Raw genomic sequence first — 72,089 nt, 5'->3', positions numbered from 1 at the left:
CCGCCCGGCCTCTTTGTCACATCTCCCTTTAGTTTCTGTGATCTGTGAACTTGACTTAGCTAGGGGCCCTGAATCTACGGGGCCCTGGGTTGAAGCTCAAAAAGCCATATGGTAGATCCGGCCCTGAGTACGGTTGCGAAATGTTGCCAATAATTTTGAATGTGTATCCATAAGTGCTTCTTGACCTCACACTCAAAATCTAATATAAACCCTATGTAACTTTCCATAGAGTCCATATTTTAACTGTTGTTTGTGATTAGATGGTCATATTGCAAAATCATGAGAGCTCGTTCTTATTGAATACCGCTCATAGCCCGTAAAAAGATAAAAGATGCTACCAGAGGTTAGCTTTTATGGCTTTGTTTTCTTAGTCGCTTTAAATATATTTTACTTTGTTAATCGGATTGTTTACTTATGGTGCCAAATCGACATCTTTAGTTATTCCATTCATTCAGAATAACATCGTTGAAAAAATCCAATCCATCCCAATCCCAACTAATCCCAACTAATATTATAAATGCGAAAGTAACTCTGTCTGTCTGTTACGCTTTCCCGCTTAAACCTCGCAACCGATTTTGATGAAATTTGGCATAGAGATAGTTTGAGTCCCGGGAAAGAACATAGGATAGTTTTTATCCCGGTTTTTGAAACAGGGACGCGCGCGATAAAGTTTTTCTGTGACAGACAAAATTCCACGCGGGCGAAGCCGCGGGCGGAAAGCTAGTAATAAATAAATAATAAGTAGAGATATTATAGACGGTTTTGACCTGCTTGATTAATATTATCAACGCCTCTTACGACATCCACGGATCGAGTGGGAGTAGGACCTAGGCCTGGAACCCCACGGCTAAAATCTTACAGAAAAAATCTGTTACTACCCGTTCGCGCTAAGTTTGCCGGTCCGTGGAATGCGCGTCCCTTCCCCCAACTGCGATTAAACGCAATTAGTTAGTGATTAAACGCAATTAAGTGTCTCATTTTACGCAAATACACAATTTTTATCAATATTAATAAACTAGCTTTCCGCCCGCGGCTTCGCCCGCGTGGAATTTTGTCTGTCACAGAAAAACTTTATCGCGCGCGTCCCTGTTTCAAAAACCGGGATAAAAACTATCCTATGTTCTTTCCCGGGACTCAAACTATCTCTATGCCAAATTTCATCAAAATCGGTTGCGAGGTTTAAGCGGGAAAGCGTAACAGACAGACAGACAGACAGACAGACAGACAGACAGAGTTACTTTCGCATTTATAATATTAAGTTGGGATTAGTTGGGATAAAAAATATTTTCAATATAGTTTCCTAAAGTTATAGACGCTTTCCTTCGAGTGACGTCATATCGCCAGCGGCAAACTTATCGCGAACGGATACTGTAGGCGCGCGAGTTCATGTCCATCGGGGCCTTACTTACTTACTTATTTACTTATACTTACTTATAAGTTGCAAAAAATATGGAATAAGTACCTAGATAAGGTTGACCTACTTAATTGGTAATAATTATCGATATCGACATTAGCATAATTAGTTAGGTACGAGTAACAGCACTACCGCATTCCTCAGGATGGACATGAACTCGCGCGCCTACTGTAGTAATTTTGTTTTTTTTTTATATTTGAAAGGATCGAACCCAGAAGTCCCGATCGTAACGCATTGTTCTTCCGTCGAAACCGACTCGTGCAACATCGCGCCACCGAATCAGCCAAGGNGTCGGCTCATATACCCATTTACCTAACACCCTGTATACATATTTGAAAGGATCGAACCCAGAAGTCCCGATCGTAACGCATTGTTCTTCCGTCGAAACCGACTCGTGCAACATCGCGCCACCGAATCTGCCAAGATGCTGGTAAAATTATGGTAGGCATTCAAGTCTCCCCGAAGGACATAAATCTTGTGGATCTGCGCCACGGCCGCGCTAACTGCTCGGCGGCCATAACCTGTCTTCCTTCCCTGATTTACTCCAACGGACGTGACGTCACAACAATAAGTCTCCTTTTTGTTTGGGGAACGTGGTCCCGTTTTGAATAATAACATCGTTTTATGTTGGTGTTTTCTATGTATAATAAGTATATATTTACAAAAAAAAAGTATTTAAGTATGTTTATATCCGTTGTCTAGTACCCATAGTACAAGCTTTGCTTAGTTTTGGACTAGAAGCGCAGTGTAAAATGTCCAAGGATATTTATTAATTATTATTTATATTATGTTATAAAAATGTACGTCTACACTAGTCTCTTTGCGTATCCGCTTAATTTAAAGCTAATAAATACAAGGTTATGCTTCTAAAAATACTGTAATAAACTGCATGGAAAAACTTTAAAATTAAAAAATACAATAGCATCGACTAATTAACAAATAAACCACGGATCCTGAACCTAGGTTGCACCATTTTACTTTAAGGCTGAGTTGCACCACTTAACTTTCACCGTAACTATAACGATAACCGGTGCTTTTTGTATGGAGTTTGACAGATTTTTGACATATTTTGTTAAAGTTAAATTATAACTTTCACAAAAGTCAAAGGTCTGTCAAAATCCACACAAAAACACCGGTTATAGATCTGCGTACGGGACATTGGCGAAAGAGTGGCGAAAAAGCACAAGCTCATCGCCATCAAACGAAGAAGAAGAAAAAGAAGAAGAAGTAGATATAGTTACGGTTAAAGTTAAGGTGGTGCAACTCACCCTTAGTGATTCGCAAAGTACGAGTACAACAACATTTGCTTGCAATGCCAGCAACAAACACTACAGCGCAATCAATCAATGGAAGTGTTCAGTTTTTCCTATATTTGCAAGCATTTGAACACAATTGAGACAAATACAGTGGTCCTGGAAAAAATGGCGATTCATTATCCTCATTTCAGCCATAGGACGTCCACTGCAGAACACAAGCCTCCCTCGATATTGGCAGCGGCCTACATCCAGTACCTTCCTGTAATCTTTATGATTAGGTCGTCGGTCCACCATGTGGGCGACTATTTCACACTGCACTTTCCCATACATGTCCTAAGAAAACCTTCAGGCAGTACTTTTAAAGAACGAAATCTTTGAATGCAGTTCCCTTTCTTTTCAAAAATATGGAATGTATTTTTTCAGTAAAATTTTCTATCTGCAGTATTAAGAGTACTTTCCCTCCAGGTGGCATTACAAAATTCCACCCTGTATAGATTTCACTCACAATGTTCTGATTAACTGCAAAATAGCTTTGAAATTAATAAACTTTGGCCAGGGAGGGCCAAATGAATTGGTGATCAAGTGACTTCATACATTTCTATTGTAATACAAAATCTGAGGGGAATTCCCCTTTAGGTTTAATTGCNTTTGATGCGGTTTTGGCGTATTGCTATGAGACAAACTTTTGGTCGTGGGCTCTCGTACTATTACTAACTTACTTCTCACGGCTTTTTAAAACCTTAGACCACATACACAGAGACCTATTGTGTTCGTGCATTGATCGAGTGTCTGTGACTATTGGAAAATAGAAATACGCATCTCACAAAGCTTTTGTTGCCAAAACGAACAAGAATAAAAACAATGGAACTGCGAAATATCTAGTTCCCATGCATTTGATACGCACAGCCAATCATTTGTTGTTTACAAATAATTGTTGAAGTACTGGATTTTTGTTGAGGTTTTGGAAAAAGGAGATTTTGGTGTATTTGTAACTGGATCTGTTAAAAATCACCCAGTACAAGCAAAACGAGATTGAATTTAAAATAATCGCTAACCAAGCCTTATGCGATTACTTAATTCTCACCTTTGTGTCATGAATTTATTTCACTTGAAAATACCACTTTATAAAAGGTGTGAAGTTCTCGGCTGACAAGTTTGAGGTGCAGGGTCCAAATAAGAAGGCCAGGGTGTAGCAAAAAGTGTACTTTTACTTCGCAGTACCAGCGTAATATACAAAAATAATGCGTGCGTGCTCCGTCCGTCAACCAATTCCAATCAGGACGTTGGAGACAGACGCGGAGTCGCGGGGCAAATATTCGTAATGCNTCGGTAGTAATCGCATCACTACTCTAAGAAACTCGTATTTGACCTCAATCGCATCGAGGTTCTTTATTAAGATTTTGGTATTTCGGTAGTAATCGCATCACTACTCTAAGAGATTCGTATTTGACCTCAATCGCATCGAGGTTCTTTATTACGATTTTGGTATTTCGGTAGTAATCGCATCACTACTCTTAGGAAATACATAGATTACCTTAATAGCATTAAGGTAAGATTCCATGAACACGGTATGAACTTCATCACAGCACAACTCACATCACAGCACAACTCAGTGTTAAATTAGGATCCAATATATTACGTACCTATGTACGAGCACAGATTGAACATAGTCGAAAACATTTTGCCATTCCTTTTACAGTTGGGTAAAAACAAAATAATTGTTTTAAATATTCCCCAAACTCATCTGCCTCTCGGTCGGTACACTCTTGCCAGAGTGGTCGTTGTCATCATTGTGATTCACGATGAGTGATGTTTTTTGCAATACGGCGCGATTCCTCGCAGACTGCAGCTTGGCAGGCACTTTCGTTGGCGGAGCACTTACTTGCGGCCTTGATCCGGTCTCCTGATTCCCCAACAGGTAGCCATTATTATCCTCCAAATGTCGCGTCGCTCTAGACGACGTAATAACTGTGTATTTTATCGAAATGTTTACTTTTATGGTCTTTTCACATTTAAACACACACGAAGCACACACTTATTCCAATTTAATTTAATTTAATTTTTGCGGCACGAACGAGAAAATTCGATGTTACGATGCCCGCACTATCGAAGCGAATGACGACTCGACGGTTGGAGGGGTGTGACGTAAGCGTGCCCCACTACCGCCGGATATCGAGTCACAACAAGTACTTTTTTGTATTGTATGCTCTAAAATGTTCGATGCCTAGTACAATGAGAAGTGGACTACCTGGTAAATATGAAAATCTCGAGGATGCAGCGACGAAGTATAATTAATTCTTATCTTTGTGTCATGAATTTATTTCACTTGAAAATACCACTTTTTTTTTTAAATCCATTCTTACTTTAATTTTCTGCCCCTTGTGGATTTATAAGCGTGTTCATCAACTAAACTACAAAATACACAATACGGGCACCTACCGGCTAGGTAGCTACTTAGTAAGATTTGTATGAGGTATTCACTTACGCCCGTATTCACAAACAGCAAATCGAACGCACAGCGTTGAATAGAGCTCTGTGATTGGTTCATGTGTCACCCTGTGCGTCCACGCGCACTGTGAAACCTCATAGTAATTTTTGTGAACACGGGCGTTATAATATTAAAATGTATATGTATAATGTAGGTATTATAGTCTATGAGAAAAAGTCACTAAGAACAACAACATCCAAACAAAGTAAAGAAAAAATCTCAAATAAATATGCAGAATACGTTCCAATCAAGCGTAACATATTACAGAGGGAACTAGGGCGGGCGGAACCACCTGCCTCCAAAGTTTCACCTCGCGAAGTCCGAATTTGAATTAGAATGGGCGCTGATTGGCGACACCGAGGTTGCGGCCGGCAAACTTGCCGGCACGTGCACGCAGATCTTTGAAGTCTACTTGCAATGCAGTGCCAGTGGCCTTAATGCAGTTCAACTGCTGGTGTTTAAAAGCGAATAGCGGTGCGGGCACGTGGAGCGCGATACGATTTTGTAAGTACCTATCTTGTAATACCTAATATGCAGTAATTAATTTACTTGACGTAGTCCTTCCTTCCTCTTGTATCCAGTAGATGAGTATTTAAAACTCTTAGATGGTTGAATTGAAATACTCTTTTTCAACAAGACCTTGAGACACAGGTCCTGGTCCAGACCTTGGTCTACAGATATGCGGGACGACGTGTTCTATTCGTTCTATTTCATGGACAGGGATCAATCGGAGCGATGGTCTAATGTGCCCCGAATCACAGAATCATCTTTTTTTTTTTCAGGAAATTAATCATAAAGCAAGTAAACCCTAAGCATACTGAAAACATTAATTGTGTAGTGATTCTTGAATCCCGTCAGGAAATTTAACTCAGGATCTTGACAAAAAAGTCTAAATCTCTGTATACAGGGTGTTTCTTGTAAGGTGTCAAGCCGAAGGCAGGTGATAGGTGAGGACTAGACCTATCGATTTCACCCCCATGTATGTTCTACGATTTTTCGTAGTTTAGAAGTTATCGTTAATTTTGAGATTTTTTCAAATTTTATGACCTAGTGGCTTAATTTTTTTTTATCTTTTTTTTGGGTTGACTTTTCTCAGATTTCTTTTTTTTGACAGATTCCCTATTAGTTGCAGATATTTGAAAAAAATAATCACCTTCCTATCTTTGATGCAAGATACAAAATTTTTGCTAGAAACATAAAAAATATGCTTTTAGCAGAACATTCTAAAATTTTCAACTGAAATGTATGAGAAAAGAAAAGAATTTCCATAGGTCCAAAATAATTTTAAAAACTGCGCAGTTTCCTAAACTTTCATGATAACACAAAAAAACATGTACTTAATAGGCCATTATTTTCTGTAATCGCTCCACTAAAGTGGTAAGTCGGAGATTCCGTTACATGTTTTTGACTTTCTTAGGACTAAGTAATATTTGCAATCCCCTAAGTGGCTATGGTATTGAACTAAAGTACCATGTATCTTCTAGCTAAAGCTATAAGCGCGCGGGCGCAAAATGGAACGCGCTTTGTATTTGACCATTGCCGCCATTATTTTTGCTTTGCTAGTCTCTGTCAGTGTCAACTTACATATTATTTAAATAAGCATAACTATGACCAAATTTTCTTCTTCTTTTTTGATGATGTTGGCAATACACGTCGAGGTCGACTTGATTTGTGCCATTTTCCAGTATATAAGTGATACGAGTTACAAAATGAGATCAAGTAATGATATAATGAAGGATGATAGATGATACCCTTTCCCACCCTTTGAGTCTCAGTAAAGTTGTGGTGCTTTACTGAGACCTCCTATGGACAACTTGAGAGAACCAGAAGAATCACGATGCACTGTTTTGCTTCACTTGCCCACACCCATGGACGTTCACGAACACTCAATGGTTAATAATCCACCATTATTACACATTAATAGTCGCCCACACACGAATTTGAGGAAATAAAACAAAACCGCTAACATGACGCTTCAGATTCCCGCCAAGAAGTCCTGACCAAAGGTTTTGCTTTGCTAATGAGCGAAGTATCCTATTGTTGATCTCTTTATATTTGATTTTTAATTAAACTATTCAATTGATCTCACAATATTATGTTCAGAACATGTAACTTCATCTTGTCAAACTAGAATATAAAAGAAATAAAATGATTTTTATTATAATTTGCAGCATTTTTATTTACTTACAAACAGTCGACCCGAAAAACCCGAAAAACCCGAAAAAACCGGTTTAGTTCGGTTTTTAAAAATAAAAACCGAAAAAACCGGTTTTTCCAAACCGCTCGGTTTTTGCATGCCCTACTTGAGACACAGGTCCTGGTCCAGACCTTGGTCTACAGATATGCGGGATGACGTGTTCTATTCGTTCTATTTCATGGACAGGGATCAATCGGAGCGATGGTCTAATGTGCCCCCGAAGCACAGAATCATTTTTATTTTCAGGAAATCATAAAGCAAGTAAACCCTAAGCATACCAGAAACAATGATTGTGTAGTGATTCTTGGATGCCATCAGAAAATTGAAATCAGGATCTTGACCAAAAAGTCCAAACTGTATATTCTATTCTATTTCAAAAAGTCCAATAAAAATAACGTTTTTCATTTGTTTTATTTACCAAAGGTTTGTCTAAATCGTTACACAAAAACCCACCTGTCACCTTCCCAACAAGCGGCCTTAATAAATCTGTAATGTTAGGCAAAAGTTTCAATATTGAATTCCATTCAGCTGAAGGCAATTTCTTTTTAGCGACAGGACAAAGGAAGGCAGCGTTGACAGCCTTTGTTGTGCAGCTTGGAATGCGCGCGATATGCCTTGGATAGTAACATGCTGACAGCTTTTTAGTGCTCTATTCTTAGCCCTTTTTAAATCGAGATGACGGCGTACCTAACCAGCCAGCCTCTCTTCAAATGCCTCGTATTTAGACATTTTTAGAAAAAGGGTATAAAAAAAAATATTCGCAAAAATAGGCACGAACTCTCGTGTTTGTAGAGTGTAGAGCAGGTCATTTACAGTTCCTTCAATATGGCTAAGTGAAGAGTTGGAAATGTTGGAATAATAGTAATAAATCATTTATTTGCCAGAATACGATTACAAATGGTTATAGAGAGAGAAGTTTCCAACAATCTATCGTACATACGATGTGCAAATATTACAAAAAAATCCGGTTTTGTTCAATGTTCATAGGTTTCAAAGATTGGCCAGCGCAGCTATCTTATTTTGATTAATATTCGTAGGATTTTATCAATATTTTCCAAGTGACTATATCAGTGAAAAGTAAGTAAGTATTGCTCCTTATAAACAACGTTGTCGTATTTGTCTTAAATAGTTAGATTTTATTCAACTGCGTCAGAAGGAGGGTTATGTTTTAAATTAAACCAATAGACCGACTATATGTATAGCGAAGGTTGCAGGGAGAGCCTGAATGCGTGCAGCGCAGGCAGCGCAGGACCGGTCATCGAGGAAATCTTTGGAGAAGGCCTTTGATCATCAGTGAACGTCCTTTGTTGACAAGTAAACTTTTAAGAAAGATAATATTCTAAGGTTTTAACTACTACTAAGTACACCTCATTCCACCAATCTTTAAAATCTACGTCCAATCAACCGAATTGTAGATTAGATAGCAACGGCAACGTATATTTCGCGGTACATCGGCACAGTAAATCACAGTAGTATAACGTAATCCGTGGCGGGACGTGTTTGCATATCAATTACAGATATTAACTGGCTGCGGTGCGATTGCTCCGTAACCTAATGCTGGATCGAGTCTCTATTAATGGGTACCTACTACCTATATGAGTCAGTCTATTTAAGGGCAGGTTACGCCGACTTTTAGTGGGCCGATAATTGAGAACGATTTCCATTTGTATGAAGAATCGGTCGATACTAAATCGGGGTTATGTGCGCACTTCCATACAAGCCCACACTGATTAACTGCCCTAAAAATTTTCGCCCGACAAAAATCGGTGGTCTGCGCCTAAGCTAAAGGGCAGGTTACGGCGACATTTTTTAAACCTATACAGGGTAAAATTAGAATTATCGAGATCCTTTAAAATAACACCCGTATTCACAAACGATATTTGCTTTGAATAGAGCTCTATGATTGGTTCGTGTGTATCACTTCGCCGCTAAGTAGATTATTGTCTATGAATAGGTTTTTGGGACCCTGTGCGTCCACTTTGAGACCTCATGGATAATGTTTGTGAATTCTGGTGTAAGACTCGGGTGAATATGGTACAGTGCAATGGTGGTACAACAAGTCTCTATTAATGGTTGAGGTGATGTCTACTCAAGAGCAGGTCCTGATTCAGAGCAGGAGACTATGATGAAAATTCCCATTTGTCACTTAATAACACAATAGTGGCTTGTTTTTCTATTGGGTCTAACATACAGGATGGAATTTTGTAATGTCACCTGGAGGGAAAGTGTAAAAACTATCATGATAAGATTGAATAGTTAAATTTAATCAGATAAGGTAGATTAGTGTTATAAATAGAGACATTAAAGTATAAGCTAGGTACAGATGATTTTGTCTGTTACTTATTTTCTTTACTAATATTTTAAATGCGAATGTTTGTATGGATGTTATCATGTTTGTTAGTCTTTCCCGCAAAAACTACTGAACGGATTTTGATGAAACTTTACAGTATTATTGTTTATAACCCAAAATTTCATATAGGCTATAATTTATTACGCTCTGTGTGTGACAAACTAAATTTCACGCGGGTGAAGCTGCGGGCAAAAGCTAGTTTTGAATATGAGTGCAAACTAAAAAAATAATTCATTCACATTAGCATTGCTCTAATGACGATCAAGACCCTAAATCAAAGTAAGAGGCCGAAACTAGCATGACACAGAGGGGAGTTTTCGTTACATGTCGCTTTCCCTGCCTTTTTTCTAAGTTATGGTACTATTCCCAGAGGACTCGTATATACCGTTTTGCGTAAAAAGCTGCTGACAGTATACCCACAGTATACCTGACACGAATTTATACTGGCGAATCTGCGAACTGGCGACCCGCCCTGACTTCACACTAACGATGTTGCATAACTACTGTTATCTAACTTAAAAAAATATTTAAAAAATGCTTATCGTAAGTGGATTGTAATGGTGAAGGAATTTTTCAATTCGTCCAGTAGTTTTTGATTTTATTTGTTACAAACAAATCTTGCCACTTTGTAATATTAGTATAGATTATTGTTATGCTTCTTAGCACCCCGAAATACCGCACGTCCNAGCACCCTGTAGGTTTTGATTCCCTTGCAAGTGTCGAAAATTTGCGGCATAAACGGCTGTATCTTTTGATTGCGTTGGCTTAGAAGTTTGATTTTTTCACAGCTTCAAGGGACAGTAGACCTGAGTAATTGATATAAATTTCAGCTTCATACCTCCACGCGTTCCTGAGAAAAAGGGTCTTGACAGACGGACGGACAGACGGACAACAAAGTGATCCTATAAGGGTTCCGTTTTTTCCTTTTGAGGTACGGAACCCTAAAAATAATTCATTCACATTAGCACTGCTCTAATGACGATCAAGACCCTAAATCAAAGTTAGAGGCCGAAACTAGCATGACACAGAGGGGAGTTTTCGTTTCATGTCGCTTTCCCAGCCTTTTTTCTAAGTTATGGTACTATTCCCAGAGGACTCGTACATACCGCTTTGTGTAAAAAGCTGCTGACAGTAGGTATACCTGACACGAATTTATACTGGCGAATCTGCGAACTGGCAACCCGCCCTGACTTCACACTAACGTGTTGCATAACTACTGTTATCTAACTTAAAAAATATTTAAAAAATACCTATCGTAAGTGGATTGTAATGGTGAAGGAATTTTTCAATTCGTCCAGTAGTTTTTGATTTTTATTTGTTACAAACAAATCTTGCCTCTTTATAATATTATTATAGATTTTGTTATGCTATGGAAAGGGCTATGTCGGTGTTTCTTTACAAGATCAAATCAGAAATGAGGAGATCCATAAACGAACTAAAGTCACTGACATAGCCCGACGGATTAGCAAGCTGAAGTGGCAATGGACAGGGCACATAGTACGCAGAACTGACGGCCGATGGGGCAGCAAGGTTCTGGAGTGAAGGCCATGTACTAGAAAACGCAGCGTGGGACGTCCACCCACAAGGTGGACCGACGACCTGATAAGGGTAGCAGGAAGATGCTGGATGCAGGCCGCTACCAACCGTGGGATGTGGAAGTGATTGGGGGAGGCCTATGTTCAGCAGTGGACGTTCTATGGCTGAAATGATGATGATGATGATAGATTTTTGTAGATATTAAACTTCCAATAAGGGCATGGCATGGCTATAGCATTACATAATAACAAAGGCACTAAAGAAATAGCCATGATCATAGCTTTTCATCAGGCGAGATGCAGGCAGCTCCCGCGTTTTAGATTACAAAAAAAAATTGCTGAGATTGTAGCAGCACATCTTATTTTAAAAAACTGGGATACCCAGGCAAAAAAATAATTTGACACTGCACTTGAACGCCGCAAGCAAAAGAATCAAGATAGCCTATCAATTACCGTAATCAGAAAAATCACGGGCCAATTATGATAAAATACTGCCCTATCTACGGCGTTTCTGATCACAACAAAATCACTGATTAATACATAGCACGCGCACGGATACTGAAATGTGCCGATTATTTTTAATACTTATTTCACTTGCTGTTTCGTCGTGTGACAAAGATTTCTTCGATCCGAAATCATGCGTGGAATACCCCTCAACGAATCTCGGATATGGTGTGAATGGAGAGTTTACAAAAGTTGACCTGTGTGTGCAATCAGAATTGTTCTATCTCTCAAACGGTGTTGTTAAAGCCAACGTGTACTTGTCGTCGAAGTCTGAAGAGGATTCTCTGTCGTTGATGGTGTTTAAGAAGAGTGTTGATGGCGACGATGCAGCGGTCGCCATCAAAGATGTTTCGATGTATAATAACTGGGAGCTCGAGGATGGGTGGAATGTTATCCAAGTGGATGTGAAGGGAGAATACAGATATGGATACGTAAGTATTTGTATTTTGAAAAGTATCTAAATTATTGAAAATAGTTTGTACAATCATCATTACCTACTGTAAAAAACTTTAAGATCTTTATAATCTTTATCACTTTAAATCAATGAAGCCGATTTCACCATTTGTTTCATATTCAAGCTTTTTTTGCATATTTTTATCAGTGTTAGAATTATTTAGAATCACATTTTAACTTAACACATCAATGTAAAATGTGAAATGAATCTCAAATCAATAAAAAAACTACATAATCAATTGCATATTAAACTTCACCCACTTATTTATTTCAGGTTGTACTGCATGCTCATATCGCAAAAGGATCAACGTTCATTGTAGATAATATTTCATTTGATATTGCCGAAATTATCTCACATACTATAACAATATACTCGTACGACGAAGTTCCAATTCAAGATACTTTTGAAGATGAAGCTTCTACGACTGAGTCAGATCTTACAACAACCAATGTAGAAACAACCACCGATTTACTCATAACTGATGTAACTACTACTACAGAAGAAGACACACCGACTACCATCGATATATTAACCACAGAAGCAGATCTACCTATCTCCACCGCAGAAATTGAGTTACCTACTACCATCGAAACTGATATACCTACAATAACTGAAACTATGCCTATTACTACTGAAACTGACATACCTACTACCACCGAAACTGACATACCTACTACCACTGAAATTGTTATAGCGACAACTACAGAGACAGATGTACCTAGTACCACAGAAAGTGATATCCCAACTACTACGGAAATTGATATCCAAACTACTACAGAAATTGACATAACTACTACCACTGAAGACAATGTACCTACTACCACCGAAACTGACATACCTACTACCACCGAAGTTAATGTACCTACTACCACCGAAACTGACATACCTACTACCACCGAAGTTAATGTACCTACTACCACCGAAACTGACATACCTACTACCACTGAAGACAATGTACCTACTACCACCGAAACTGACATACCTACTACCACAGAAATTGATTTACCTATTACCACCGAAACAGATGTACCTGCTACCATCGAAACAGATCCACTATTTACTACTGAAACTGATATACCCACTACCACAGAAACTGACTTACCTACTACCACTGAAACTGATATACCAATTACAACTGAAACTGATACACCTTCTACAACTGAAACCAATATACCTACTACCACTGAAACTGACATCCCTACTACCACTGAAACTAACGTCCCTACTACCACTGAAACTGATGTCCCTACTACTACTGAAACTGATGTTCCTACTACCACTGATACTGATATACCCATTACAACTGAAACTGATATACCTTCTACAACTGAAACCGATATACCTACTACCACTGAAACTGATGTCCCTACTACCACTGAAACTGATGTCCCTACTACCACTGAAACTGATATACCAATTACAACTGAAACTGATATACCTTCTACAACTGAAACCGATATACCTACTACCACTGAAACTGACGTCCCTACTACCACTGAAACTGATGTCCCTACTAGCACTGAAACTGATGTCCCTACTACCACTGAAACTGGTGCACCTACTACCACTGAAACTGATATATCAATTACAACTGAAACTGACATACCTTCTACAACTGAAACCGATATACCTACTACCACTGAAACTGACGTCCCTACTACCACTGAAACTGATGTCTCTTCTACCACTGAAGCGGATGTCCCTACTACCACTGAAACGGATGTACCTACTACCACTGAAACTGATATACCAATTACAACTGAAACTGATATACCTTCTACAACTGAAACTGATATACCTTCTACAACTGAAACCGATATACCTACTACCACTGAAACTGATGTCCCTACTACCACTGAAACTGATGTCCCTACTACCATAGAAACTGATATACCAATTACAACTGAAACTGATATACCTTCTACAACTGAAACCGATATACCTATTACCACTGAAACTGATGTCCCTACTACTACAGAAACTGATGTCCCTACTACCACAGAAACTGATGTCCCTACTACCACCGAAACTGACCCAACTACAACCACAGAAATAACTACAAATACAGAAACTGACGCAACCACAACCACAGAAATAACTACAAATACCGAAACTGACGCAACCACAACCACAGAACTGACTACAAATACAGAAACAGACACGACAACAGAAATAATAGTAACAGAAACAAATACACCAACTACTACTGAATCAAGTACTACAACTGTTTCTACATCAGAAACTGACACAACACCAACAGATCTACCAACATCAACGCCGGAGACAACTATATCAACTACTGAAACAGAAATTGACACGACAACGCTGGAAACCACTTTAACAACTACTGACGATATAGTTGAAACTACAATATCAGAATCTGACGGAGAAACCACAACAGTACCACCTGAAAATGAAGAAGCAGTGGGATTTTGGACACCCCTTTCAATATCTCTCGTCACTGTGGGCTCAGTCGCGGCAGTGGGCTTGGTTGGATTCGCCATTTTCAAGCTTAGTTCAACGACTGTCGTTCAAGAAATACCAACTGTATTCACTGAGGACGATGACCAGCTGCCCCAACTCGTTACCATGCCAAGGTTAAGAAGCATAGAAGATGGAATCATTTAGGCGGAACTTACCGTTATAAATATTCAAATCATATTTCATAGTGTGTAAGGTATTTATTCTAGAATACTTAGTTCCAAAATGTAAATGTTTCACATGTAGTATAGTTCTTGAAACTCACAAAGGCGAGTGAGCTTTACTTGTGTGTGTACGTGTACATGCACATAACGATAGTGTAATGTCTATCAAAACGTTTGAAAAACGAACAGTAACGAGCCACTACACATGTAAAGCTCACTCGCCTTCATGAAATGCAACAACTTTAAATAAAATTAAGAGATACATTGTTTATATTGTTACTTGATGTTTGTATGACGTAGATACTCGTGTACTTCATGTCCATTTAGTAAGAAAACAGAAATAGGTAAGAAATTAAAGTGGTCTATTGTAATAATACTCGTAAGTAGCCAATTTATTATGTCTCCGTCTTTAAGTAAAATATAATTATTAAACTTTTGAAAGCAATAATGATTTTAGTGAAGTATGACAGTTGAAAAATAACGTAAATCTACAAATTAAAAATCTATGCCCTAATCAAGGATTTTGTTGCCCTTTTGAATATTATTTTATTAGTTTAAAAACCCTAAGATACAAACCCACAAGAACAAACAAAGGAGATCCCTGGCGAGTAATAGTAACCACGTAATGTTGAAAAGAAACACTTTGCTGATATTAACTGGCTAGGAGTTAACTAACTATAATATTTACCTGAATACTAAGTTATTTTCAAGTGTTTCTATCCGTACTAATAATATTAATTTCTGTAAATTCCTTAAATATTAATTATAATGGCCTCCTAATTATAATGGCCACAAGACATTCACCCTGATCCAGAGCAAGTATTGTCCTTCTATCTTCAGAATTCACTGTTGACTTTGTTAATGATTCATTCAAGAATTCTGACTGAAATATACCTACTTCATTATTTTCCTTGCGCTTTATGCTACTCGTATTTCCTTGCGATGTTTATTCATTTTTAATAGTATTCCGTTTGCGTATAATTTTCTGAACAGTTTTGTTCAACGCTTGGTTACTAGGCCAAAAGTAACGTCAGCGTCAATTTCAGTCATTATGTTTTCATACTGTAGATAATATTTTTATTTTGTTGGTCATTTGACTTAAGTATTATTATGTATTATATGCCTATCACCACCAATGATCTGCGATGCGACCAATCTAAAGTAGCAAATCAAACGAACCGCAATTCAATTCAAGAAATGTAATCTTATCCTCATTTTATGTTTTGATAAGTTAAAGATTAATTGAATTAAGTTTTGATCTTAATTAGATGCAATTGTTGGTGCGTCCGGCTCAACCGTGTCGTCAGGATGCCGCGAGCGGCTCTTCTGTGTTTTGTGTGGCTGTTCATAAGCCCGAGTGTACTGTGCAGCGGTTGCGTCTCATACAACTTCGAGAATGACTTTGATACGCTTTTCGACATGGATAAAGGGGTTTGTGGAGATAACCCAAACGTAGTGCCTTGGATATTTTCAAATTACTCCTCGATAGACATCGACATCCCACATCCTCTATCCACGAACTTCATCGCTCCAGCAGTTTTGTTGAGTTGCGTCACATCATTCAACTTTCTTATGAGCGTTGGTGGTGTTATTGAAATCAACTTGTACATGGACGATAAACAACTAGTCAACCAGGTTATCATCATAACTCAGGAAATGAATGGAAATGGAACCTATGGCACCATTGGTACAGTGGTGTATACGCCAATCGCCGCAAATTTCATTTCTGGATGGAAATCATTGAGGATTGACGTTGGAAATCCCACAAAGAACGAATTTAATGGTCACGTAAGTGTTATGAGCATTTTTAATCATTTTAAAGTTACTACCCCTTTCTTTATGCACGCACAGGTATGTTAAATTGAAATTTATATGAAATACTCAGGTCTACAATACCTTTAAGCTGTAACAAAATCAAAGTTATACATAGACCTACAGGTTTGTACGGAACCCTCGGTGCGCGAGTCCGACTCGCACTTGGCCGGTTTTTTTATAACATTAGTTAAGTGATAGTACAAGTAACCTACATAGCCCGCAGAATTACCAAACTGAGGAGGCTGAGGCAGAAAAGTTTTTGGGTGGCAACCACGAGTCGGAAGACGTAGTATGGGCAGGCCTCCAACTAGGTGGACCGACGATCTGGTAAAGGTAGTGGGATGCACCTGGATGCGGACAACGCAGAATCGGTCGTTGTGGAAATACTTGGGGAAGGAATTTATCCAGCTTCTTCTTCTTCTTCTCAGTCGGTACACTTTTGTCAGAGTGGTCGTGGTCATCATTGTGAATCACGATTCATTCCTCGTAATACGGCGCCATTCCTCCAATTTATCCAGCAGTGGACGTCATTTAGCTGAAACTAACGAAAGTATTATCGCACCGAAAATAATAGACCTTGCTAGATTACTCAGATAATCTTAGAGATAATCTGTATTCTGTATAGAAACAAGTTTGAATAATTCATACTTACGTTGTTTTGAATATTTTGTAACCGCCCAGCTGCATTTCAATAATTTTGTAATTTAAAATACTTTTAGACTGTAATTACGTTGCATTTTAATTTTGGTTGATTGTAGGTTTCTGACATTATCATAAATAAGTATGTCTATCACTTCCAAAGATCTGCGATTCGATCAATCAAAAGTAGCAATCAAACAAACCGCGATCCTGATTCAAAATATTTATCTTATCCTCATTTTATATTTCGATAAGTTAGAGATTAATTAAATTCGAACAGAGATTTAATTTTGATCTTCATTATAAGTTAGTGTCGGAGCGTCCGGCTCAACCGTGTCATCAGGATGCCGCGAGCGGCTCTTCTGTGTTTTGTGTGGCTGTTCATAAGTCCGAGTGTACTGTGCAGCGATTGCGTCTCATTCAACTTCGAGAATGACTTTGAAACCCAATTTGATCCGGGAAAAGGAATTTGTGGTGATAATGCCTTCCTGGTACCTTGGACACTTGCAAATTACTCCTCAATAGCCGTAGAAAGCCCTCATCCTCTATCCGAGTCCTTTATCACTCCAGCAATTTCAATGAGTTGCGTCGCATCGTCCACCTTTCCTATGAGTGTTGATGGTGTAATTGAAATCAACTTGTACATGGACAATGAACCCATGGTCAAACAGCTGATTATCGTAATTCAGGAATTAAATGACAATGGGAACTATGGCACCATTAATACGGTGGTGTATTCGTCGATGGATGCAAGCTTCATCCCTGGATGGGCGTCACTGAGGATTGACGTTGATCATGCCACAGAGGACCAATTTGATGGTCATGTAAGTATTTATTATCTTATATTACTTTATGTTATGTGGCATAAATACAACCTAGATCTTTTTGGTGTTTTCTATGTTTAATTTGTACAATGTATTTGTTTAACCCTCCCTTAGAAGAGGGTGGAATTCCTGAAGGAATTCCGGAAGAAAGGAAGGGTGAACCCTGAGCACTCCCTAGCCGATATCACTCACTCCTACCTACACTGACTGGGGGACTACTAATACTAGTGAATAAAACACTGTCTTGAGGTCAACTGAATTCTTTTCACAAATTCATTCGAAGTTCGCCGAACTATTGTCAAAATATACATATTTATTTATTGGTCAAACAGAATACCTTTATAAATTAATGATGCCATTTGTATTCTATAAGTTAAGACAACTTTTTAATGGGGCGGCACGAAGTTCGCCAGGTCAGCTAGTAATTGACCAGTAGCTAATATTTCACAAGATAGGTCCTTATAATATTGATGCTTACTGACTGTCCGTAGTGCATTTATCTTGTCTTAAAGGTTACTTAAACCTTTGTTTTGTCTTCTGTTATCCACTTTGCACTGTAGATAGGTCGAACCTTAATTTCGAATGTTCCTCCTCCTATGTTCTTCTGATTAATTTCGTCGCGGGTCCACTGACAGTTTTACTTTCCCCCGAGACAAACTTAACCTTCACTAGTTGGGTTTTTATTGGCGTTCAAGCTGTAGATCCTGGCTACACAGTAGTTGCAGCGATGGGAACGAGAGGTATATCTTATCTAAAATTCTATGCACGAATCATAGTTTTTGTTGCCATATTCTGTTAAATATCTACAAGCACAAACAAAGAAGACTCCTAACGAGTAGATTCAAGCAATTCTCGATGTTGAAAAAGAATCATTTGCTAATAAAACCTAGCTAGGCACTTATCTTATCCCCTGAATGTACTTTATCCGTACCAAAAGAAGTATTTTTGCAAAATTTGCAACTATTTTTCGGCCATTCTCAGATGAGCTAGTTTTTGCGTGTCCGGGCTGTTAAATCGTTAAAAATGACAAATTAGAGACATGCAAGTATTTTTATATGTTACTTAACAACCCTATCCAGTTGTGCATTAAATCATAGGCCTCTATTTTAAGTATTTGTGACTTAATTAATTTCATGAACCTCTGTTCTCTAATTACCGTTACGCGTCCGCACACCGACTTGATGTTAAAAGTTGGCTGTAATTTTTATGTCTTATAGATTTGGTTCACTCCATTCAACATTTTAAAGAGTACAAAAGACTGTCTTATGCAACATATCTATTCAATAGAACCATTATGTAAATAATTAGAATTAAAAAACTGCTTGTCCGAGCGAAAGTCCTAATTCCCGTGACGTTTTCTGTTTTTGGGCACACAAGCCTAAATAATAATATTTGACACATCATTTACGCGCGCGGCGCGAGCCCTTAGTTAGTTCTAAGACCTGTTAGCAAGTAGACGTCTATTGCGTTGGCGTACCGTCGATGAATTGCGTAAGAGTATAATTACCATATCTTTGGTTTTCAATTTTTCTATTTACCATGTCCTTATTTTTATATTCGATTTTTGAAGGTAGATCCACGTTGTTAATTTAAATAGAATCAGTACTTTGGCCTTCATACGTTGTAGTAAGACAGTATTTGCATACGCTGCAGATTTTGGAAATTTTGAAGAAAAACTATCGTTTTATAATTTCCATGTACTAATTACCATATATTTATAATCACCGTTGTATGAAATTATTACCTACAAATTGCACTCACGATTGAATAAGTATGATGATAAAATATGAAATATACCTAGACTTTCCCATAACAACTTTACGGACTTTTCTTCCAATCGGACATCAAAATTTTGAAAAGCTTTCGTTAGAGTAACCTCGAAATAGATTCGATTTCATGACGAATGTTCAGCTTCAGTTGCTGCATGGTTGTTGGATTTTAGAGTATATTTTAACCCCTAAGGTAACCCCACAAAAAGAAGTTAGCTGGAGTGAAATCGGGGCTTCTTGATGGCCAGGAGATGTCACCCCTGCGTGAAACATGTCTCGTACCAGACACTTATTTTTACTATTAATATCATTGATATTTACATGTTAAATCATTACTTAATTCTAATATAATACCATTAAAATCTATCCATATTACCTTTGCCCTAAGAAGATGACATTGTCCAACATTAACACTTACCTGGCGTGATAACATTAAGAACAAAAGGGAACAAATCAACAGACAATGGGACTTTTCAAGACAAGAGTGTATAGGCACTTTGAACCATCCTAGACTGCATCCTAACTGATTTGTTATGCATAGAAAAAACTTCGTGATATGCAATGGATTCTGGGCAGAAGAAGCTTGGAGAACAAACTATATACAAATGCACCCTAAGACCCATAAGAGACATAAATGGCATCGACTTAGCCTCGCAAATGTAGAAATACTTCAACGTTTTCAAAATAAAGTATTAAAAATCTTGAGCTGTGCACCTTGGTTTACAAAGTCCACTGAAGTGATACCAAATGTCAAAGAGGGTGTAGAAAATTCCTGTAAAGCTTACAAACAAAGACTAGACCGTCATGAAATCTATTTGCTGCGTTCCTTCTAAATTAGAAAGCGAATAGCATCAATCTGAAAACTTGTTGTAAAAGAATCGAGGTGACAAATCATGGGATATGCAGAGCTGGAACTGTAATTATTACAAATTCAATTTAATCTGATAATGGCTGATGGCTGATCGCAGATAGATTAAAAAGAGGAAAAATCACTTATATCATTAATTACTTTTTCGATATATGCATATCCGAAAAGTCTAATTCGTGAGACCTCCTGATCCAATAATTATCCGTAATGATTTAAATCCATTTGTACCACATTAAATCAAATAAATTATGATTAAGATTCTGATTCAGCTAAATGATCTCATTTGAAATGTGACACGTAGCCCCTTCTTGCTGAAACTAAGTGTTCCTGTTATAGCCTCGATTCTTGCAGTATACTGAAAATATCTTGATACAATAGGTAAATAATAGAAATTAGTGTTTTTCTTTTTGCAAAGGGTTTATTAAGTGTACCTACCTACAGCTTTTTTATGACGCTATATATTTGTATACAAATTTATCAATGCAAGATGTTGTTTTTTTGCTATTTAACACATCTTTTCTAATTACCGTTAGATTAAGTATTAGCCTTATCTAATTACCGTGACCATAAAATTTTTGGATCTCATTTACGCGAAAACCGCTTTGAATAATTTGACGCCTTTACGATTGTTAAATTCGTACTTTTCATGTGTTTTATATTTAAATGCATTTAAGTCAATTAAGCCAAATTTCAAAAATGATATGGTAATTAGGCTGAGAACGCCTGATCGTGAGAATGACCGTTTTGTTGCCCTTAGATATAACTAATTAAGGTTCAGTCAAACCAACGCAGTCACACGCGATCAGCCGGCGCGTGCAGCGATGGCGATCAGACTTAAAATGCATTGATCGCCATCGTTGCACGCCGGTTGATCGCGTAGTGATCGCGTTGGTTTGGCCGAAGCTTAAAAGCATTGATCGCCATCGCTGCACGCCGGCCGATCGCGTGTGATCGCGTTGGTTTAGCCAAACCTTTACACTACATTACTGAAGGAAGTATGGTCCCTTCTATCTTTATTAGGTGAGTCAATCTGGTAATCTTAGAGGTCTGTATTCAGGTTTGAACGTAAGGGCTGATTAAAATCATCATCACATTTCAGCCATAGGACGTCCACTGCTGAACATAGGCCTCCCCCAATGACTTCCACATCGCACGGTTGGCCTGCATCCAGTGCCTTCCTGCTACCTTTATCAGGTCGTCGTTCCACCTTGTGGGTGGACGTCCCATGCTGCGTTTTCCGGTACGCGGCCTCCATTCCAGAACCTTGCTGCCCCATCGGCCGTCAGTTCTGCGTACTATGTGCCCTGTCCACTGCCACTTCAGCTTGCTAATCCGTCGGGCTAAGTATGTCAGTGACTTTAGTTCGTTTACGGATCTCCTCATTTCTGATTTGATCTCGTAAAGAAACACCGAGCATAGCCCTTTCCATAGCACGCTGTGCAACTTTGAGCTTCTTTATGAGGCCTATGGTGAGAGGTCACGTTTCGGAGCGGTCATCACTGGTAACACACTCTGATTACAGACTCGCCTTGAGGCATTGAGGTATTTTGGACGAAAAGATGCTATGTAGCTTCCCGAACGCTGCCCAGCCGAGTTGAATTCGACGATTGACCTCTTTCTGAACGACGTTCAATGACACTGCAGACCTCCGTTGACGCTAAGGCACATTGGCAGCTCAATAGACAGATATGGAAGTCCCTGCGACATGATGTTTCCAGCTTGCTAATCAAAATGCGTAGTGTCAATAATAATAATAATAAATACACTTTATTGCACACCAAAGATAAGACAAGACAGAAAGAAAAGGAACACACAAGGTACAACTAGGCGGTCTTATCGCTATGAAGCGATCTCTTCAATATTTGTTTTGATATTTTTTTAATTCCACAAATTGATTTCTATAATTTTGTAGTTTCTAATACTTTTTTGAGTGGCGATCTTTTGACCTAACATATTTATGTAAATAAGTAGGTAAGCCTATCACCACCACCAATGTGCGATTCAGCCAAAATAAAATAACAATCAAGCGAACCGCTATTCTAATTCAAAGAATTTTATCTTATCCTCATTTTATAATATTTCGATAATGGAGATTAATAAAATTACAGAGATTTAGTTTTGTTCGTAATTATAAGTTATTGTCGGAGCGTCCGGCTCAACCGTGTCGTCAGGATGCCGCGAGCGGCTCTTCTGTGTTTTGTGTGGCTGTTCATGGGCCCGAGTGTACTGTGCAGCGATTGTGTCTCATACAACTTCGAGAATGACTTTGATACGTTATTTGACATGGGAAAAGGGGCTTGTAGAGATAATCCAAACGTGGTGCCTTGGATATTTTCAAATTACTCCTCGATAGACATCGACAGCCCACATCCTCTATCCGAGAACTTCATTGCTGCAGCAGCTTTGATGAGTTGCGTCGCATCTTTCAACTTTCTTATGAGTGTTGGTGGTGATATTGAAATCAACTTGTACATGGACGATAAACAACTATTCAACCAGATTATCATCATAATTCAGGAAATGAATGAAAATGGGAATTATGGCACCATTGGTACAGTGGTGTATACGCCAATGTCCGCAAATTTCATTTCTGGATGGAAATCACTGAGGATTGGCGTTTTAAATCCCACTCATAACGAATTTAATGGTCACGTAAGTGTTGCCTTGTCTGCATTTGTTACTTCTGGTATAAATATTATTTTTTATAAATGTTTTAACAATTGTGCAATTCTTAAATCGGTCCCGTGTTTCCAAATTACTGGATCTGTCTGAAATGTAGACAAACTAACTAATAACATTAACAAAATATTGTTTACCTCCTCTTTAGGAGATCTAATCGCTAATCTTGTGAAGCCTCAAAAAGTGGCGACCAAGAAAAATCACCATTCTTTTAAGAGATTTTGCGAACAAATGACTTAAGTGTTAAGTGTCCATTCAGTAATGCGTACTTAATGTTGGTTATTTAGGATTAGGAATATCTCTCGGTTGAGAGAATTGTTAACTTTAATTTTTTGCACTGGAGCAAAGTCGATCATTCGAACTCCTCGTAGCCACAATCGTAGCTATGTTTTTCTGATTAATTCCGTTGCTGGTTCATTGACAGTTTAATTTTCCCGCGGGAAACTTGGCCTTTACTGGTTCGGTTTTTATTGTTACTAGCTGTTTCCGCGACTTCGTACGCGTTAAAATAGTTTGAATTATGTTTTTCTTTTTTGCAACATTTTTCTTTACTGCTCCGCCTCTATTGGCTATAGAGTGATGTTATTGTAGCCTTCCTCGATAAATATTCATTGTGGAAATCCTTGGGGAAGACCTTTGTCCAGTAGTGGACATGCTTTGTTTGGAACGACGAAACCATAGGGGTAAAAGTCAAGGAGTTCCTAAAGAGAGTACTAGAGAGAACCTAAGATTCTAGAGAACTGACCTTCAGTAAGTGTGCCCTTTAGGTACACTTACAAACATAGCCCATGCGTTGTTTGTTTGTGTAAAATATAACTTTAATAGATTGTAAGGAATGAAATTGTATTATTCTATCATTATTAGATAATATTTCATAATATTAACATCCGCAAATGTATACATTTGTAGCAATAAAGATTAGTCCGCTACTAAGTACGTACCTACAAACAAAATCAATAGATAAGCACCAATAATTCCTTCTCAATATTTTTTATTGCAACATTTACGTTTAAAGTCCTGTAGCTGATGTATATCTAAATTCCTTGTGTATGTAGAATGTAGATATTTTACTTTCAAGATTTCTCATATATTGAGAATTGTATACTTTTACTCTAAATTGAATTTACAACAACGGCAGAAATGAGAGTTTGTCCATTTGATTAATTTGATCCGTAGTTAACCCAAAAAATACCGAAACTTAATTTGAAAGAATAGTTGATTTTCCTAAATGTCCAGTTGCATAATTATGGTAAATGCTGCAAGTGATAGCTGACTCATTAGAAATTTTCCCCGTGAATGGCGCCAACACATTTCAAGGCCATGTGAGTTCCGTTATCACAAATACCTACGAGTACAATTATAATCGACATACAATATAAATCAATGCCCGAAATGATAAAATTATGAAACGTAAAAACAAACATGGTGTTAGTGCATGAAATCGGTGAAGTAGGCTACCTACAGGTTAAAAAGTCCTAACTGTTGACTAAGGCCCAGAACAGACGGTGAAACGCAACTGCAACGAAACTGCAACTGCTAGTTACTTTTGAGTTGCAAAGTTTGAAAGTTTCAAACTGGCCGCATCATGTGTGGTCTCTCAACGGACGCTATAGCAGAAACTTAGATGCAACTCAAAAGTAACTAGCAGTTGCAGTTTCGTTGTAGTTGCGTTTCACCATGATTAAGTTTTTACTATCTAAAATGGATACTACTACGACAGGTGTGCGTATTGGTAACTACGGAACACTACGCTTATGCTTTTGCCACACTGGATGCATTTTTCGTCTTTTGAGAAGTCGAATTTTCGTATTTATTTATAATTATCATCATCATCATCATTTCAGCCATATGACGTCCACTGCTTAACATAGGCTTCCCCCAATGCTTTCCATGTTTATCGATTGGTAGCGTCCTGCGTCCAGCCCTTCCCTGCTACCTTGCATTGCACAATGCATATTGGATAGTCCTATAGTTATTTTATAGTCTATACTAATCTAAATACAATATATAACTTAAAGCTGACTGACTGACATAGTGATATTATATCAACGCACAGCCCAAACCACTGGACGGATTGAGCTGATATTTGACATGCAGGTAGATGATATGGCGTAGGCATCCGCTAAGAAAGGATTTTACGAAACTCCACCCCTAAGGAAGTAGAACGGAATCCACGCGTATGAAGTCACGGGCGGCCGCTAGTTTAAAATATAGCGCGTCAAATTGTAAACTAACAGTGGTTTAGGTTAGTTTATATCAGTAGTTCCTAACCTTTTCAATGTCACTACCCCTGTGAACAAGTATGAGAATTGAGTTTACCCCTATAGCTAATTTAAAATAATTGAAACCACAAAAAATCGAACGAAAATATGTTTATTATGTAAGAAATTGCACGTTTTTTGCTAAATAAGTTTGTCGCGGCCTATGTTGTTGTTGTTTCAGCCGAAAGACGTCCACAGCTGTACTCGTACAAAGGCCTCCCCCAAGGATTTCCACAAAGACCGGTCCTGCGCCGCTCGCATCCTGCCCACGCTACATCTTCCGGCCCGTGGTCGCCACTCAAGAACCTTCCTGCCCCAGCGGCCATCAGCTCTTCGAGCTATGTGCCCCGCCCACTGCCACTTGATTTTAGCGATTCTGCGGGCGGCCTATACCGTACTATTATTTTGTTTATTGCTATTTTAATACTTTTTCGTGCCATCCCATGTTACCCATCTAAGATTTCCGTTTTACCCCTGCGGGGGTAATTACCCCCAGGTTAGGAACCAGGTAACTACGTCAAAATTTTCCGGTGACATAAAAGTTAAAACTACTTTTGGCGGTATAAAGTTCGCTGGTTCAATAAGTGCAGTACTTACCTTAATTTCTTTTTCAGATAGTACTGATGGGTATGGCATCTGCGGGGTCAGTGGTATTGGTCGACTCCTTCCGGTACATTCCATCATCAACAAACGAAGAAGACTGCGAGATATACACAGAGAGAACAACGCTAGCACCCACTACCATAACAGAATCCGAAACTGACAGTGACAGCGAAGAGGATGCTGAAAATGGCCCATCGACCCCTGGAGTAACTGACAGTGACAGCGAAGAGGATGCTGACATTGGCCCATCGACCCCCGCNTTTGTTGGCATTTTCAGGGTATTACATGTATTTTTTTAGTATCGCCTGTTATTTAGCATTATTACTGTTTTTCTTTTATCAGGATATACCGCTTAGTTTAAAAGTTATTACGTTTTCTTTACAATAAGTGATTGAAAGAAAAAAAATTCTTTAAAAATTAAAAAAAAAATCTCAAAATATTTTTGACCTCTTTTTTATCGATAAAAATAGGTCTAGTTTCATATATTTTCATATGTACACTTTAACGTGACTCACACTGTATAACTCAAAGGTGACTGACTGACTCACTGACTGACTGACATAGTGATCTATCAACGCACAGCCCAAACCACTGGACGGATTGAGCTGATATTTGGCATGCAGGTAGATGATATGACGTAGGCATCCGCTAAGAAAGGATTTTACGAAACTCCACCCCTAAGGGAGTAGAACGGAACCCACGCGTATGAAGTCACGGGCGGCCGCTAGTTTAAAATATAGCGCGTCAAATTGTAAACTGACAGTGGTTTAGGTTACTTTAGATTTTAATTTAACGACGTCAGATTTTCCGGTGACATAAAAGTTAAAACTACTTTTGGCGGTATACAGTTCGCTGGTTCAATAAGTGCAGTACTTACCTTAATTTCTTTTTCAGATAGTACTGATGGGTATGGCATCTGTGGGATCAGTGGTGTTGGTCGACTCCTTCCGGTACATTCCACCATCAACAAACGAAGATGACTGCGAGATATACACAGAGAGAACAACGCTTGCACCCACTACCATAACAGAATCCGAAACTGACAGCGACAGCGAAGAGGATGCTGAAAATGGCCCGTCAACCCCCGGAGTAACTGACAGTGACAGCGAGGAGGATGCTGAAAATGGCCCATCGACCCCTGGAGTAACTGACAGTGACAGCGAAGAGGATGCATTTTTAATTTTCTTATAGGGTTTTCTTTTATTGTTTAAGTATTTTCTAGGTATCTTTTTCGCGTTAAAGCCTGTTTAACCCACTTGTTACTAGCGTTCTTTTAAAAGAACGCTAGTTTTTACATAAATATTTTTACTAATGTGGGTAGTGTAAACTATTTTTATGTGCAACATTTGAAAGATGAGGTGTGTCGCAGTACTGTCCAAGTCTTATAAGTACACTGACGTAAATAACTATAAAGTTTTGGAGCGATTGTTTTGACATAAATTTATCATGACTGATTTAAGGTAAGTGATAGAAAAAGTGAATTCCGTAACAAGTGGGTTAAATTAATTAAATTATGTACCTAACGCAAAACTTTAAAATTAATAACTGCAATTTCTTTTTATTTGAGGATTTACTTTAGTTAATTTACTTTGGTAAGTATGTTTTAACCGTTGTCTGGTACCCATAGGACGAGCTTTGCTTAGTTTGGGATTCGATAGCTCAGTGTGAAATGTCCAAGAATATATTTTTACTAGCGGCCGCCCGCGACTTCTTACGCGTCGATCCCGTTTTACCCCCTTAGGGGTGGAGTTTCGTAAAATCCTTTCTTAGCGGATGCCTACGTCATAAAATCTACCTGCATGCCAAATTTCAGCCCGATCCGTCCAGTGGTTTGGGCTGTGCGTTGATAGATCACTATGTCAGTCAGTCAGTCACCTTTGAGATATATGTATATATTTAGATTATAATTATTTATCAACCTACCTAAGTCCACTGGATAAGTCAAGCAAGCTACACATTTTAGCATCTTAGATAGTAGGTAGGTACGTAAAATAGCAAAAAAGTTTATATTACAATACATAAGTTGTCACTGTGTTTACCTAGATATCTAGCTAAGATTATCCTTATAAAACAGCTTACTTTACAACCGCCAAACTAAAGAACTGAAATAATTTAAACAACTATACATTGTTTAAAATTTCCACCAAATAAATTTTCCACAATGATACAGGTAACCAGACATTTTCCACAAACAAAACTACGTACATTAATCAAGATTTATGCTCTCAACAAACTTTTATGTCTTTTAAACTGGACTATTTTTAAACAATCCCTAGCAGACTAGAAATAGAATAGTCGTAAATTACAAAAATGGACTTCTTTTAGTGATGTCGAACCGACAGTTCTTAATGTATAATAATATCGATAGATCATGTTCTATAACACTCATCTGTAGATAAAACAGAAAATAAATGTACATCTCACGGAACTTAGTGTACGCGACACTTATTAGACGTAGTTTTGTGCATTGTGTATTATTTTGAGAAGACTTGAAAATTATCGATAGTTACATGGCATTTTGCTCGCCCGTCAAATGTATAGTATAGTTCAAGTCAACACACAACACTTGTGTTTGTGACAATTATTAGAAAACTGAAAGTAAAAGAAAAACTTGGTACCATAATAGTTAAAATCCTACTAACATTACAAATGCGAATGTTTGTATGGATGTCTGGATGTTTGTTACTCTTTCACGCAAAAACTACTAAACGGATTTTGATGAAACTTTACAGTATAATTGTTTATAACCCAGCATAACATATAGGCTATAATTTATGACGATCTGTGATAAACTAAATTTCATGCGGGTGAAGCCGCGGGCAAAAGCTAGTATGCTATACAGCTGGTAATTAAGTGCATAATGCATCAAATGATTATGCCCAATTTCACTTTACAAATTGCAAAAAATCATCTACGCAATTATCGATATCGCCATCCCACATCACTATTCCCGCTTTTTCGCAGTAACCACACCATTCAGTATTTTGCGGAGTTACTTACCCTATAAATCTCACTTTGGGTATGCTTGCTCGGACTCCGTTCTTTTACATTATTCATTGTGGGCTGTTAACGTACGAATTCACTGATTTTATGGTCCGAAGCGCTGGACGAAGTATGATCTTACGTTAGTTAACCACCAAGTGACTTCTACTTGCATTTTTACACTTAATTTTTGAGAATTTCGAGGTACAAGGGAAAGAAAACTCGTGAAATATAGGGTACGCACTGCCATCACAGTTAAGTGCACTCATTGGTGGGTGTCTCCCAAAATTCACCCCCTAGGAAAGAAACGGGGAGGAGCAAAACACGAACGACGCCGCAAAAAAAACAAATACGTAAAGGACGTCCACTGCTGAACAAACCCCCCTCCCCTAATGTTTTCCATATCGCCCGTTTGGTAGCGGCCTGCATCCAGCGCCTTCCTGCTACCTTCGTGAGGTCGTCGGTCCACCTTGTGGGTGGACGTCCCACGCTGCGGTTTCAGGTACGTGGCCTCCACTCCAGAACCTTGCTGCAAAAAAATCAAATATTCAAATATACTTCAAACAATGAAGGTGATTATTCGTATACCTAGTATTATAAAAGCACCTCGTATTAAAGACTGTCATTTCTATGTACACGTGGCTAAAATCTTTTTCAGAAACAAAGCATGTAGTTTTATCAGATTTTTCTTTGTAATGTCACGACATTCCTTTTGTATATTTTCGCTTTTTAAGACCCAGCACCACTGTAAGCGAGGCTAAAGATACTAAAAATCATTGTAATAGTTTATGGTGGCTTTTGATTTTAAATTACAGTCACAGTCAGCATTTCAGCCATAGGAAATCCACTGCTGAACATAGGCCTCTCCCAATGATTCCCTATGAGGTCTTCAGTCTACCATAAGGGTGGATACTGCTCACTTCTTCTTAGTCGGGCAATCTTGTCAGAGTGGTAGTGGTTGTGCTGACGAGGTACATGGTGGGGTGATGTCATCTCCGAGGGTAGCTCTCCTGGCGTTGTGCTTACATTTCTGATGGTTAGAGATCCTTGTTGCACGTCCTTTACCTTAAAATGAAGCATGGCCATTTTTCAGATTTTCCGCAGGTTTTTGGTATCAAAGAAAAATGTTGCACAAACGCGAAAAAATATTCAAACCATTCTCACGCATAGGTTCGCGGCAAAACTAGCTTCCAAATAAAAGACAATAATAATATCTTCACTTTAAGTGTAGTTCCGGGTTTACATTTCCTCTAGTTTCCACATTTCGAAGATGTTGTTCCTTTGTGGTTGTCAGTTTCGAGACACAGAAAAGGATAAGGTTTCCAGTGAATTCATATTTGGACGTTAAAAGAGGTTATTATTGTGTATACTAGCCTTTTCCCGCTGTTTCACTTAGGCTTTGGAAGGTTTTTTATCCACAACGAGGAAGGTATAGGCCTGCATCTCACAAAGTAGCCGCTAGGGGCGCTGCACAATATGTCATACATTTAATATCATTTTTTACGCAGTCGCTAGCGAGCACACGTAACGTAAACTCATGGTAAGCACACTGATGGAAAGTGACGATCAGGCCGAAGGTGAAACCTGGAATCCTCAACCAAAGACTGGCAATCTTACATCCTAACTTCCGGATCATAACAATACTGTTAACGTTATTATGGCGACAGACTTAGGTAAGATGGTGGTAGCTAAAATGTTTCCCCCATTGGGAATCGAGCCCAGAATCTCTCGGTCTGAAGCAGGTGGTCTTACCAATAGACCACAGGGGGGAAAAAGATCAAAGCCGTATCATGGTTGTGCCGTGGATGTTAACGTGGCCAGCTAAGTCCTCAATTTACCTTAGTCATTAAGAGAGGGTCATGCTCTTGCTTGGTTTTCATAAATAAAATATAAAGCTAGTGTTAGTATATTACTATGTCTTTGGTAACATATTAGACGCAACTTTATTAAAGAAAATATTTTAACTGGAAACTTATTCTGGAATTTTCCTTGATGGTATTGCCAGACGTCTAGACGGGATGTTAGTTAATTGAAAGTTTCTTTTTTCCAGATTAGACCATTTTTCTTCTTCGAATACCAAATTAAATTAACGACTGCTTGAGATAGACTTTATGTCAATGGATTTGGTCAATTTTTAGGCAACTGTAGAAAAAAAAATGGATTTAATAGAGACTGAACTCTCATAATGAAGTATACATTTTGTTTCTAACAAAAGACGTTTCAGTGTGCTTACAGAAAAGCCTTGCTTAAAGAAAAATGTACGAAAATTGTAGTTCTTGAAAGCTATTCAAATTGTCAAACATTTAATGTCATTTTTTTATGCTCCAACTACACCAACGCGTGCAGATCGCCATCGCCGGCGCGATCACGGCGCGATCATAGGCTAGTGACAGGTCGCGCGGACTGTCATGGGTCGCGTGACCTGTCATTGGCCTTTGATCGCGCCAGCGATGGAGATCTGCACACGTTGGTCTGGTTGAAGCTTTACGTAGTCGCTAGTGAGCACACCTGATGTAAACTCATGGTAAGCACACTGGTCCTATATGTACAGTTCCCAAATATAACTTGCGCTTCCAAAACTATTGATTTTCAATAAGAACACTACAACCTTTCTATCCAAAGTATACGTAGGTAATCCTATAGTCAAATTTATTGCATCAGTTCATGCATACCAGTAGTTGTGGCATGACTGACTGATGGTAATTCAGGAAAGATTTACAGCTTCATGAGTTTCATGAGTCATAAATCAGCTGTATTTACTGGAGCTCGTTTATCATCAACTAAATCCTAGATAACTTTGGATTTACCCTTCAGTTTCGACTTAGTTCAGTCAAATTTTATTATTCAAAACAAAATGAAAGGAGGTCATTAATAACTTATTTTATTCTTAAATTGCTTTTGCCCACAGCTTCGCTCGTTTCCACAACAATCCAGGTTTCCAACACACATAATGACGTGTTTGAATAAAATTACATTTTTTTGCGGGACACTGAAAACGGGATGTTCGTGTGAGTTTAATTAAAACACGTATCTAAACGGGATCCTGTAAAAACCGGAATGTCTCTAAGGGAACAAGTTCTTTAGGCTGTTTACCCCATCAAACCCCAAGCGGTCGCATAAGACCGCGTAACTATTGATGATTAGGTACCTATTGTGCCTTGATTCAAAGGGCTTGAAGATGTTATGTAACTTAAGGTCTCAAATTCAAATATTTCATACTTATTCAGTACATAATAGGCCCTTTGTAGGGCACTTATACTCGTCCCAAATATAGCTTGCCCTACCAGCACTTCGGGACAACATATGGGCTGGTGCTGAAAAGTGGTGGAGGAAAGTCAGTCACCTTTGTTTTGTCACCGTCGCACAAGCTGGCATTTCACTTTGTGTGAGAGGGATGGCAACATTCGAAACTTTAGTTAACGTTTCAGAGTAACCCCGCTGATACAAGGACCAAAGGAACGCATAACCAGCTATGTACAGTCGCAGAATGAAAAGGTTCGTCACCTTAGTGTCGGTTTTCGCTTGCACTAGGTACTGTAAGAGTCAAACCTGCCAACATAACAGTGCAAGAAACAGTGCTGCTAACATTTAAATAAATATGACGTTTGCTAACGAATAAGGTTTTGCTTGTTTATTTTTCTATCCTATCAGTGCAATGCGATGATGACATTGACCAATTGACAATAGTTTTTTTTTATTTAATAGAAATAATAATGGCAGGTTGAACCAACAAGAAGGTTTTAGTTTATCAATCATAATAATCTTCTTGACAAGATAAATCGTCAAACAACTTTGATCAATAATTTTGAACTTTACTGACGAACAGTTAAAGGTTATTTTCTCTAACTCGAGATTATTCTGTAACATAGTTTCAAAAGGTAATATGTGTTCGCGATTCGTTGAAGGAATCAATTTGAAAACTGACGAACCTTTTCATTCCGTGACTGTACATGAAAAACTTCGCTTCTAATCGTGGTACAAAAAAGTAATATCGAAAGTTTGAACAAATTCCAAACGGTCATAGTTCCAAAAAAAGGTTCATACACGTCCCTAAGTTTTCCACGATTTCCTAGTTACTTTCGCTTCTTCTGGCAGAATCACTTCGGGCTAGTGTTGTTTGTCGATAGACGATAGTAACGGCAAAACTAACAATATCGATAGTTTTTCCACGTGTCAATAGTATCAAGACTAGAAATAAATAAAGTTTTTGGTTCTTTTTGACAGCTTTTGTTGCAATACTATACTTATCGAAACGTTACTTAAAAATATCGATAATATTGCAACTAACCCTAAGCTTAGCCTTTAAGACCGCGTTATAGCACCTGTAACGCCCCCGTGACTACGGGTGTCAATGAGCGCCGGTATTCACTTGACCAACAGGTGATCCGTCTGCTCGTTTGCCTTCAGTCGCATACAAAAAAAAAGATTTAAGTCTCGATTTAAGACTTCAAGTCTCATGCAATCGCTTGGGGTCCGCAGGTTACCAATAATATTGATCATAAAGCGCTCACGATACATTACGACTAATGTGGGTAAACCATTACGACTAGTGTCTTATTGTGTTCTAACCAGGGGAAACATAGTGAGACTATAACAATGTAACATGTCGACACCGCCTTCCCCTTCATATTTGTTTTAAGTAACTGTCCTATCCATAGGTTGTCTGGAAGAAATCGCTTTATAGCGATAAGACCGCCTAGTTGTACCTTGTGTGTTTCTTTTTCTTTCTGTTCTGTTCTTTGGTGTGCATTAAAGAGTATTTATTATTATTCTCTTTATTAACCTTGGCTCTTAATTTTAAATATTTTTTTACAATGTAAATTATATAAAAAAAAAAAAAAAAAAATACATTATAAAAACATACTTAAAAATAGTTATTCCGCTGGTAGCGGAGCAGGGCCCAAGCTACCGGTGGTCAGGGTCACAGGCTGAGGAACCTCCGGACAATGCGTGCCGTTATTATTATTATTATTATCTGTAAACACCTTTGTTTCACAATAAAAATAATTTTGAATTTAAATTTGATACTGTTCACAGTTTCACACTCATGTCGTTACTATCGACATCCTCAATACTTCTCGACGTTAGTTACTATCGATAATTGCGCAACACTATTTCTGGTATTATTAAGTTCGGTGATAAAGATACGGGAATATTGGGATAAGAAACTTGGGATTTATGTAACGTTAAAGGATAGTAATAAAGGGAACTATGGAAGAAAGATGGGATGAACGGAGTCATTTCGGATGACGGAAGCAATTTGAGATAAAAGTGTTTTATCGATAAGGGCACGTGAAACACACGTTTTGTGTTAGGGTCAATGTACACATACTTGATTGTATTTTGAATGATTTTAGTACTTAATCTTAATATTATAGCTCAAAGGTGACTGACTGACATAGTGATCTATCACCGCACAGCCCAAACCACTAGACAGATCTGGCTGAAATTTGCATGCAGGTAGATGTTATGACGTAAGCATCCGCTAAGAAAGGATTTTAAGAAACTCCACCCCAAAGGGGGTAAAACGGGATCCACGCGTACGAAGTCGCGGGCGGCCGCTAGTTTGAATATTATTATAATCTCATAGAGCAAAAGCAATGTATAGTGGCAGTAGGTGGGGCACATAGCTCGTAGAGACGACGGCCGTTGGGGCAGAAAAGTTCTCGAGTGGCGACCACGGGCCGGAAAACGTAGCATGGGCAGGCTTCCCACTAGGTGGACTGACGATCTGGTGAAGGGCGCGGGAAGAACCTGGATGCGGGCAGCGCAGGACCGGTTGTGGAAAATCTTGCGGGAGGCCTTTGTCCAGCAGTGGAGGTCCTGTGGCTGAAATGATGATGATGAAGGGAATCAAATATAAAACGTTTTTATTTATGTGATCATTTTTCCGGGTTTTTCCCAATCTTTCAATTATTATTTAATTCTGCTATTCGGGGCGAAGACAAACAAAAAACTGAGATCATTAAAATCGGTCCATCAGTCAAGCAGTTCGTGATTTATAAACGGTATCTAAAAACAAGAAAAACAGACAAGACAAATTACAAAACGAATCAATTATTTAACTTGTCTCCATTATTGCATAGCTCATTGGATTTCAAATAACAATTTAATCAAAATATTTCCCCTTTCGGAGTTCTAAATATTAATATTCACGGAATGTCTCAACAGAGACTTACAATATTTCTGCGAATATTTTCAAATCAAGAAGCTTTTAGTGTTGTGAAAGCATCGATACAGGATATCGACATTTTTGCCATGTGTTATAGCACAGATATTGTAATAGTATCGATAACCCTTTAACTATAATAATAGTTTAACGAGGACAGGTTTGCATTTTTGTATGTTTGTATTGAATAGGCTCTGAAACTATTGAACCGCTTTGAAAACTTCTTTCACAGTTTTATTAAGCACATTTATCAACCCGGAAAGGGATCGTAACCGTATCAACTCGAGGCGGTCAGTATTATTTGTATGGAACTCCATAATACTGCAACGCACACTTATCCACACCGTAACGTAAACGCCTCGCTTCGCAATTGACAGCGCGCGAAAGGCAATGACAGCTCGCGAAAGGCAAGACGGTGTTGATCCCTTTCCGAGTTGATAAGTGTGCTATGAGCTTTATAGAATCCATGTTTTTTTCTAATGAACATACGTATTTCTTATAGTTTCTAAATCAAAATACCTATCCGTGTGAAGCCGGGGTGGGCCACTATTAAATTACTGTTAATGGCAATACTATCAATTTTTTTTATATCCAATAGATTGAGAGCATCGATAAAGTATTACAAAAACTGTCCAAAATGACCAAAAATAATAATTGACATAATCGATTGTATCGGACGGACGTAACTAAGACTTATCGATGGTACTTATAAATTCTATAGTACCTACTGTCGTCATCAATAGCATTGATCTTGCTTTATCGATAGTATCGATACTTACATCGATACTATGTTATACAACACTAGGCCGATGGCTCACTCCCCGGGGAACCCAGTTGGTGTCATTTGAATGTAACAGGAGTTGGGAAAAGGATTTTTATGCGTGAAAGGCAATGTTTGGGTAATTGGACGCGTTCAAGTTTGAACACGATGTTTTGGAAACTTTGGAAAGGACTACTTTAGTCTTAAGGGTAGGTATGTCCACGTTGACTGGAGACTTATTATTTTATTTTTCTTATACATACAGGGTGTCCCAAAATTTGCACGTCACATTGACACCAGAGGTAAATGAGCTTAAGACGCATCTAACAAGTATATTAAGTCAATTTTTAAAAATAACTAATATGACTCATATTTAAAAACTTTTCTATGGACGTATTATGCGTCTTAGACTCAGCTACCTCCAGTGTCAGTGTGACGTGATAATTTTGGGACACCCTGTATGTATAAATTAGAGACATTTTTAATCGAATAGCTCAAGGCCGCTATCGACCGGGCGATATGGATATCATTGGGGAGTTCTATGTTCAGCAGTGAACGTCCTGTGGCTGAAATGATGATGATGATATCAATTTGCCCAATGGTGTCAGCATCGGACTGGGTCATGCTAGGTGCATAGTATCAAAGAAAAGCAGATAAAATGATATCAAAGACGAGTTACGAAGAATCTAATAAAAGCGAAAGGTCACTGACTCACTCACTCATCACGAAATCTCAGAAACTACAAGTGCTAGGAGTCTCAAACTTTGCATGGGGGTTCCTTTTAGAACTTAGGTACCTACTCATATGTAGGAGCTCACAAAGACAGGATTTAAAAAAAATCAAATCCTAAAGTAATAAGAATAATAAACTTCTAATCATATTAATTTCATACAACAATACTCATCTCTCATCCAAAACCAACAATTAGACGGCTCATTATAATTTACGAAGATTTATTCCTCCCAAATTACAGCAACGGCATAATAATTAATGCGATTAATTAATACCTACTTAACATTAACGCGATATTAATTACCATTTATTGTTTCAGGTTATCTTCGTTTCATCCCATCTTTACGTGAATTGTAAGTATAATACCGATTTATTTTGTTAACCCATAGAGTTTTTATTTTTAGGATCCCTTTCGTTAGCATAATTTTGTATTTTGCCTATTACCAATATACTTTAGCATAACGAGTTTAGCATAATATTAATTTGCCATAATTAACCACTATTACCCGAATAATACGAGTCAAATTAATGTCAAAATAGCTCAAATTACGGCGGGGATTTTTACCCCCTTAATAATAAAAGTTACACCATAGTTGAACCGTTAAAACAGAGTTCAACTAAGGTGTAACTTTTATTGTTTTACAAAATATAGGTAGTAATATAGAGGTCGTAATAAATAATCCTAGTAAGTAATGTATTATGGCTTAGATGTGCAAATAGCTAGAAACCATTATTTTGTAGTTTATACTAATAAACCGTTAAAACCGTTACCTATTATAAAATCCTTCACAGTTTTGATTTTATTAAGGTTTTCATAATGTTTGACGGTTTCAAGCATACATTATTAAATGGTAGTAAAATTAGTTAATGTTTACCATAGTTAATTTACCATCACACTTTAGGTTAGCATTAAAGATTTTATGCTCACCATGGCGTCCATGGTCCCATAAAAAGCACGTGGCGACCCATAACATCGGATATTTCATGATTCTCCGGTGCTACTTAATTAAAACATCTTTGGTTAGGATAAACTTTATTTTCGGTTTTGTTTTGGATTTACGGTTATAATTTAACCATAATCTAATCTTATAGGTTGTAAGATCTGAGTTCATGAGCCTGGTGTCAGGTAGGTTCAGGTGAACAGAATAAGTAATGGAATAAATTATTAAAATAAATAAACTGAACAACAAAAAAAGATAATTAAAAATTACCAATAAGACTTTGTTAAGGACTAAGTCAAAACACTAAAAGTCGTGTTAGTTACTCCATTTATAACTCAAGAACGGCTGAACCGATTTAGCTGAAAATTGTCAGGGAGGTAGTTTAGAGCCAGGAGAAGGACATAGGATACTTTTTATTGCCATTAAGGCGGAACAAAGTTCGCCGGGTCAGCTAGTTAAATATAGAGTCCAAAATACCATTTAAACTTTCAAAAATAAAATGTAGATCAGATAAAACATGACCAATTTTCTGATAAAAAATATGGAATTTTTAATTAACTGGAAGACAGAACACATTTTTATTCGATAAAATGTTCGACCTTCTTTAGCATAATGAAATGATGTTTTATAACTTACTTACTTAATTAATAGAGACAGACAAAGCATTATTTTAGTAGCTAAAAGAAGAGAAAACATCGAGGTATTTCCATAAAATTAACTTATAATCCACCTCCCTTAAAATTATTCTCTCACAATACATCTAGCCATTCTTTACCCTGTCCCAAATTCAGCAATATAGAAATTATGTAACCTATTTTCCTTGGCAAATACTCTTAGTCCTGTCAAGAGGTCACCCGTCAATCTCGCCGGGGCAGGCCGAGACATGTCCTGGCGACAGGATTAGAGAGTTAGTACGCCGGGCATGCCCGCGATATCCACCCTTGATTAATACCTAGAGACCGCCCTTTGAGCACTTGTCAAAGTTCGGGTGGACGCGGTATTTTTATTCACAATCTGTGTGGTACAGACAGGGTCTGTATTATGTGGGTTTTGAGACAGTTAATGCGCTAAGTGACTGCTCGCGAGCATAATATTGCTCGCATTCGTTCGCTGACGTTCGCCGATCAAATTAGATTGGTAATGTTTTCGTTGGTCTATCGTTAAGATTGTCAAGATACAGATATGTTTATATTCATATTTATTTTAGATACTTTTTTATTTATTTATTTATTTAGATAGGTATTTGACCGCGATATCCACCCTTGATTAATACCTAGAGACCTTCGAACCTTTAAGGGTGGACGTGGTATTTTTATTTTTATTTTCCTCCAGACTGTAATAGAACCCTTATACTCTAGTATAGTCTAAGTAGCTGATGCGCTTAGTGACTGCTCGCGAGCATAATGTTGCTCGCATTCGTTCGGTGACGTTCGCCGATCACTTATTTTGCNTAAGGCCTCAGCCTCGAACTTAGCGGGCAGCGGGGCGGCGGCGGCGGCGGCGCGGGAGCGGCAGGATCTTGTGCGTAAAATCAAATAGACCGGTTCTCGAAAACAGCGGCGCGGCAGCGGGGCGGCAGCGGGCAACGAGCGGGCAGCGGCGAGGGAGCGGGCAACGAGCGGGCAGCGCACTCCTTCTTTTGCCCACAATAAATCGAGCGTTAGGAATAAATTTGAATCGAAATAAAATTGTCGCCGTTGTTCAGACATTTCGTTTGCGAATAAAAACAAATATCTCGACAACACAACCCCGAACACAACACTTCTTTGCGAGCTGCCCGCTTGTTTCGAGAACGGGTCTGCGTTGCCCGCCCCGCTCCAGCGCCGCCGCCGCTCCCGCCCCGCTGCCCGCTAAGTTCGTGGCTGAGGCCTAAGGGTGGACGTGGTATTTTTATTCTATTTTCCTCCAGACTGTAATAGAACCCTTATACTCTAGTATAGTCTAAGTAGCTGATGCGCTTAGTGACTGCTCGCGAGCATAATATTGCTCGCATTCGTTCGCTGACGTTCGCCGATCACTTATTTTGTTTATTCAAATTAGATTGGCACATCATTTATTTTATAAAATAATTGCTTCAAAATCGTCAATCTCGCCGGGGCAGGCCGAGACATGTCCTGGCGACAGGATTAGAGAGTTAGTACGCCGGGCATGCCTGCGATATCCACCCTTGATTAATACCTACAGACTGCTCTTTGAGCACTTGTGAAAGTTCGGCTGGACGCGGTATTTTTATTTAGTTTTCCTTCTATAGTCTGGTCTGTGAGCACGTAGAATTTTGTCCAATGACCCCTTGCTACCCATCCTTATCGCTCGCGCATAATTATATTGCTGTCGCGATTGTGCGACTGGCACCCGCAGTGAGTGTGCGAGCCCGACAGCAACAATTACGCGCGAGCGATAAGGATGGGTAGCTAGGGGTCATTGAACAAAATGCTACGTGCTCACGGACCGGACTTTATACCTACTATAATATAGGGGTTTCTAGGCGCTAATGCGCTAAATGCTCGCGAGCATTATATTGCTCGCATTCGTTCGCTGACGTTCGCCGATCACTCGTTCTGTTTGTAATAGATCCAATATAGATTGGTGATGTATGTACTCGTTGGCTTTTCTTTTAGAACTTTCAAGATACGACTTATTTTCATTTATTTTAGATTACTTAAATTAAATTGTATTTTTTTGCTGCTGTTCTGTCTGACTAGGACAGCTTGAGACATCGCCCATTTGCGACGACACTGTGACATCTCGACATATACGATTTTTTGTTTTACCGAAATTCTGAACCGCGATCTTGCGTTCTTTTATCTCCAAAAACAGGGTATTTGTTACTCCAAAAACAACAATACTATGAGAGAAAGAGACAAAATATTACGTTATAGCGCTGGCTCGTTCGGCGATCTAGTTGGCTTCGACACTGTGACAGTTCAGTTGCCACCTGCGCTTTGAGATGTGAGGTGCTCTTCGTTTTTAAGAAAAACGTGACATCTCGAGGATACCGCGGTATTGATGACAAAGTTAAGTTTTTAAAATATTTTTATTTTATTCGACAATGTGGCACGTCATACTTATCACAGTGTTCTTCTAAAACAAAAAGCAANGCATGCCCGCGATATCCACCCTTGATTAATACCTAGAGACCGCCCTTCGAACCTTTAAGGGTGGACGTGGTATTTTTATTCTAATTTTCCTCCAGACTGTAATAGAACCCTTATACTCTAGTATAGTCTAAGTAGCTGATGCGCTTAGTGACTGCTCGCGAGCATAATATTGCTCGCATTCGTTCGCTGACGTTCGCCGATCACTTATTTTGTTTATTCAAATTAGATTGGCAATGTTGTCATTGGTCTATCGTTAAAATTGAAAAATTAACATAACTTATGTTTATATTCATTTATTTTAGATAATAATTGCTTCAAAATCGTCAATAACACCGGGGCAGGCCGAGACATGTCCTGGCGACAGGATTAGAGAGTTAGTACGCCGACCATGTCCGCGATATCCACCCTTGATTAATACCTAGAGACCGCCCTTTGAGCACTTGTCAAAGTTCGGGTGGACGCGGTATTTTTATTCACAACTAGCTGACCCGGCGAACTTCGTACCGCCTTAGCGTAGAGATTTTCTTAATATTTTTTTCCGTAAGAACCATCCTTGGACTTCCACAAACATTTTAAAAAAAAAATTATCGAAATCGGTTCAGCCGTTCATACGTGATGCCGTGACAACGCGAAACGGGTTTCATTTTTATATATATAGATCTGTGTGGTACAGACAGGGTCTGTATTATGTGGGTTTTGAGACAGTTAATGCGCTAAGTGACTGCTCGCGAGCATAATATTCGTTCGCTGACGTTCGCCGATCAAATTAGATTGGTAATGTTTTCGTTGGTCTATCGTTAAGATTGTCAAGATACAGATTTATTTATATTCATTTATTTTAGATATTTTTTTAATTATTTATTTATTTATTTAGGTAGGTATTTGACCGCAATCGCACCTGGTCGCAATCTCACTTATTAGCGATTGCTTTTTGACCGTCAATCTCACTGGGGCAGGTTGAGACATGTCCTGGCGACAGCCCACGATATCCACCCTGGACGAGGTATTTTTATTTTTATTTTCCTTCAGACTATAGGGGTTTCTAGGTAGATGATGCGCTAAGTGACTGCTCGCATAGCATAATATTGCTCGCATTTGTTCGCTGACGTTCGCCGATCACTCTGTTTGTAATAGATCCAATTTAGATTGGTGATGTACTCGTTGGCTTTTCTTTTAGAACTTTCAAGATACGACTTATTTTCATTTATTTTAGACTAGCTGACCCGGCGAACTTTGTTCCGCCTTAAAGGCAATAAATAAGCAGACTTTTTTTAAATTTCGAACGGGATAAAAAGTATCCTATGTCCTTCTCCTGACTCTAAACTACCTCCCTGACAATTTTCAGCTAAATCGGTTCAGCCATTCTTGAGTTATAAGTGGAGTAACTAACACGACTTTCTTTTATATATACGAGTATATAAGATTACTTAAATAAAATTGTATTTTTTTGCTGCTGTTCTGTCTGACCAAAGCTTATTTACGTTCCAATTGCTTCAAGACCGTCAATCTCACTAGGATAGCTTGAGACATGTCCTGGCAACAAGATTTTTATTACAAAAAGTAGGTTCCTAATACGGTCTTAAATAATTAAATTGATCAGCTAAATTTAGCCTTTATGGTATGCAACAGTAAATTTACATGAATTTCCCCAAGTCCACCCAAAAGGTGGACCGACGACCTGATAAAGGTACCAGGAAGGCGCTACCAACCGTGCGATGTGGAAGTCATTGGGGGAGACCTATGTTCAGCAGTGGAACGTCCTGTGGCTGAAATTAATGATGATAATTATCATGATGATGAATTTCCCCAAACTTATTCCAAATACTTGCATGATCCGTCAATCCTGCTCCAATTCCTGAGATATTTTGGCAACAGGATTACATTGTTAGTACGCGAGACATGAACGATTCCTGTTGATTAATACCTAGAGACCAACGTGGACTGCCATTTGTAGTTCCCGAAGGATGAAGAGTGGAGGTGCTAGTTTATTAAGGAAATTAAGGAAAACACCGTGCAATCACGATTGATTGCCTTAAGAAAGTGAAAATGAATTGTTCGTTCGTTTCAGCCAATGACTTCCACTGCTGGATGAAGACATCCCCCAAGGATTTCCACAACCGGTCCTGTGGGCATGGAAAATGAATTGTTTTGGTAATTAGTGCAATTGAAATTCATCAGTTAGGTGCTATACATTTTGAATGTTGATTTTTTGTTTTATTTTTTTTAATTCTTATTTTTGTTTTTTAGTTTTTGTTGCTACTCCTGCGAAGCGGGGGTGATACGCTAGTGTAGGGTAGACTGAATACGGTTGTAACAACTCGAATGTTATCGGTAGGTGAGGGGTTCAAGGGGAAAGGCTACGGGATTGTCGCCCGCATACAATCGTTTCAGCCGAAAGACGTCCACTGCTGGACAAAGGCCTCCCCCAAGGATTTCCACAAAGACCGGTCCTGCGCCGCTCGTATCCAGGCACCACCCGCGACCTTCACCAGATCGTCGGTCCTCCTAGTAGGAGGCTTGCCCACGCTCCTTCTACGGCTCGTGGTCAACACTCAAGAACTTTCCTGCCCCAGCGGCCATCAGCTCTATGAGCTATGTGCCCCGCCCACTGCCACTTGATTTTAGCGATTCTGCGGGCGAAGTCAGTCACTTTGGTTCTCCTCAGCATACAATATGGCATAAAAATATGTCACGTCCATCTTCTCTTCGTTCCGTGTTCCGCTATCTTGAAGACGGTCGGTTCGTCACCGCATCGAAGCCATCGCCAGTTTATTACCACGCTGAAAATGGCCCATCGACCCCTGGAGTGACTGACAGTGACAGCGAAGAGGATGCTGAAAATGGCCCATCGACCCCTGGAGTGACTGACGGTGATAATGATGGTGAAGAGGATGGCGTCACTGGATCTATAACCCCAGTGACTGACGTCGACGGCGAAGGGGATGGTGACAGTGATGGCGAAGAGGATGGTGACATTAGATCTACAACCCCAGTGACTGACTTTGACGGTGAAGGGAATGGTAATTCTAGCACTACACCGCTGTGGACGAACACTGTTGACGAAGATTTCACAGGGACCGTCACTGAAACATGGTCGACTACCGGAGATAACACAACCGAAGATGTCACCACTGCTGACCCTACTGATGAGAGCTCATCAAATAATCCAGGCTTTTGGAACCCCTTCACAATTACCATGGTGGCCGTTATGTCAGCTACAGTTCTTTTCTTATTGTGCCTTGTGTTCTATCAACTTGGCAAACTAGCGGCTAGAAGGCGATCGCCACCAGTGATCGTCCAAGAAATCGATTACGACAATTTGCCCAGATCCATGACTGTTCCAAGAGCTAGAGTGTACACCGACGTTGGTATGAACCCTTTTAGAAACAGTATACTAGCTGTTTGATTTTAAAACGAATGCGATGCAAATCCTTCATTGATCACAGCATTAGATTCTTTAAAAGACTATTTAAAAGAACTTAATATATTGGGTAGAATAGACTGTCCATTTGAGACTGCATATTATGATGTAAAATATTTGTTAATAATATTGTTGTTAAAAGTCCCTAAGTGTAAAATTCGTGCTTAAAATTATCGCTTCTTTTCTTTCTGTATTGTTACATTTTCTTTAGCTGATCGACATTCGGTCAGTATAGACTTTGTTTTTTCATGTTTCAATTTTAATTAACTACTAGGTAATCAGAGATTATTAAGTAGCTTATGTAGCTATGTATATCAGTGGAATTGTTTTGTAGATTTAATCTTATTAAGTCGTACACTGCAATTTACAGCCGCAAACGCCATGCTTTAGTTCAACAAAGTATTAGTCTAATTGATTAATATATTTCAAACATATAATATTGTGATAATGTGTTGTGTAGGTATTTATAGTTGATCGAGAAAAAATGTATTTATTTACTAAATTGCTTTAATTTAAACTAACCTACTGGTGGTATTATGTAATTTTGTTTATACGAAAACAGATTTTTATCATTAAAGGTTATTTGCAAGGCAAGTTATTTTTAACTATTATCTACTTAATATAAAATATCCTCCTATTCTAATGATCTAATTTCTTAAACGCTTAAATTTTAAGCGAAATAAATGTATTTGTGTTTAACAATGTAGTGTATTTTAGTATAATTATAATTTTAAAGGAAATTGACTCGAATAACATACTCTTATCTGTGTGTAAAATTATTAATAAGGATTAAATTATGATATCTCTTGGAATTTATTAAATCTTCTTGATAAATTATATACATAGTGTAAATAACAAGTATGTACATAATTGAAATGTGATTCATTTATTAGAGCAAAGAAATATTGTAGGTTGTGATGTTATACATTAAGAAATAAAGTTGTTTCTTGTTGATCACCTTTCTTTTATTAAAGATTAGTTGTTTTGATGATGCATGAGGTTCAATATTATAATAAAATAAAATTATCGATTATTATCACTTCATACTTAATTTACGTAGGTATCATTATGTTATCAGAAAAATAGCATACGCATACTGTAATGCATTTTATTCGATTATCAAATGAATCCGCTTATTCACAAGATAATTTTGATTATATTTTTTGATATAACACTTAAGATTCCGGGTCTTATTGAAAAACAAAATTTATTTGTGTACAGTACCTATGACAGCATAGAGCCAAATATTGTGGCATCATAATTTTGCAAAAAAGTCTGGTATGATATCGAATTTATCTTGTACTTTGAATCCTTGGAAATTACTGAAGGACTAAAGATATCCGACTAAGACAAGGCAAATAATACGCTTATACCATTGGTATACCACGGCCGCTAGACAAATAAAAATGCATAATGATTTCCATTAGATGGTCTTAGTTATAGACAGTCATCTTTAAAGAAAGAAAGAAAGTGAATTTGAATAATTCAATCAAAAGTCTAGAGTTATCATCAGCATAGGCCTCCCCTAATGATTTCCATACTGACCGGTTGATGTGGCCTGCCTGAGCTAGATTTTCGAAATTGTTTATAAGTATATCTACCTTGGACAAATGAAATGATTCATCTAGGTAGGTCCAGTTTTGAGAAAGAGGTCAATCGGCGAATACAACTCGCTTTCAACAAAGAAACAAATAAAATAATTCAATGTAGAGACTAGAGAACAATCATAAGCTATGCTTGATGGGACGTATTAAAGTACTTAGAAAAGAGGCCTACCATACTAATAAAGAATTTGTACATAAATTACCTGCCAAAACTGAAAACAGCTTAAGTATGACTTCGTATGAAGATAAAGAAAAAGATCATTTTTTATGTCATTTTTCGGGGCTTACATCCAGAAGTGCACGACATGATTCATGAAATGAGTGATCATACTAGAATTTGTTTTCTACGGGATTTGACCCCAAAAATTAACTAAACTACAGCATCACCTATGATACGAATATCACTACTCTATTGAACCAATGATGAATTTATTTCAATGTAGAGTCTAGAAAATACCTACTACTATGTAACTCGTAGCACGTAACAGGCATATATCAGTCGACATTTAAGTAGAGAATAATATAGGTATTTTATTATTCCTCAATTATAGAATGCTATAATCAATAAAAACTGTCTACCTACTAGTTTTTTTATTTATTACTTACAACACATTTTATGCGTTTCTGTATTTTCATGGTTTCATCAAACAACCATGCACTCATTAATTTATTGCTCTTCGATATTACTGTACAGATATTAAAGATTAGAAAGATAAAAATCGCGATTAGCTTAACAATTTAGTACTTTATCAAGTCTACGGCAACGAAATGTAATGTAAGGACGGCCATTTTGGATCGTCGTTTGTTTTATGTAAAGAAAAATCGTGTTTTTTCGGCAGTTTCATTGTAAATTACACGGATTATTAGGGAAAAGTGGAAATTTTTATTGCTGAACAGCGATCCAGATTATTAATTTCGTGGTATTTTTTATAACGGACTGATAACAGTGTGACGCAAAAGATATAATTTCCAGAACTCTAGCAATACGTGATTTCTGTAATGATTATAATTTGAAAGTGACATTAGAAGTTGTGATTGGCAAACGCCACTGGAGCTGTGAAAACTTATTTGGATTGATTGGAAACCCCTTTTTGGTAAGCATCTTAATGTACTTTTTTACCTACTTAAGGACTCTATACACCAAGTCCCGGTGGCTTGGTATCAGAAGATTTATTTCAAAAGAAACATCATGTCGATGACTTGTACTTTATATGACTTTTCACAACTTGTCAAAAGTCGACTGCTCATGTCGGCGATCGGTGGGATTGGTGTGTAAACTGCATCATTTAGGCTGAGTAGCACCATCTTACTGTAACTTTGACAAACGTCAAAAATCTATTACACTCTATACAATAAACACCGGTTATTCTTATTGTTACGGTTAAAAAAGGTGGTGCAACTCAGCCTCAGACTTTCGATTCAGATAGAAATGAAATGGGTATGAAATCCACATGTCTTTTTAGAAAAATATGGTTTAGAGTAACTCGCCAATTACTAAGTTTGAAATGAAACACGAAATCCAATAGCTTTGAAACCTCTATACAGTCAACAATACTTTAAACTAATAAATTTTGGTGCAAAATATCTACCTTATTACCACTACGTAGTATCACAGTGTACCTTGACGTGTCGTCATATGTACCTACAGACGACAGCACATCAAGCTAAATACTGTGCCATCTTATTTCGTTGTAATACGGGCTATTTTTCAATAAAAATCTATAGTCTGATGTGCAGCCGTACATGTGCTTTGTTCTTTTAATTGCAAAGTTCTCGTGTTATCAGAATCTTATCAGAACCATCTTGAATGATGACGTCAGTTTACATAAGGTGTACAACTTTCTGATTCATTAATTATCTACATACTTACTTTTATGTCACCTTCTGCTTGAAGAAAATCTTTTAGTAGGTCTTTATTGCCAATAGGTGATTACCTATTAGATTTAATATGATAAGCTTGTACAGTTTTTGTTGAATATGCCTTGTCAATGTAAAAGTTAGATGCTATAGTATGTAATAACAGACATGGGCTTTTTATGATGGGAACCCATTAATGGCTATTTCTCATCGCCACGGTTCTCATCGTCACCTTCGTGGCGAATTTTATTTCTAACTTATTTCAACATTTTGTAAACAAAAATTGTAGCGCTTGATGTGAAGATTGTATTCTCAGTAAATCAGTCAAATAGTGAGTCTCGTTTGGAAGCTTTAACGTTTTGAATTTTTTGATGCCACGAAAGTGATTCTGTACTTCACAGCAATAATTTTTTCAAACTTTACTACTGTAAATGACTCTTAAGTGTTTATAAAACATATATTTTGTCTTATTTTCATAGATAAATAGTAATAACATAATATAAATAGGTACCTACTTAAATACAAGATAAAATTTTACCGATTACGTCACCTACTAAGTTACAAGATTCTACGCAATTGGTTTTAAGGGTGACACTGGTGGCATTCTGAAATGCTAAAGAAGCAAAAAACGGATTATCAGTACCTCAATAAAAAAGAACTCTAACTGATTATCAGTCCCTCAACAAAAATATATTTTTTATTTAGGCCAGAGGGCCTCGTATTTTTGTTGTACAACTTTTAACTCAAACTTCAGATTAAATTTATCTTACAAACAGATACACACACAGTCACATATACAGACATACATACAGTCACACAGACAGACAGACAACAAAAATACGAGGCCCTTATTTATTTATTGATGTACTGATCTCTACTTACCACGTATAATTTATTAGTTATTAAAATATTGTAAAAACATAAACACCAGTCACTATATTTTAAAATAAACCAAAGCAAGAAATCACTTTCGTGGCCTAAAATCACCTTCGTGTATAAAACACCACGAAGGTGATGCCACGAAGGTGACGAAAATTTTAGTTTTTTATGAATTATCCTTAAATTTGAATTTAACGGTTCAAGTTGAATACTACACAAATAAGTCTAACATGTTAAGTTTTCAATGGCAAAGTTTCAATTAAATTGTTTAAATTTTAGAGGTAGAAAATATTGTTCAAGCAAGCGACGGTATGTCTATGGATAATCACAAAAAGTTACGTATTTTTTTCGCGGAGCGACGATCGACCTATCTCACCTCCCCAATGGTCGAAGCGCGACTGACGTTAACCGAATAGAACGCTGTGATTGGTTGCTGGTGTTCGGTTTAACGGCAATCTTGTATTATTACTCAAAATTTTAGGTACCTAAAATCGTGTGACCAACGTATTTCGCTTTCTCAATTCAAAATAATTATAAGAAGATATTTTTTTGACTATTGTGTGGAAAGTATATTTAATTACGATGATTTTAGTATATGCTACACACAAATTGAATGAAAATTGTGAATGCAGTAACCAAATGTTTCATTGCAACCGAAGGTGTGACACGATGAGAACGCGAAAAATGACCCCGTTTTTTATCGTTTCATGTGATTTTTTCGTATTATTTTTGCTTCTATTACGATAAAATTTATTTTGTATGTAGCTAAATAGATATTTTATCATCTGATTTCAAAGTTATTGTTCTAACTTATACCGTTTATGAACTATTATTGTGTGACCATCAAATTTGAGTGTAAATGAGAAGTACCCTAATCATGATTAGGTTTAAATAAATAATTATTTTATCAAAACAAATTATTTTAATAAAAACAAATGGCTACCAAAAGTTAATTTATGTGTATATTATCAGTTACAATAAAGGTCATTCCGCTACCAGAATTTGATTGATATTTTTCTTAACTTTTGAGAATTGCCACTCTAAAATCCTCATGTCTTTTTTGTTTTAGGTCCCACCTACAAGAAAGCAAAGACGACGCAACTTTAGCAGTTGCAGAAAAACAGAAGAGCATCGTACAATGAATAAATAACAACAATATCAGTCTCATAATAACAAAATGGCGGACACAATAACAAATGAAGACGCTCCATCGAATAACGAATCAGGAGACGGCTTTTGGAACATTTTCACGATAACTTTAGTGTCAGTGGGCTTATTTGTAGTTCTTGGTGTGTCCGTGATCAGCGCTTATTATATTGGAAAAAGGAGAGCTAAACCAATCATAATAGACTCCACGGATGTCGAACCTCCTCCGACAAGGATTATACCTCGAGTGAGGAATGCGTATGCATCTGAAGGATCGTTTAGAACTGATTCTGATTAAATACAAATCGACGGGTTCGTCCAGTGTCTAAGTAGTTCAGTTGGAAGAGCAGTCGCCTGGCAAGCGAAAGGTCGTGGGTTCAATTCCCGCCTTAGGCACGCTGAAAATTCAATAACTATACAAATTGTTAACTCATAAAACTCGTAAGCCTTTTAAAAAGCGCTGTCACACGACCCAGTATTATTTTATTACCCTATCAATGCTTAGAGACAAATAATGGCACATGCTGAGAAGAAGCAGCGCAAGCAACTCTATTTATTGCTATCATAGCTATAAATGGTGACTTTATTTATTAAAAATATTCATAAAACTCGATTGAATAGAAAGAATAGATTGAATCATAGCATAAAATGACCTAAGAATTTTTATAATGTTCCTAATAAAAGAGATGTCTTAATAATACTTAGTCGGGTCATAAGTTCTGTCACATGTTTATAGTGAAATAATTGATACTTGTTTTTACGGTAATCATTTATATACCAATAGAAAGGTATTCAAACAAAGATTTTATGCTTATAAAAATTATTTCAAATTTTTCTCGCAATTATGAATACAAGGGTTCAAACTGCGCGGTCAGTGGTCTCTAGAAACACGAGCGAGTTTCGTATCAATATCGGCGGCTGGTTTAATACAGGATGCCTTGAGGGACTCCAAATCAGTATGAGACATAGAGCAGGCCTTCCTCTCCAAATGTTGCCATATTTTGTAATCCAACGTATTAGAGTCTGGACTGGATGATGGCCAGACTTCGTGCCGGCTGAGGTCAATTTTACGCCCTACGAGCGGGTTTAGCGCGCTTTTCGCTCTATGAGCTGGCTCAGAATCCTGCTGGAACTCCCAGTGTCTGTTATTGGGCATGATATGTGAAAAAGGTTCTATAAGCTTTGTGAGAACTGAATTTTGATACAGAATGGCATTCGTTTTTATGCCTTTCATGCAAAAAATACCTCAAAAAAGCCCAAATTTGAGACATGTTACCAAACCTTGAGTGACGATAAAAGCTGGCCTAGCTGGACAGCCTAAATTAAGCCGGTGCTTCTTCATTGATGTACGCATCCAACTTACCATTTTGTTTTTTTTGTAACTCTCCTCCATGGTAAATAACAACATTTGAAAAATGTTATTCAAGGTACTTTTTCCCGCGTACCGCTTAAGCAAAACGTGGGATTTCTTCAATCTCAAGTCTTTTAAACGCGCATCCAAGTAATTTTTGATTTTTATTCAAATAGTTTGAAGCCTTTAGTCTTCATCAATACCAATTTCACCCTGGTTCTGCTTAAGCCTACCTCCAGGGCAGGCAAAGTCTGCTAACGCATGGGATTTTTTTGAGTTCGCGCCTTCGCAGCTTTTAACGCTGCTGGAGTCCTAACCGTGCAAGAACAATTACTTTTGTTTTGTGTCTTCTACACTTAAATCTTCATTATATCGTTTGATGAAACGATAAACGTAAAATTAATATTTAATTCAATTTTTTCAGCACATCGAAAATCTGCTTTCGCGCGTAACCGCACCAATGCTGCGTGACAACTACTGTTCGGTCTTCTTTGTGCGTCCACTACATATTTAAAAACAAATAAAATTCAAAACAATGCACATTTTTAATTTTGTTAAATATTCTAAATTCTAATTCAATAAATATTTTTGAGACCTTCATTCAAAATTCAAAAGTTATGATCATGTGACAGAACTTATGACCAGACTAGGTAATTATAGTGCAATTTATAATAAGCTACTGCTAATACAATTTTATTTTAATCATGTGATGTAATATACAAATAATAAATATTTTTATACGGTGTTGTGTGTGTGTAAACTCTTTATTTATAACGTCTCTCGACTTAACGACAAACTCCATTATAACGTCGGGTTACTTTGTTGGTTTACTTTATTTTCCATGGCTCTACTCTGTCACTTCATTAAACGTCCACTCTCTTTAATGTCATTAAATAATCAGTCCCTTAAGTTTCCTTATTTAGAATTCACACTGTATTCAATTTATCGAAATGCTAGTACAAAAATGTTTTAAAGTTAATAATTTAATACAGACGTTATGTACACGATATTTTGTATCTAATATCAGTCACTCGTAAATGAATCAGAATCATGTGTGACTAGCCTATAATGATGGGAGATTTACCACATTATCACTAATGTCTCATATAAATTGGGGTAATTTTGTATAAAAGTATATTTTATGTAAAATTGTTAACAATACTGTACAGAAAAGATGAAAATGTATTACTTACTCGTATTTAATAAAGTTTACCGTCAGTTGTACACGAGTATTTTTCAATACAGCCAGAACTTCATTTTCTTCAACTACAAAAAAAATATCTTCAGCAAAATGTGATAATCAGAGGTTAAGTCGTAATTCTTCTACGTGCTGTCACTGTGACATGTAAAAAATATGACTGGACGCATCCTCAGTGTTCCATGACACTGATCAGAGACAAAAAGCTTGTTCTTCATTCGGTAACGATCTAATTGAAGGTTGCATAAAATCACTAATTAATAACTACCATTGTTTTGTAAACCACTAAAGCGATTTAGTTGAAATTAGGTAGAGTTTGAAGAGACCCACCCACTAGGTGGACCGACGACCTCATTAAGGTAGCAAGAAGGCGCATGGACGCAGGCCGTTACCAATAGTCATTATGGAAATCATTGGGGGAGGCCTATGTTCAGCAGTGGACGACCTATAGCTGAAATGATGATGATGAGACTCAGGGTAAAGGCAGAATAGTTTTTATCCCGGTTTTTGGAAGGGGATCAAGCATATCACAAGCCAAAATTTCCAGCTTTCCATGGGAAACAGCTAAATAATCCTGAAGTGTAAAGCGTAATGTGGAAAAATCATTCGTTTACAAAAAATATAATTATTACAGAATATTAATCACTAGCTTACGCGTTTGTAATTAAAATGCTAACTAAGATATTAATTGTTTATTATATAATTGGCAAACACTTCTTGTCGTAATGTTATTGTAATTTGGTCAAGGAAGAAGTATCGGAAACTATTATTGCCAAAGATAATGATATTACCTACGTAAGTACAATTAATAGCATGTTATCTTACAACACAATGACCTAAATTGATTTAGGACCTGATAATTTAAAAAATAAGCCTAAAATTCATGCAATAGATTCATGTAAAGTCAGGGTCAAATAGTTCGTAACACTCAAAGTAGCCAAAAATTCGCAACACGTCTTTGTTACAATGAGGGCTATCGTTTTTATACTTAACAGTTGGCACCCCTGGCGATTGACAGGACCTTACTCTACAGTGGCGCCATCTTGATGAGTGCAAATGCGATAGTCCTCCTACCACTTTAGCGCTCACAAGTTGGCGCCACTGTCTTCGCTACTAGCAAGTGACAGGACCTTACTCTACAGTGGCGCTAACTGGTGAGCGCTAAAACGATAGCCCTCATTTGAATAAGGTTGCGTTGTCAACTTTTTGGCTACTTTGGGTGTCACGAACTATTTGACGCTGACTGTACCTACCTACTGTCAGTCGACTAAGCTGAAGCTGTAAGGTAAAGTAGAGATCTCTTTTAGTCTAAGGGCTGATTTTTCAATCGTCGGATAACTTTTAACTGAAGAATAAGTTTGGCACATTGACAGTTTCAGTATGGGAAATATGTCAAAATGACAAGCTTATTCTTCAGTTGAAAGATATCTGACGATTGAAAAATCAGCCCTAAAACTCATTTGAATAATTTACAAAGTATTTGTATAGTCGCGTCGGTAATATTGTATAGGTACTTATGTAAGTATAGAATCAAAATACGAGAAAGTAGCCTAGGTTTAGGTAAAGGTATTTCACCATAGTGAGTAATCATAATAACATGTCAAGCATGAAAAGTTTTAACAAATTAAAAGTTATTATCATTTTAATAACATGACGTCGATAGATTGCAGACATCTGGAGATCTAAATAATTAATAGAAGTTCCAGAAAGTAAATACTTCATCATCGGTGATAAGCAACGACCTTTACATCTTCACTAATGTTCGCCCGTGACTCCGTCCTTGTTTTTTCGATGGAATTTTATCGCAAATTCCTTCGCAATCAGTGAGTAGCCGCACAGTCGTGCCTGATTACAAATATAAAGATTTTACTTGATTATTTTTTAATTCTAAATAAGTACGTAGGTAACCTACGATTAGTAAATCTGTGACGTAGGTATTAAATGCGTCTGAATTTGAAAGTTTGATGCTAAAGGTAATTATTTTTAGTCTATTCGTACCTACTAATTATCCATTTTCGATTACTTTTCAATACTTTGCTTTTTTTATGAAATTCCGATACTTATCATACTGTTTAATCGGTCTTAAAAATATGTTGAACAATAAATCATTTTATGTTGGCTTTGAATCGGTTGTTTCGATGTGTCTCAGTTCACATTATTGTGCCTAGATATGAAATTATAGGATTTTTTGATGCTTTCTAAAGGAATCATATTACTCAAAGCGCTTTAAAATCTTACTTAACCTGCAAAAGGTTCAAATAGTGAGTCGTCATTATCATCATCATCATGTCATTAGCCATTAGTCTCCCCTGCAGAATATGTAATTAATCTATACTAATATTATAAAGCTGAAGAGTTTGTTTGTTTGTTTACTGGAACGCGCTAATCTCAGGAACTATACCGGTCCGATTTGATAAATTCTTTCAGTGTTAGATAGCCCATTTATTGAGGAAGGCTATAGGCTATATACCATCACGCTGCGAGTAATAAGTGCAGAGCAAAAATGAAAAATGTTGCGAAAACGGGTTTTCACGCGTACGAAGTCGCGAGCACATCTTGTCTAATTATAAGATGGCGAATATGTAATTAATCTATACTAATATTATAAAGCTGAAGAGTTTATATTTGTTAATTTGCTTGAACGCGCTAATCTCAAGAACACTACATACTTAGTACGATTTGAAAAATTCTTTCGGTGTTGGATAGCCCATTTAACAAGAAAAGCATCACCCTACAGCCAATAGGGGCGGAGCAGTAAAGAAAAATATTGCAAAAAACGGGAAATATTAATTAAACTACTCGTATTTTCACGCGAACGAAGTCGTCGGCACAGCTACTTCGTTCGTTCGTTTCAGCCAAATGACGTCCACTGCTGGACAAAGGCCTCCTCCAAGATTTTCCACAATTCACGGTCCTGTGCTGCCCGCATCCAGGCTCTTCCCGCGACCTTTACCAGATCGTCGGTCCACCTAGTAGGGGGCCTGCCCACGCTACGTCTTCCAGCCCGTGGTAGCCACTCGAGAACTTTTCTGCTCTAGCTCGTAGAGACAGCTACTTAGCCTAAAATAAAAAAAACATAATATCCGCACCCACATAGTGTTGTTCGCTATGCACAGCGTTTTACATCAACTTATCCGTTCCGCGAATGCTTTGTCCCGGTTGGCAGCGGCAAAAATCACGGGAACGCCGGGACAATGCAATGGAAATGAACGCGTTTCCTCTAGCCAGAACTAATTAAGTGAGCTGGTGTAGTGATGTAATGTGAGGTGATGGAAATATCGATAAACATCAATGTCGACGTTTTTACTAAAATCTGAAGCACTTACATAGTACGGGAACAAATAATGATAAATTTTTGGTGAGTTCGGTTTTTCCTAGACTAAAATACACACGATGGCAAAATCTATTAATCTATTCATATAATGCCAAGACAGTAAAAACACAACCCTTCTTTTGGCGCAGTCGGGAAAACCATGTATGTATTATAGCTAATAGGCAGGTGTGTAATTGCAATTGCATTCGTATATTTCCTGAAATAATCATTAAATGCATAATATTCAGATGTGAGTTGATTAGATTTTGAAATCAATGCATTGATTCAAATTTCAATTTACTTAGCTGATATTTACGAGGAATGCGTGTAAATACAATCAATTTATTGTCTAAGTTATGGGATATGCTATAGCCTTGGTGTACCTTCGATTTTTATTGCTGGCATTTAACCAGCAGTAAAATACATTTTTGTAAATTAATAATTTGCAGTGTCAAGTACATACCGTCCGACTGTTATACATAAGTCAGCCAGCACATTTGTAGTCTAATTGGACAGCTAAATCTTTGACTATCCACAGACAAATAAAAGATCTTATTTTAAGGAATAAAGGTATTCTATTCTTATTCTATTCATATCGATAACCTTCACATCCTTAGCCCTATTCTTCTCGGGTGCATTTTTTCTATTAAGTACTTGTACTATGGTAATGGAGGGAGGCTTGTTAGGGTTTTGTGCGAGCAAATTATGGGTTTTAATGACAAGGGGAAATGCCTGTTATGGGGAATTGTAAACAATATGAGGTTAATGGAAACAAAGGGTGCTTCAGTACGCTTAGCCCTTGCTCGGTCAGTAAGCTCGATCAATCTACTTTAATTACAATTGTTGGTATCAGAGTAAATACAAATGAGTAGGTCATCTTCATAGAAACGCACCGAGCGCGGTTTGTATGGCGCGCTCACATACAAACCGCGCCCTTGCGTTTCTATGAAGATGACCTACTCATTTGTGTATACTCTGTTGTTATGGCTGGAAAATATCGAGAAGGACCGACCACAAAATAGGAATGGGAAAAGGCATAGAAGAAAGTAAGAAAAGGAAGAAGTTGTTTTGACTGGAAAATTAATGATAGTACCAAAACGACAATAATAATCAATAGTAAAAAGGAATATTATAGAAAGTAGGTAAGAGCCTATTAAGCAGGTTGTAGGTGTAATGTCCAGGATTGATACACAAAAGTGACATTAAAATTACTGTAGAGACTGGTTGGTTAGGACATAACAGGTATTGGCCGATAAGAAATACAAAATAAATGATATCAAATTCTAGATCGTAATCTAAATTCACACTTGATTGCTAGTAGGGTGATTGCTATAGTAATTGGCCTGTACATAGTTATTGGCCACCTTGGCTAAAATAAAAATAAACAAGCATATGTACGTTATTAAGAGTGGAAAAGAGACACAAATACTTTCTCTGAGCAATACGCTGTCCAATGTAGTATGTCAGAGTAAGAACAGATGGCACTCTAAACAGCAGAAGCTTTCTTTCGACAACGAGTCGTCCGAGTAGCCGCATGCTTGTCAAAATTTTAAGGTAAATATTTATGAATATTGTTCGTAATTTAATTGTTTTTGCTTGTTATAGTAATTTTACTGATTTTTTTTGTAAAGAGATAAATGGTAGCTTATGTAGATAGATTAAGTTANGTAACTGACAGTGACAGCGAAGAGGATGCTGAAAATGGCCCATCGACCCCTGGAGTAACTGACAGTGACAGCGAAGAGGATGCTGAAAATGGCCCATCGACCCCTGGAGTAACTGACAGTGACAGCGAAGAGGATGCTGAAAATGGCCCATCGACTCCTGGAGTAACTGACAGTGACAGCGAAGAGGATGCTGACATTGGCCCGTCGACCCCTGGAGTAACTGACAGTGACAGCGAAGAGGATGCTGAAAATGGCCCATCGACTCCTGGAGTAACTGACAGTGATAATGGTGGCGAAGGGGATGGTGTCACTGGATCTACAACCCCAGTGACTGACTTTGACGGTGAAGGGGATGGTAATTCTAGCACTACACCGCTGTGGACGAACACTGTTGACGAAGATTTCACAGGAACCGTCACTGAAACATGGTCAACTGCCGGAGATAACACAACCGAAGATGTCACCACTGCTGACCCTACTGATGAGAGCTCATCAAATAATCCAGGCTTCTGGAACCCCTTCACAATTACCATGGTGGCTATTATATCAGCTACAGTTCTTTTCTTATTGTGCCTTGTGTTCTATCAACTTGGCAAGCTAGCGGCTAGAAGGCGATCGTCACCAGTGATCGTCCAAGAAATCGATTACGACAATTTGCCCAGATCCATGACCGTTCCAAGAGCTAGAGTATACACTGACGTTGGTATGAACCCTTTTAGAAACAGTATACTAGCTGTTTGATTTTAAAACTAAATGCGATGCAAATCCTTTATTGATCACAGCATTAGATTCTTTAAAAGACTATAAAAGAACTTAATATATTGGGTAGAATATAGACTGTCCCTTTGAGACTGCATATTATGACGTAAAATATTTGTTAATAATATGATTGTAAAAATCTGTACTTATGTGTAAAATTTGTGCTTAAAATTTTCGCTTCTTTTCTTTCTGTATTGTTACATTTTCTTTAGCTGATCGACATTCGGTTAGTATAGACTTTGTTTTTTCGTGTTTCAATTTTAATGCAGTATTTACTAGGTACTGCATTTAATCAGAGATTATTAAGTAGCTTATATCTATACTCGTATCAGTGGAATTGTTTTGTAGATTTAATCTTATTATGTCGTACACTACAATTTACAGCCGCAAACGCCATGCTTTAGTTCAACAAAGTATTAGTTTAATTGATTAATTTGTAGAACATTTCAAACAGTATAATATTGTGATAATGTGTAGATAATGTATAGTTTATCGAGAAAAAATGTATATATTTACTAAATTGCTATTGTAAATGTTATTTTGTTTATACGAAAACAGATTTTTATCATTAAAGGTTATTTGCAAGGCAATTTATTTTTAACTATTATCTACTTGATATAAAATATCCTCCTATTCTAATGATCTAATTTCTTAAACGCTTAAATTTAAGCGAAATAAATGTGTATTGTTATTAACAGTGTAGTGTATTTTAGTATAATTATAATTTTAAAGGAAATTGACTCGAATAACATACTCTTATCTGTGTGTAAAATTATTAATAAGGATTAAATTATGATATCTCTTGGAATTTATTAAATCTTCTTGATAAATTATATAAATAGTGTAAATAACAAGTATGTACATATTTCAAATGTGATTCATTTATTACAAGAAATATTGTAGGTTGTGATGTTATACATTAAGAAATAAAGTTGTTTCTTGTTGATTACCTTTCTTTTATTAAAGATTATTTTATGACAATGCATGAGGTTGAATATTATAATAAAATTATCTATTACTATCTACTTAATACTTCATTTACGTAGGTATCATTATGTTATCAGAAAAATAGCATACGCATACTGTAATGCATTTTATTCGATTATCAAATGAATCCGCTTATTCACAAGATAATTTTGATCATATTTTTTGATATAATACTTAAGATTCCGGGTTCGAATATTATTGAAAAACAAAATTTACTTATCCCAAAAACGCTGTCAACTATACAAAATGTATTTGTGTACAGTACCTATGACAGATAGAGCCAAACATTGTGGCATCATAATTATAAAAAAAAATATAGTCTGATATGATGGACCTACTTTGAATGCATGGAAATTACTGATGGGATCCACGCATACCACGGCCGCTAGACAAATAAAAATGCATAATGATTTCCGTTAGATACAAAGACAATCATCTAAGAAAGTGAGCGAATTTAAATAGTTCAATCAAAAGGCTAGAATTTATACATACGTATTACGTATATATTTTATATTTTTAATTGCAGCGCCCAACAGGGTCCATAATTAACTGCATTATCACATTGTAACACCTATACTATTGTGGAAGCAATAAACGTATTGAGTATTGAGCTATCATCAACATAGGTCTCCCCTTATGATTTCCATACTGACCGGTTGATGTGGCCTGCGATCGCCTTCCTGTTTGCTACCTTTATGAGATGGTTGGGAGCTCGATTCTCGAGATTGTTGATAAATTCTTATCAACCAAACAAATAATTCATCTAGATAGGTCAAATTTTGAGAAAGAGGTCAATATTTTAGTGTAGAGTCAAGAGAACAATCATAAGCTAATACTTGATTGGACGTAGGTACCTATAAAGTACTTTGAAAAGGGCCTACCTTACTAATAGAGAATTTGTACAGTCGACAGCACGTCAACGTAAACACTGTGGTATCTTACGTAGTTGCGATAGGGGCGACTTTGCAACGAAAATGTATAGCTTGATGTGCTGTCGACTGTACATAAATTACCTGCCAAAACCACAGAATAAGTAATAGTACAGGTACAGAAGGATTACTCCGCAAGACGATTTAAATAAATGCGAGTCTTGCTACGACGTGATACAGTGGAATTCAGCTCGCACAGCACTACGTACCTACAATTTTATTCACCCACAAGTTTTGTCTCTTTCTATCGCGTGCCTCTGAACTCTTCTTACGCTGTTAGGGTTGCTGTCTAGTAGTGTCTAGTAAAAAAATAATTAATATACTTATTTGTAATGAGGTACGTATGTAGGTAAGTACGCATTCATTATGGAAAACCTTGGGAGAGGCCTTTGTCCAGCAGTGGACGTCATTAATTTGCTGAAACGAACGAACGCATTCTGAGCAGTAGTCATGGTAGGTTAGATTCCTATACTATCCTAAGAATTATTGATTACCTACATGGCCAACATACCTTTCAGCATCTTTGGGAAGCGAAAAAAGAGATAAATCCGGTAGATTTCTTTTCGAATTTAAACACCCGAACGCCACACAATAATATTTCTTTCTCTTTATGTCCATTTTGTAATAATACTTCGATCATAGAATTAGGTACTACAACGCACGCCAGCGTCCTGACGGGCGCGCGCGTGACACTCGACTGATATAATCCCCGCCGGCGGGGCGCTTCGCTGTAGGTAATTATCGGATGTACCGCGCGGAGTGAGCCAGGCCTGCCAAAACTGAAAACAGCTTAGGTATGACTTCGTATGAATTTTATTAAGAGGAAAAACATTTTTTATGTCATTTTCGGGGCTTACATCCAGAAGAGCACGACATGATTCATGAAATGAGTCATAATACTAGAATTTGTTTTCTACGGGATTTGACCCCTAAAATTAACTAGACTACAGCACCACCCATGGTACGAGTATATCAATTTTTATTTTTTTATTTTACAAGGAAAACAATACAGTGTAAAATCTATGTAGACTAACATTTTAGACATGTTTTCACATTTAGAGCCTGAGTAATGCTTGTTTATCAATAAACAAAAATAGAAAAGAAGTTACCAAGCCAAAGTTACCTACTACTAATTAAATTAAAGTTTAATACAAAAAAGCACCTTTCAAGAATGCACATCAAACCAGTCTTTGAAGAGATTTCGTTTAACATGCTGGAATTGAATAAATCAATATCGGAATCGCCAGCCATAAGGTTGAATTTATTTCTATGTAGAGTCTAGAAAATACCTAAGTACTACTATGTAACTCGTAGCACGTAACAGGCATCAGTCGACATTTAAGTAGAGAATAATATATTTTATTATTCCTCAATTATAGAATGCAATAATCAATAAAAACTGTCTACCTACTAGTTTTTTTATTTATTACTTACAACACATTTTATGCGTTTCTGTATTTTCGTGGTTTCATCAAACAACCATGCACTCATTAATTTATTGCTCTTCGATATTACTGTACAGATATTAAAGATTAGAAAGATAAAAATCGCGATTAGCTTCAATTTAGTACTTTATCAAGTCTACGGCAACGAAATGTAATGTAAGGACGGCCATTTTGGATCGTCGTTTGTTTTATGTAAAGAAAAATCGTGTTTTTTCGGCAGTTTCGTTGTAAATTACACGGATTATTAGAGAAAAGTGGAAATTTTGAATGCTGAACAGCGATCCAGATTATTAATTTCGTGGTATTTTTTATAACTGACTGATAACATTGTGACGCAAAAGATATAATTTCCAGAACTCTAGCAATACGTGATTTCTGTAATGATTATAATTTGAAAGTGACATTAGAAGTTGTGATTGGCAAACGCCACTGAAGCTGTGAAAACTTATTTGGATTGATTGGAAACCCCTTCTTGGTAAGCACCTAACTATACGAGTACATTTACCTACCTACCTAAGGACTCTACCAAGCCCATCGACATCCCGGTGGCTTGGTAGACATCGGCAACTTTATTTCTTTTGACAACTTGTCAAGAGTCGACTGCTCATATCGTGGATCGGCGGGTTTGGTGTGTAAACTGCATCATTTAGGCTGAGTAGCAACATCTTACTTTAACTTTGTCAAACGTCAAAAGTCTGTCAAACTCCATACAAAAAGCACCGGTTATTGTTATTGTTTCGGTTAAAAAGGTGGTGCAACTCAGCCTTAGACTTTCGATTTAGATAGAAAGGACATTTGAACTTTTGCACGTAATTGTAACATAATATTAGTGATTTCCTATGAAATGGGTATGAAATCCACATGTCTTTTAAGAAAAACATGGTTTAGAGTAAATTGCCACTGACTAAGTTTGAAATGAAACACGAAATCCAATAGCTTTGAAACCTCTATACAGTCAACAATACTTTAAACCAGTGTTTTTCAACCTTTTTCATGACGCGACCCCCCTAGCATGAAAAAAATTTTTGCGACCCCCCGACCGTTCACTTTTTTTTCATGCTTTTACGAAGATGTTGCAGGGACCGAATTCTTCAATCTATACAACATTGCATTTGCATAATTAGATTTCGGATAAATCTAGCTTTAAAAAACTTTACTGTTTTTTTTACTGAGGTAGTTTTTACGACCTCTCGCGACCCCCCTATAGAGGCGACCCACAGGTTGAAAAACACTGCTTTAAACTAATGATTTTTGTCGCAAAATATCACATTATTACCACAGTGTAGTATCACAGTGTACCTTGACGTGTCGTCGTATGTACAGACGACACACCAAGCTTAACACTGTGTCATCTTATTTCGTTGTAATACGGGCTATTTTCCAACAAAAAATTATAGTCTGATGTGCAGCCGTACATGTGCTTTGTTCCTTTAATTTCAAAGTTCTCGTGTTATCAGAATCTTATCAGAACCATCTTGAATGATGACGTCAGTTTACATAAGGTGTACAACTTTCTGATTCATTAATTATCTACATACTTACTTTTATGTCACCTTCTGCTTGAAGAAAATCTTTTAGTAGGTCTTTATTGCCAATAGGTGATTACCTATTAGATTTAATATGATAAGCTTGTACAGTTTTTGTTGAATATGCCTTGTCAATGTAAAAAGTTAGATGCTATAGTATGTAATAACAGACATGGGCTTTTTATGATGGGAACCCATTAATCATGATTAGGTTTAAATAAATAATTATTTTATCAAAACAAATTATTTTAATAAAAACAAATGGCTACCAAAAATTAATTTACGTTATTTATTATCAGTTACAATAAACGTCATTCCGCTAGATTAATCTTTTTAGAATTACAACTCTAAAACTGATGTATTTTTGTGTGTTTTAGGTTTTACTCAAGGAAGGAAGGACGACGCAACTTTAGCAGTTGCAGAAAAACAAAAGAGCATCGCATAATGAATAAATAACAACAATATCAGTCTCAGAATAACAAAATGGCGGACACAATAACAAATGAAGACGCTCCATTGAATAACGAATCAGGGGACGGGTTTTGGAATATTTTTACCATAACTTTAGTGTCAGTGGGCTTATTTGTAGTTCTTGGTGTGTCCGTGATCAGCGCTTATTATATTGGCAAAAGGCGAGCTGAACCAATCATACTAGACTCCACTGTTGTCGAACCTCCTCCGACAAGGATTATACCTCGAGTGAGGAATGCGTATGCATCTGAAGCATCGTTTAGAACTGATTCTGATTAAATACAAATCGACGGGTTCATCCAGTGTCTAAGAAGTTCAGTTGGAAGAGCAGTCACCCGGCAAGCGAAAGGTCGTGGGTTCAATTCCCGCCTTAGGCACGCTAAAAATTAAATAACTATACAAATTTTTAACTCATAAAACTCGTAAGCCTTTTACAAAGCGCTGTCACACGTCCCAGTATTATTTTATTACCCTATCAATGCTTAGAGACAAATAATGGCCAATGCTGAGAAGAAGCAGCGCAAGCAACTCTATTTATTGCTATCATAGCTATAAATGGTGACTTTATTTATTAAAAATATTCATAAAACTCGATTGAATAGAAAGAATAGATTGAATCATAGCATAAAATGACCTAAGAATTTTTATAATGTTTCTAATAAAAGAGATGTCTTAATAATAATTATAGTGCAATTTATAATAAGCTACTGCTAATACAATTTTATTTTAATCATGTGATGTAATATACAAATAATAAATATTTTTATACGGTGTTGTGTGTCTAAACTCTTTATTTATAACGTCTCTCGACTTAACGACAAACTCCATTATAACGTCGGGTTACTTTGTTGGTTTACTTTATTTTCCACTAGCTTTTGCCCGCGGCTTCACCCGCGTGAAATTTAGTGTCACAGATCGTCATAAATTATAGCCTATATGTTAATCTGGGTTACAAACAATAATACTGTAAAGTTTCAATAAAATCCGTTTGGTAGTTTTTCCGTGAAAGAGTAACTAACATCTAGACATCCACACATCCAGACATCCAAACATCCACACATCCAAACTTTCGCATTTATAATATTAGTAGGAAGTAGGATGGCTCTACTCTGTCACTTCATTAAACGTCCACTCTCTTTAATGTCATTAAATAATCAGTCCCTTAAGTTTCCTTATTTAGAATTCACACTGTATTCAATTTATCGAAATGCTAGTACAAAAATTTTTTAAAGTTAATAATTTAATACAGACGTTATGTACACGATATTTTGTATCTAATATCAGTCACTCGTAAATGAATCAGAATCATGTGTGACTAGCCTATAATGATGGGAGATTTACCACATTATCACTAATGTCTCATATAAATTGGGGTAATTTTGTATAAAAGTATATTTTATGTAAAATTATTAACAATACTGTACAGAAAAGATCAAAGTGTATTACTTACTAAGTTGTACACGAGTATTTTTCAATACAGCCAGAACTTCATTTTCTTCAACTACAAAAAAATCTCTTCAGCAAAATGTGATAGTCAAAGTATACCAGTAGAATTAAACACAAAAATGAATTAAAGGTTAAGTCCGTAATTCTTCTACGTGCTGTCACTGTGACATGTAAAAAATACGACTGGACGCATCCTCAGTGTTCCGTGACACTGATCAGAGACAAAAAGCTTGTTCTTCATTCGGTAACGATCTAATTGAAGGTTGCATAAAATCACTAATTAATAACTACCATTGTTTTGTAAACCAGTAAAGCGATTTAGTTGAAATTAGGTAGAGTTTGGACCGACGACCTCATAAAGGTAGCAAGAAGGCGCTGGACGCAGGCCGTTACCAACCAGTCATTATGAAAATCATTGGAGGAGGCCTATGTTCAGCAGTGGACGTCCTATAGGCCCTATAGCTGAAATGATGATGATGAGACTTAGGGTAAAGGCAGGATAGTTTTTATCCCGGTTTTTAGAAGGGGATCAAGTCTGGCATATCACAGGCCAAAATTTCCAGCTTTCCATGGGAATAGCTAAATGCTAAAAACGACGTTGCGTAGAGAAATCGTTCGTTTACAAAAATTATAATTATTACAGAATATTAATCATTAGCTTACGCGTGTGTAATTACAATGCTAAATAAGATATTAATTGTTTATTATATAATTGGCAATCACTTCTTATTGTAATTTCGAAAGAAAGAAGTATCGGAAAATATTATTGCCGAAGATAATGATATTACCTACGTACAATTAATAGCATGTTAACTTACAACACAATGAACTTAATTGATTTAGGATATTATATTTAAAAAAACTTAACATCAATTAGAGAAACCCACCAATTTGCGATAGATTAATGTACTGTCAGTCGACTGAAGAACAGAAGTAAGGTAAAGTAGAGATCTCAGTTAGTCTAAAACTCATTTGAATAATTTACCTTTTTTTTTCAATTTTGTATTTGTGTAGTCGGTACCTATATTGTATACCTATGTCCTATGTAGGTAAAGATAGGCATCAAAATACGAAAAAGTAGCCTAGTGCCCGTTTTCACCATCAATCCCGATTTTTTAAATGACCCCTACGGTAACACATGATGACATGACAGGAACGTTGTTTTCGTAGGGGTCATTTAAAAATTAGGAATTCATGGTGAAAACGAGCATAGTAGGTTTCCTATAAACCCCAATGAAAAACTTTTCTCCTCTACCCTGTATAAGTAAAGGTATTTCACTATAGTGAGTAATCATAAAAACACGTCAAGCATGGAAAGTTTTAACAAATTAAAAGTTATTATCATTTTAATAACATGACGTCGATAGATTGCAGACATCTGGAGATCTAAATAATTAATAGAAGTTCCAGAAAGTAAATACTTCATCATCGGTGATAAGCAACGACCTTTACATCTTCACTAATGTTTGCCCGTGACTCCGTCCTTGTTTTTTCGATGGAATTTTATCGCAAATTCCTTCGCAATCAGTATATTCGTGCTTGATAACAAATATAAAGATTTTACTTGATTATTTTTTAATTCTAAATAAGTACGTAGGTTACTAATCTGTGACGTAGGTATTAAATGCGTCTGAATTTGAAAGTTTGATGCTAAATGTCTATTCGTACCTACTAATTATACATTTTCGATTACTTTTCAATACTTTGCTTTTTTGATGAAATTCCGATACTTACTTATCTATCATACTGTTTAATCTGTCTTAAAAATATGTTAAACAGTCAATAATTTTATAATTTGCTTTGTATCGGTTATTTCGATGTGTCTCAGTTCACTTATTGCACTCAGTGCCTAGATATGAAATTAAAGGACCTTTTGATGCTTTCTAAAGGAATCATATTGCTCTGCTCAAAGCGCTGTAAAATCTTAGTTACTCTGCGAAAGGGTCAAATAGTGAGTCGTCATTATCTTCAACATCAGGTAATAAGGCTCCACAGAGGAAACAGGTGAGATACAGGCCAAGAGCTTCCTCGTTGTGGATGAAATAACTCATATTTTAAGATGGTTAATAATTACAAAATAATTCCAAATAAACTATACTAATATTATAGAGCTGTAGAGTTTGTTTGTTAATTTGCTTGAACGCGCTAATCTCAAAAACAACTGATACGATTTGAAAAATTCTTTCAGTGTTGGATAGCTCATTTAACGAGGAAGGCATCACCCTACAGTCAATAGGGGCGGAGCAGTAAAGAAAAATATTGCAAAAAACGTTTAATTAAACTACTGATATTTTCACGCGAACGAAGTCGTGGGCACAGCTACTTCGTTCGTTCGTTTCAGCCAAATGACGTCCACTGCTGGACAAAGGCCTCCTCCAAGGTTTTCCACAATTCACGGTCCTGCGCTGTCCGCATCCAGGCTCTTCCCGCGACCTTTACCAGATCGTCGGTCCACCTAGTAGGAGGCCTGCCCACGCTACGTCTTCCAGCCCGTGGTAGCCACTCGAGAACTTTTCTGCTCTAGCTCGTAGAGACAGCTACTTAGCCTAAAATAAAAAAACATAATATCCGCACCCACATAGTGTTGTTCGCTATGCACAGCGTTTTACATCAACTTATCCGTTCCGCGAATGCTTTGTCCCGGTTGGCAGCGGCAAAAATCACGGGAACGCCGGGACAATGCAATGGAAATGAACGCGTTTCCTCTAGCCAGAACTAATTAAGTGAGCTGGTGTAGTGATGTAATGTGAGGTGATGGAAATATCGATAAACATAAATGTCGATGTTTTTACTAAAATCTGAAGCACTTACATAGTACAGGAACAAATAATGATAAATTTTTGGTGAGTTCGGTTTTTCCTAGACTAAAATACACACGATGGCAAAATCTATTAATCTATTCATATAATGCCAAGACAGTAAAAACACAACCCTTCTTTTGGCGCAGTCGGGAAAACCATGTATTATAGCTAATAGGTAGGTGTGTAATTGCAATTGCATTCATATATTTCCTGAAATAATCATTAAATGCATAATATTCAGATGTGAGTTGATTAGATTTTGAAATCAATGCATTGATTCAAATTTCAATTTACTTAGCTGATATTTACGAGGAATGCGTGTAAATACAATCAATTTATTGTCTAAGTTATGGGATATGCTATAGCCTTGGTGTACCTTCGATTTTTATTGCTGGCATTTAACCAGCAGTAAAATACATTTTTGTAAATTAATAATTTGCAGTGTCAAGTACATACCGTCCGACTGTTATACATAAGTCAGCCAGCACATTTGTAGTCTAATTGGACAGCTAAATCTTTGACTATCCACAGACAAATAAAAGATCTTATTTTAAGGAATAAAGGTATTCTATTCTTATTCTATTCATATCGATAACCTTCACATCCTTAGCCCTATTCTTCTCGGGTGCATTTTTTCTATTAAGTACTTGTACTATGGTAATGGAGGGAGGCTTGTTAGGGTTTTGTGCGAGCAAATTATGGGTTTTAATGACAAGGGGAAATGCCTGTTATGGGGAATTGTAAACAATATGAGGTTAATGGAAACAAAGGGTGCTTCAGTACGCTTAGCCCTTGCTCGGTCAGTAAGCTCGATCAATCTACTTTAATTACAATTGTTGGTATCAGAGTAAATACAAATGAGTAGGTCATCTTCATAGAAACGCACCGAGCGCGGTTTGTATGGCGCGCTCACATACAAACCGCGCCCTTGCGTTTCTATGAAGATGACCTACTCATTTGTGTATACTCTGTTGTTATGGCTGGAAAATATCGAGAAGGACCGACCACAAAATAGGAATGGGAAAAGGCATAGAAGAAAGTAAGAAAAGGAAGAAGTTGTTTTGACTGGAAAATTAATGATAGTACCAAAACGACAATAATAATCAATAGTAAAAAGGAATATTATAGAAAGTAGGTAAGAGCCTATTAAGCAGGTTGTAGGTGTAATGTCCAGGATTGATACACAAAAGTGACATTAAAATTACTGTAGAGACTGGTTGGTTAGGACATAACAGGTATTGGCCGATAAGAAATACAAAATAAATGATATCAAATTCTAGATCGTAATCTAAATTCACACTTGATTGCTAGTAGGGNTGTAGCAATCACCCTAGCTTATCCCATACATGTTATTATGGAAAACAACCAACTTTACATAAGCGGATCTTCTTTAATAGAACTAATATTGCTCGTGCTCCCAAGGCTTTAATTTCAATTATAGTAGGTATAACAGGTAAACAAATTACATTAAAACCACATAAACCTTGTGCTTTACGAATGTATCTAGCATTGTTTGCCTTGAGACCCTTGCAATTCTTTTGAGATGTCATCGGGTGACGTCATGATTACGAATTTACGAGGTTGAAAAGACCTTGGTACGTCAGGTATGGCATATGAGGCAAAATTCATGTCAAGAACATTGAACGGATAATAAGCTGCGCCAAAAGGGGACGACGAAAATCGAAGAAGGGGATATCGATAAGTATCAAGCTTTTTTAATTTCGCTTTAGTTTTTCTATAACACTAGCAAAAATTAACGATTCATTATCGCGATAGATCATGCTTAATCTTTTTTTATACTTTTATTCTTATTAATCATTACTTAATGACACATTCATGACATCTCATTGTAATGGATGCGAGTCCATCCTAAGATTTGTTCCTATTTCTATCAAAGGATTTCCTATGACCTCACATTAATTCAGTCTTTCCCAAAGTGGGCGATAACACCCCCTTGTGGGCGCTGCAGGCTTAAAGGGGGGAAAAAAAAAATCGGGACGTTGTGTAGAGCTTGGGACTCTTGGGAGGCGTCATCTACTAGGAGGACTCGGTGTCTAAACACCGACTGAGCTCGACTCTTGAGTACAAAAATGGGGGGCGCTATAAAATAATTTATTCTCAAAGTGGGCAGTAGACTAAATAAGTTTGGGAACCGCTGCATTAATTGATTAGGTATGTTTTTGGTAGCTAAAAATGATTTTGCCTATTTATCTACTATAGCACGTCTTTTGCATGGACAATTAAAGTACATAACTCTAATTTTTTATTGGACTACATAGTTTTAAAGAATAAAGAATATCAACAAATTAATAATCTTATAGACCTTTACAAAACTTGTACGGATCCTTAAAAAAGACGGATTGCATTAAGGGTGAATTTAAACAAGTGCATATTTTTGCCTAATTTTGGTGAAAATTGTTATTTGTGTATTTTTATTCTTTAATTATAGATCAAATTTATTGGAAACTTATACTGTTTCTAAAATGATTAAGACATTAAATTTTGTCCAGTAGTTTTTTAGATTTTCCTTACACCAAAATTAAGACAACACCAAAATTTATANATCGATACTTTTTAGCAATATCTTAATTTTAGTGTTAAGTCGACATTTAAAAAATATCTTAAATAGAGAAATATGACTCCTTTTTCGACGCCAGCGCTAGTGGGAGGTCTAAAGACACTCACAGTAATACTTTTTGACTTCTCCAAGCAATATACACACATTATCGACATATAAATAAAAATGTAATACCCGAAACGTTTCGGGTGTTACAGTTTTTAATCAAGAAAGAAACATACTAAATTTGTATCATGCTCAGATATTAGTTAGTATTTGAAATCATTACTACCATGACCTTACTTTTACCAAATATTGTTTTCCTAATCCATGTGTAAGATACAATAATAAAACAAATACCTGTTTTTTTGTTTCGGGTGTTACATCGCCGAAGTAACAAGAAAACACACTTAAAACTTTATGATTATCAATTTTTTTGGGACTATGGCGCTATCTACCAATACTATGATAAATACTCTCAAATCATATAGTGGCAAAACGTTTGACAGATTGATAGTTTTTTTTTAATCGTATTACCAATAATTAGAGAGAAAATGATCATTCAGACAGTTGACTTAAGTATAGACTTTGAAGGCTAATAACTTAAAAATTACTTGTTTCTTGCAGATTTTTTTTGTTGCACATTATAATTTGGAATGTTTACTTTCAAAATTCATCAGATTTAATGCGAAAAGAACATATTTAGTTTTTAACCCTCGGTAACATTTGTCATGGAATGACCCTTAGGGTTTTGTGCGAGCAAATTATGGGTTTTAATGACAAGGGGAAATGCCAGTTATGGGATATTGTAAACAATATGGGGTATAATAGAAACAAAGGGTGCTTCAGTACGCTTAGCCCTTGCTCAGTCAGTAAGCTCAATCAATCTACACTCGCGAGCAAAAATATGGAATCACCCTATTTATTCCGAGCGATCATAAGAACTAAATGACTAATAGAAGATCAATAAAAATGGCACCATTTTAAAGGTGATATTATAAACTTTAAATTGATACCAAAGTATGTAACAATACATAGTCATTCAGTTCTTAAGACCGCTCGGAATACAGAGGGGTGATTCCATACTTTTGCTCGTAAGTATACTTTAATTACAATTGTTGTTATGGCTGGAAAATATCGAGAAGGACCGACCACAAAATAGGAATGGGAAAAGGCATAGAAGAAAGTAAAAGAAGGAAGAAGTTGTTTTGACTGGAAAATTAATGATAGTACCCAACGACAAAAATAATCAATAGTAAAAAGTAATATTATAGAAAGTAGGTAAGAGCCTATTAAGCTGGTCGTAGGTGTGATGTCCAAGATTGATACACAAAAGTGACGTTAAAATTACTGTAGAGACCGGTTCGTTCGTTCGTTCGTTTCAGCCGAATGACGTCCACTACTGGACAAAGGCCTCCCCCAAGGTTTTCCACAATGAACGGTCCTGCGCTGCCCGCATCCAGGCTCTTCCCGCGACCTTCACCAGATCGTCGGTCCAACTAGTAGGATCCGTAGGTCCGAGTTCGCCACTCAAGAACTTTTCTGCCCCAACGGCCAGAGACCGGTTAGTTAGGACATAACAGGTATTGGCCGATAAGAAATACAAAATAAATGATATCAAATTCAAGATCGTAATCTAAATTCACACTTTATTGCTAGTCCGTAGCTTATCCCAATACATGTAATTATGGAAAACAACCAACTTTACATAAGCGGATCTCCTTTAATAGAACTAATATTGCTCATGCT

At 37.1% G+C, this 72,089-nt stretch overlaps 2 protein-coding genes, 1 long non-coding RNA gene and 1 other non-coding gene across 5 annotated transcripts; all 4 read left to right on the top strand.

Annotated features, from left to right (window-relative positions):
* Window positions 1-11,775: 11,775 nt before the first annotated feature.
* On the top strand, window positions 11,776-14,915 carry LOC114353356 (mucin-2-like). Its single transcript, XM_028305325.1, has 2 exons — window positions 11,776-12,175; window positions 12,472-14,915. The coding sequence occupies exons 1-2, from the start codon at window positions 11,804-11,806 to the stop codon at window positions 14,824-14,826; spliced, it is 2,727 nt and encodes a 908-aa protein (XP_028161126.1). The 5' UTR covers window positions 11,776-11,803; the 3' UTR covers window positions 14,827-14,915.
* A 2,676-nt stretch (window positions 14,916-17,591) lies between these two features.
* Window positions 17,592-58,743, top strand: LOC114353343 (clumping factor A-like). Of its 2 annotated transcripts, none has more exons than XM_028305309.1 (4): window positions 17,592-18,121; window positions 26,313-26,554; window positions 27,107-27,113; window positions 57,420-58,743. In XM_028305309.1, the coding sequence occupies exons 1-4, from the start codon at window positions 17,642-17,644 to the stop codon at window positions 58,158-58,160; spliced, it is 1,470 nt and encodes a 489-aa protein (XP_028161110.1). In that variant the 5' UTR covers window positions 17,592-17,641; the 3' UTR covers window positions 58,161-58,743. The 2 variants fall into 2 exon arrangements, with proteins under 2 accessions (XP_028161110.1, XP_028161109.1); XM_028305308.1 differs by lacking the exon at window positions 27,107-27,113 and adding an exon at window positions 27,389-27,448 and having other exon boundaries at window positions 26,313-26,559; window positions 57,424-58,743.
* On the top strand, window positions 46,773-52,465 carry LOC114353344 (uncharacterized). Its single transcript, XR_003655930.1, has 2 exons — window positions 46,773-47,102; window positions 49,814-52,465. It is a non-coding gene; the product is annotated as an uncharacterized LOC114353344 (long non-coding RNA).
* On the top strand, window positions 50,214-50,286 carry TRNAA-GGC (transfer RNA alanine (anticodon GGC)). The gene has a single exon. It is a non-coding gene; the product is annotated as a tRNA-Ala (tRNA).
* Window positions 58,744-72,089: the final 13,346 nt, after the last annotated feature.

Source organism: Ostrinia furnacalis, unplaced genomic scaffold (assembly GCF_004193835.3).
Source record: "Ostrinia furnacalis isolate ACB-3 unplaced genomic scaffold, ASM419383v2 OfSCF1653, whole genome shotgun sequence".
Lineage (NCBI taxonomy): Eukaryota > Metazoa > Arthropoda > Insecta > Lepidoptera > Crambidae > Ostrinia > Ostrinia furnacalis.
This window is presented reverse-complemented; position numbering and strand designations above follow the sequence as displayed.

What these genes read in the sequence shown, in the direction of transcription:
- LOC114353356 (XM_028305325.1), top strand. Translation starts at nt 11,804, where the DNA reads ATGTGCCGATTATTTTTAATACTTATTTCACTTGCTGTTTCGTCGTGT. An exon ending in GAGAATACAGATATGGATAC is followed by an intron (nt 12,176 to 12,471) that starts GTAAGTATTTGT and finishes TATTTATTTCAG; the next exon opens with GTTGTACTGCATGCTCATAT.
- LOC114353343 (XM_028305308.1), top strand. Translation starts at nt 17,642, where the DNA reads ATGCCGCGAGCGGCTCTTCTGTGTTTTGTGTGGCTGTTCATAAGTCCG. An exon ending in AGGACCAATTTGATGGTCAT is followed by an intron (nt 18,122 to 26,312) that starts GTAAGTATTTAT and finishes TTTCTTTTTCAG; the next exon opens with ATAGTACTGATGGGTATGGC.